Raw genomic sequence first — 72089 nt, forward strand, 5'->3', positions numbered from 1 at the left:
AAATATAACCTAGGAAAGAGACTTAAGGATTTAAACCTAGTACCTAGTTTCTATTTTTTTTAATTTTTAAAGTCAATGTTCTTTAAACTTAGGCCTACCCTCCCTAGGAATTTCATGCCTTTATGGTCACTTTATCTAATGCTACAATATTGGCTTGGTCTGACATAAGTCAGAAAACCCTTCACCTCTTCCCTAGATGCATCATTTCATGTTATGGTAAGAAAAAGTATGTTTTCAAACTATTGAAATGGTCCCACCCTAGGAACCAAAAGTTAAAACCTTGAAGACCTTTTTCAAAATGTATGAAACATGGTGCATACACTGACATTGGTTAGAATCCATTCCTAAGTCGTTCCCAACCTTGGATAAAGGGAAAAGGCACCCAACATTGGTCCTAGTGCATGTCATGATGGTGTCCCCTAGAGGTAGGTGCTAGGGGATTGATGGAGGTAAGGTGACCTATCAATGGGAAGTTGGATGCATATTTTATGGTAGGGGGGTGTCATTTTTATGTGGTAATACTTAGAGTTGAGTTTTTGCTTAAGTCATGTGATTAGGATAGTAGGAAATATATCCTAGGTCATGTTTAATGTGATATTGTTAGAGTTAGATTATTATATGAGTCAGGTGTTAGTGGTAGGTTAGTTTAGAAGATAGTTGGGATTATTTTGGGTTAGATTAATGTAAATATAGTCATGTGTTAATAGGGAATGTTAGTTGCTAAATGGATTATTTAATTATGTTTTGGAGTATGGTATAAAAGGTAGTATTAGTCAGTAGTTAGGAGACATGTATTTAAATAAAGAAAGGATTAAAATAATGGATGGTTATAAGTAAGCATGTTGCTTTAGATAGATTAATTTTGAAAACATATTAGGTTTTGAATTAATAATGAGATCATGGAAACATTATTAGTAGGAATATGATTCAATTTTGGGTTAGGAAATGTGTTGCACATTATCCCTATTTTATAATTATTTTTTTATTGTTTTTTGTAATAAATAAGGTGCTAAATTTTAGAGGCAAACACGAATCTTTTTACATATCTACATATTAAACAATGCATTACACTTAATCGTTTCCACAAACTACAAAATGCAGCATAGGATAAGAAATGTATACCTATGATCTATTTGTGAAAGAAAATCATAACATTGAGAAAAAAATATGATAGTTTAGGACATGCAAAAATATTAAGTTATTATGATGTGAATTTCTATATATATATATATATATGAGAGAGAGAGAGAGAGAGAGAGAGAGAGAGAGAGAGAGAGAGAGAGAGAAGAGAGAGAGAGAGAGAGAGAGAGAGAGAGAGAGAGAGAGAGAGAGAGAGAGAGAGAGAGAGAGAGAGAGAGAGAGAGAGAGAGAGAGAGAGAGAGAGAGTTATAAAAACAAACAAAAAACATGTCATTGTAATTCCCCTAACTAGTAAAAGTATCCTTCAATCAAGTAGGGAGGAGGTTGAATAAAATGAGATTCATATGTTGAATGTTACAAAAGAGGCTAGTGGCAATTCCTAGTCAGCAACTGACAAATTATTAGAAACATGCAACCTTATTGTTAGAAAATTTCTAAATATTAATTGAAAAGGGGGTTAGTAGATAGTAATACATTATAGAATTTGGATAATGAATAAATGATAGACGATTTAAAATACCTAGTTGTAAAACATCTAGCTGGCTAAAGTTGTGAAAGGATATAGTGCAAGATTTTCATTGAAATAGTCTTACTATAATAACTTAGGATCAAAATGGAACATAAAATGTAGTGAGATATATTCACTTACCTAGGGCAATCATAAACATACTTCTCAAAGAAACTATGGAACCATTATAACAACATTGATGCAAAAATTGTGTTTTATAATTACATACGTAATGTCTCACCTAGAGGATAGGATGTGAATCCGATATGATAGCATCACCTAGCAATTATGGTCAATTAATGTTAGGAAATAAATTGGCACCCCATGGAAACTTGAAGTGTACAATATCAAATGAAAACAAATTTCCTTTTTACCAATTAAATTTATCATCTCCAAACTCAATGATTGAATTAGTATCTTCTAACATCCTCAAGGAAACATGAATTGTTGTCCAGACACTCCACAGTTTGACAGAACATTCATAACAAGTATAGTGCTATACACATTATCTTTAGTTTTCCTTTCAAAAAAAATTTGTGGTTGTGTTTTTCCTTATAAAATTAGGGCATGACATGATTGCAATCTCTCCAACTATTGGCATAGTTGTCACTATTCACAGGGCGAATAGGGTCAGTTTCAGTAGTAACTTCATAGTGACAAATCTATTTACCAACAAATTTATAATATAACATTTTATGTTTTTTAAAAAAAAAAAATTATTATATATATATATATATATATATATATATATCTTGTGTGACCCACCTCTCATTTATCCATTGTAGCCCTTTAAGATTGAATTGTATTAAAATATAAATGTTAGAATTTTAATTTATAATATTATTTATATTTTAACTATTTTATTCATTGTAGCATTTATGTGCAAATATAATTTTGATCTTTTAAATTTGTTAACATTTTCAAATTACATTATATTCGAATAGAGGTGTGGATAAATTTTATTATACTAAGTATTGAGAGGTGCATTGGACATGTGGAATAAACGATAGGTAATTGTTACTTATTTATTTATTTAAAAAAAAGATGTATTAAATATGAGTAGTAAATGGAAAGTGGTATTATGGTGTTCAACACCATCACCATTGGTAAGACTTGAAGCATGAAGCATGAAGATATTCAAATTTTCATTGTCTGCCATGGTGATGAATCAATGTGCCACACTTTTATGAGACTCGAAGCATGGAGCATATGAGATATTAGGATCTCCATTGTGTTGGTGTTTCAAAACTACCAAGCAACAAAATACTTGATAGTAGAGTTCTAAACATAGAACTTGGTCTAAGGGTTCACAACCTCCTATACTCAACTACGAACACTTCAGATCTAGATCTAGCTACAACATAATCACAAAGATTCTCTACTCTTTAGGTTCTACAAAATCAAGGCAGGTGCACCTAAGGGACATATGGACATATAACTGGTTTATGATTCTTGACTTCAACATATTTTTATTAACACCATCTTTAAATTTCACTTCTATCCCTTATAGTATAAAACTACACAATTCTTCAATACTTTACAAACAATCCTTGACAACAACAACTAACAATGACATATAAGGGATTATTGCAAATAAGTGCTAACCAACTGTTTAACTCTTCATACAAAAAAGTAAAAAATTATTTGATTTATATTTGTGCTCTATGTCACCCCATGAACTCAATAGTTCTCATCCTAATTGGTGATCAGTGCCTTATCCATTAGTACAAAGTAAATCACACTAGTATAAACTTGATCTATTCAATTACCTTACAATTGAAACTATCAATAGTAACTCTAAATTTTCCTATTATGAACATCCTCCCATACACCTAGAAAACCTATCAATTCAATGAAAGCATTTATCTAATTCCTTGAATTAAGAGCAATCAATGAACATACATACAACCCATCCAAGCTGCATTAAAATGAAATAATATTATCCATTTATTCTCAAGTTTTCAGACATATGAAATAGGAGATAAAATTTAGAGACACAAATGTTTGTAGAACCTTCCTTTGCATTCATTTTCCTTGAAAATAATACATTACTGGCATCAAGTTCAAAATAACTCAAGATTAAACACCTAATCCTTCCATGTTCTAATTATTCTAAGGTATGCAAAGATGAATACATCAAAAAATTTACATAGAGACTACTAGACCAACTATAAAATATCCTAAGACTTAACCCTTTCTCTAGCCTTGGGATGTCATTTATATAGCATGAGATGCAACAAGCTTCAGGATTAGAGAAGAAAAATATCTATCCTTAAGATAAAAAGATTTTACAAACAAAAAGTTTGCTGTCATAATAAGACAAAATTTTTGCTCCCTTGCTTTCTTGTAACAAAATGTATTTATCATGAATCTTCTTGTGTTGGGGTCATTTCTATTGCAACTTCTTGTTGTTGAGGTGCTTCATTTGATGATTGGTCTAGATGCAATTGTTGTTCCTCTAGTTGTGGGACCATTTGATTTACATTTGGTGAGTCAAGTTCTAATATCTACAAACTAATTGTGACTTGTGGTTCTCCCTCTAGATCATTAGAGTGAACTGCCAAACCAATAGTTACAAATGGTTGCTCTCTTGTTAAGTCACCAATTTGAACTTTCGTATATGTTATTGCAATTGGATGCTCTTCTTTCCTTTCTTTTGTTTTAGCTCGTGCATCAATTATCTATAATTCTTCAACATCGGCACCATCTTCATTAGTTTCATTAGATATTAATTGAGTTTCTTGAGCAAGATATATCATCCACTTGTTGAAAAGTGAATCATTTGGTCAATTAAAGTTCAAAATTTCTTGTTATTTCTTCAAGATTTCTTCTCCTAACTTCTCAATTTGAACAAAATCCTTTTTAAAAGAAACAAAAAATATTTGTACCTTCACAATTTCCTCAGTTGTCTTATCAAACCATATGTGATCTTTTTCATTTATAACCTCATTTAATTTGATGTATTTCAAATCATCCAATTCCTTAGCACATTCTTCTTTATCTTTCAATTTATCCACAGACTTAAGTGCAAGAGGTAAAATCCCAAAACTTTCACCAAGATACTTTGAAAATAATTTATAATTCTCCTTTGTAGCACAATTCTCTTATTATCAAAATTAGAGAGGCCATTAGTCATGTCAAAAGTTTTTCCTACTTGTTCACAAGAAAGACCAATGACTGAACAACATAAAATAGTGACATCACTATCCCTACTATTCCATTTTTCACAATTGGCTTCAAAGTGGATTCATTACTTTTCAACTCATTCCACATATTCATTAATTTTGATAATTGTTCATAAAATGTAGGCCAACCTATCCTATTAGCCAGAAATATAATTGTATTTCTTATCTTATCTTTATATTGAACATCCAATTCCTCATGCATGGCCCATAATTTGTTCTTATCTTCCTTAAACTCTTTAGCTGTATACAATTGGGGTTCCTATGGGGTAGTTAGTTTTTCTATAATGGGAGTTGTATTGAAAGGTGCAATTGGGGGATGAGGATAAGTGATTCTAGGTTTACTTGTGTATCCTCTATATCCTGTCATTTTATTCTCAAGTTCAATCCTCTTTTGGACATCCTTATTATAGGCCTCTAGGACCTACTCATATTTCTCTTGCAACTGTAGCATATGTCTTTTCTCCTTCTTGGTAGTGGCTAAAGTAAGGGTAGTTGTTTCAAGATTAAACTCTACTACTTCATTATGTGGAGTGTCTCTACTCTTTCGACAATCAAGTTGCCCCTTAATTTAGTATCATCAGATTGTGAAAAGCTAGCCATATATCCTCTTTTTAGAGACTAGTTTGCTAGAGTAGCACAGTCTTCACAAAACTTGGCACCTCTAAATCCTTTTTCTATTTTCTCCTCAGCATTTAATTTCTTGGTGACAGTGTTAAAAACCATTGAATCTTCAATATCCAAGTTGGAAAAAGTAGAACTCTAGATGATTTGATCATTCTTCTTCCTTCTTCAGGACTCAAGCTTTTGAATTCTTGCATCATTTCATCTTTTATTTCATCCTATATAACTGGATCTTCCTTCTTTGGTTGCTCAACCTTTCGTTTATTACATCTTTTTTCAAAATCTTGCATATGTGTCCTTTAAGAAAATTGGTAGAAAACACCTGATTTCACAAAGTTATCATTTGATAGAAATTCACGGCTAGCTTGTTCTACTACAAGATCTAACTCTCTTCCTTTGAAATTTTCCATAGCCAATTCAAGGCCGAGCATAGGAGGCTCTTGGGGATTTCCTTCTTCCAACTCGATAGTAGTAATGAATACTCCCTCTTGAGACTCAATTTGCTTAATTTTCTCTCTAGTGAGCTATTTTCTTCTATATGCAGAGGAGATTGAGAAGCCATGTAATCTTCTACTTGTGACACCTGCTTCTCTTCTATCTTTTGCCTCTTAGGCCTTGGCTCTTTAGGCTTTTCTTCCAATTGGAATCCCTTGGCAAAGTAGTATTGGTTGGCCCAACCACCCACTTTCCTTTATCAGTTGCATGTTCTCTATTCTTAGTTATGTTATAATTAGACTTCTTTTGGATAAACAATTGTCCTAATCCTATTGCAGGAGAAAAAGACAACCTCTTCATTACCTCCCTTTCTTTATCAAGATAAGTATTGATAAGACGAGCGTTCTTTTCATTCATTACATCCATGATCTCTGAGAAAGTCATCATTATTTTATTCACTCTATTTGTTGATGTCTTTGCATCTTTTAATGGACTATAATCCTTCTCAAAATAATTAATGAATTCCAAAACCATAGAATAGACCCTCCACTTTTCTTTCTTGATTTCTTATTCTTGGAGGGAAAATTCATTCCTTATTACATCCTCAAGGAAATAGAATTGATGCTTGTGAGAAATAAGCTTAGTCCTTTGTCTGAATATCTCAAAATATCCCTCATTGTCATTAAATCTAGAATGGGAGACTATCATTTTATATGGGCTTAAAACTTTGTATAGGAATAACTAGCCACCCTTTGTAATAAATTGATGAGCCACAATGCAGGATGGAAAAATGGAGCCCCTTGATCTAACAGTTAATTATGTCTCCTCCAAGCCGCCTATCTACCATAAGATCTCAACTAGCCGTAACTTAGGAGGTACTTGGTAGGGGAGGACATGTGGAGTTCCTTGGAATCTATATACCCTAAAAACTATTGTCTAGATATGGTATAATATTTTCCCAATTATGGGAAACCTTCATATTTCTAGGGTTATCCATAGGCCTAATGAAATCTAACAATGCTTTAGGTATCCTAGGATTATCTCTCAATAAAAGGCTTCTCAACCTAGATGTGAAATACCTATCAAATCTTACAAAACTAGCCTCCTCTGCATCCCAAGTCGTGTTTAAACTCCATAATTGGACTAGAAGAGACTCTTCATCATGCTCTCTTTTTAACACCATTTCTTTCTCAAAATATGTAACTCCCTTATACAGAAACATGTGCATCAACAAAGAGTAAAAACTAAAGGTCTTCTCAATTTTCCCTTTTGCAATCCCTATAAGATCAATATGAATTTCTTTAGCTGTTAATGAAGCAAACTAAAAACCAATATCAACCCCATAAGACAAGATCTGTACCATAGTATACATGAATACTATGGGCATAAACTCCCACTCATCATCACCAAAAACCTTACACAAAGTCATGTATATGTCTATAGTTTTAGAATTGAAAAAATAATTCTTAAAAGGTTCCTTGATTGAGGATGTGATAAATTTTATATTTCTAATTGTGGCTAAATGTCCTCTCAATGGCCCTTGCTTGATCTGATCTTTACAAGATAGATATTCCTTTTCCAAACCTTGAAAATTGGTGACCTCATGATATTCTGAAACACGATCCATCCCAAAAACTTTCAGATTTCTTCAATAATAATCTTCACCAAACATTCTCCATTTATCTCTCTCACCATCCTAGCTATTGGATCATAATTTTGGGATACAATAGTGAGGAGGTCTAAATCCATGAAAACTTTTGGAACTACCAATTTTCCTACGTCAAAATTCCAAAAATTTCCATGGAGGGGGAATGAATTTCTCTCTAAAAACCATTTTTTGAATAACTATAATCCAATTGAAAACCATTTTTTCAATTACTATTTAGCAAGATTCAATAGTTTTTTAGCTCATTTAACATCATGTTTTCAGTTTTTTATTTCACGAGGTATCTCATATGTCCCCTTTTTGTTTTAATACTTTACATTATCTCATATTTAAAAATTACATTGTCTATCTTCTTGACTAAACCCTCTTAAGGTGGAGGTGAGAGGGGAAAATTTTCAATTTATTCACTCCTTTCACGTTAGGTTGCACATCGATACTTCCTTTTGTATTGATAAAATCTAATCAAAGGGGTGGACCTTGGCCTTCCCCTTCATTAATGTATTGGTTGAGTTGCTTCCATTTCCCAACCTTACATTAATTGATGAATCTAACACACTCTCTTCTTTGATTTTGGAGTTAGATTCTTATTATCTCTTGTTCACCTTTCTCTATAATTGGTGAACCCAACTTTCTACATTTTTCATTTTTGATATTGAAGTTAGAATATTGTGTGCTCTTGGTTAGCTTATATCTTTCATTATGGAGATCTTTTGGTGTATGTATATCTTTTTCAATCTTCTCCTTCTTGCATCTCTTTATAGCACTTATGATGAGTATGAGAGTTTCATGCATTTTCTAGTGTTTATAGCTCTTCATACTCTTCTTTTTATGTTATTTTTAGGTCAGCAAATAAGATTTTCCTTCTTTTAAATTTATGGTTATATCTTTATGTGGTTGGATTATTTCTTCTTTAGATTATGTGAGAACCTTAGTTGATTATGTTCATAATCATTTTCCTAACCCTCCTAATCCTTTGTCTAACTCTCCTAATCCTACTTCTCTTTCTTCATCTCCTATCACTTCTCAAACATATGTTCAATCTAGACCTTAGTTCATGATGAGGATGTTACAATGTTTCTTGATGAACCTTCTCCTTCTCTTCCTTCTCATGATGATATTAAGGGCAAAAAAAAAAGTTCATTTTATTTCTCCTCTTGTCATTATACCCTACACTACCTTTTGCTCATGATTCTAGTGAAAAATCTCCTCATGTTGAAGATTTTATGAATAATGATACTCAAGGATATTACATGATTACTAAACAAGGTTAAAATGAATTAGAAATTGGTAGTAATGAACATGGTATCAAAAAATAATATCTCCTAAGGTAGATAAATATGGTATTGGTTATTCTCCCTTTGAAATAGTACAAGATTATCCTACATAACCTCCTCTTCATCTTCTCTTACCTACTCCTGATCCTGATTATCTAGATACTCGTTGATATTTGGTTTTAAAAGTGTATATCCAAGTAGTTGTTGCTCAACCGAAAAAAATAGAATTCATCTTGAAGGTACTCTTTTAAAATTTTCATGTCCTTTTCACTATGATGTAATTCACATGCTTTTTGATTGTATCATTTTTCATTTTTTTGTTAGGGAAAAAGCTTCTTTAAGAATTATTCCTTATACTTGTGTTACAATTTATTCATAATTTCACTCAGTCTTTCTTCTCATCTATTGGCGTAGATTCCCTATTACCTTTTATAATGAGAATTTTGAATCTCCCAATAGGTTTCTTTGCATTGTTCCTTTTTACTTGGGGCAAAGGATTCTTTTCTTCTCTTTCCTTTTAGGGATATTTTCTTCTTCCTATATGTAGGAATTTTGTGAAATTTTATGTGGAAAGAGTTTTTTATCACATATTTTTTTAATACATTTCCTCTCTTAGGACTTTTGTCTTGAATATTTATTTTGTCTTTTTGCAATTTGGTGTTTCCTAATTTCATGATGATATTTTTCTTCTTTTTTGGATGCATTATCTCTATACGATATATCTATTTGTGTTACACATGTGTTTATTTCTTTTTCAATATGTTTCTTATAAGATATTCTTTGAATGTTATAATGCCATTCTTTAATCTCTTTATTTAATTTCTCTATAGATTTGTATTGTTTTATAGAGCTTTATTATTTATAGGTATGTTTTTCTTTGTTACATGCATAACCTTGTGTTTTTGTCTAGTAAAGTGTCTTTCATATCTTAGATCTTAATACTTCTCATTTAATGACAATCTATGGCTTACTTCATTGGTGACTTTTTTTTTATAGCATATTATGTTGTTTAAAATTGATTACCTTATGATGTTTATTTCTTTTATCCTCTATATGGTGTATCATTATATTCTTCTTGTTGCATATGAGGAGTTTGTGTTTTGTGCATGGCTATTGGTATTTGCTTATGACTCATCGTTATATCTTATCAAGATTTTGTTATATAATCCACCATAGATCTACTTTTCTTGTCTCATTTTTTGGGGGGGCAATAACTTTGTACATTCATTATCTCTTGTTCTAAGGATCTACATTCCTAAGATTAAGTGGAGCTTGTTTATTATGTAACATTTTTTTCCTTTATGAAGAATTGTTTCTTGGCTATGGATTATCTCTTTTTCAAGAGGTGCATGTCCTAAGTCATCACCTCCTATTTATCAAGTAAAGCCATGTCCATTATATACATTTTCCCTTTCTTATAGATTATTATCCTTCATCCAGGGATCCCTATTCCACCTATATAGGGGGTTGAATAGGTGCATTATTGTTCTTTTCCCCCTCTTTATTTTGTAGGAGATGTTATCTTAATCAAGAACTCCTCTTAGGTAGTTGCCTTTTAATTAATATTTCTCCCTTTTTGTGGATCCTCTTTCCATAATTGATATATCATTTTGATGATTGTCTATGTTCTTAGATTGAAAGAGGTAAGGCTCTTTTATATGAATGAAGTCCACATTGTCTCTTTAAGGATATATCCTTGTTGCACATAGTAGGTACACTCTTCTCTTCCTCTTCCTTCTCATATCTAGTATATAGACATGACAAGGAGGGGGCATGTGTACAACCTCCTTGTACATAATTTTTTCTCTCAATCATGGGGTAGAAAATATAGATTCTGAGCATGGATTATAGTAATTTAGCCCTAAATGTTTGGTATGATTTCTAAGTTATTTTCAAATCTATTCATTGTTACTTGATCTCTCTTTTGTATACACAAGAACATATGTTGAATCCCATAATAGGTAATGCAGATAAACTTTCTAAATCTCATTTAAGGGTACCACATCTAGATATATTCTAAATCTTGTATGTGGATAAAAAATATAAACTTTCTAAGTCTCATGCATGGGTAATACATCCAGACACACATAATAAATCTTATATATGGGTAACACATACAAGCTCGCTAAATCTCATATATAAGAAAACACATTCAAGCATGACATGCTAAGTACCATACAAAGGTAATGCATTTTTACAGGACCATTCCATGGTAATACAAAGGACCATAATGAATGAATGGAAATTTGGTAGGTTTACTAGAAGGTTACCACCTTTTTAGACTATTCAATGCCATCTTTTACAAATAACTCTTTTAGTGAGTCACAGTAGGGTGGGCATTCTATTGGGTGAGGTAATCACTTTTCTCTCCCTTCTCTCTCTTTTGTTTTCATTCTAGTAGAAATCGATCCTCAAGTTATGTTATTAATTATGTTTCTCTTGCATTTATTACATCCTCATTTATGTTTTTGTGATAACTTTTCAAATATGATATTAGCAAATGAAACAATTTTTTCAGCTAAGGTTTCTTTCACTAGTTGATTTGGTTTGTTAAATAGTACTAACCCCTTATTGTGCCTTTGTATTTTTTAACTTTTTTTTTATTTTTTATTTTATTTTTCATCCTTTTGTACAAATGTGGAGTTAGGAATCTTATTCTTGTAGGCTTATTCCCTTTTACTAAGTGATGTTCTATCTCATTACAATTCACCAGATTCATCCTTCTTCTCTTTATTTTACTACAAGTGTAGGTTGATCCACACTCTCTAAAGTGTGGGATAAATGTACCATCTTAAATTAGAAGAACATTGATTTAATGATGATTCAGCTCCCATTTAATGTGAGGTTGTCATTCATTTTTATCTCTCCTCCTTTCTTCCCTTTTCTTCTCCTTTCTCCTTGGTGGAATTTGGTAAGACCTAATTGAACCTCTTTAAAGGTCCTATTTTCATGGTGTAAAGATTAAAGTAGAATATAACCACCTAGGTACTTCCTTCATAAAATCACATAGAATCTCTTATCCACACCAAAAAAACTATATCTCAAGTTTTGTACCTGATTTCTAGGATTTGAGACTTGTTTTAGGACCTCGAGGGAATCATACAAGTTCTCACCCAAGCTGATAGGGATGCAGTGTGCACCTATCCAATAAAGGAAATAGTGTTCCCTTTATGGGAAAATTAGGGATGTAGTACATCCCTATTTTGGCCCTATTTTGGGTCCTTTTCTCAGATCTCTTGTCTATGTAGTTCCAAGGTGTTCACTTCTAGGTGGGTCATTCTATGAGAGTTAGTCAATTTTGAACCCTTTAGAGGCCCATCCATTCACTCCATTTTAAACATCACAATATATCATCATGAAGTGTTTAGTAATTTATGTGTTGAAGCACACTTCAAGCGTTCAAGCAATCTCTCCATTGAATATTAAGGGTTCATACATTCAAGCTATAGAAGGTGTTTATTCTAGATATTTTGTTCAACATTCAAGATCCTTTGTGGCATATTCTACATTATCTGATAAGGAATATTTCAAGCACACTTATTCATGAAGGTTTTGGTTTCACTTTGATTTCCTTTCTAGGGTTTTTGAAGTTAAGCTATTACATCTACATACTTGATTACATTTAAAATTCAAGAGCATATTCATATATTTAAATTACTTTATGTTAGATCTATCACTACTACTTGCTAGCATTCTATCTTTATTTAAATTTAAGGTTAATTCCAAAATTGGGATTTGACAAAGGTAAACCCCCCTAAAGAACGAACCATAAAACCCCTTATTTTACAGGTTTCAAATCTTGGATTGGTGAACAGGTTGTGGATCAAATACCCTTTTCAACTTTCTTAAAACTAAAAAATGAAAATCAACATTGCACATAGTTTTGCAGGTTTGAAGAGATCACCCTTGAATTCAAGGTTACACTAGGTCACCCAGTCAATGAAAGTCAGCCCTATCAGATTGCCAGATGATTTTTGGGTTTTGTTGTTGGAATACTTTAGAATAACTAGGGGGGGGGGGGAGGTGAATCAATTATCCAAGGTCTAGATGTATAAATAAAACTTTTCACAACTTAGTGAACCCATAAAAAATTCATACCCATGCATGTATCCATTATGTAATAACTAAAACTTGTATGTTACTATCAAATCAACTTGTAGAAATGTAAAGCATGAAACACAATAGATTCATTAGCACACTTGGCACAATGATTTATGTGAAAACCCAATTTGGAAAAAACCACCTGTAACATGCTACTCATTTTCACTGTTCTAAGTGATGTCCTATGAAAGGCCAATGTTGTTAAAGGTTACAATACACACTATTAAATGTGACCCAGTTAAGGGATTTCAATCACCCTATTAGAAGTGAGCCTTGTTAGAGGTCTTTAGGCCATTCACTTGGAATGCCACCCAGTCAAGGGATTTACAAATGACTGTTAGGTCAACCTTTATATAAAAGGATTTACCCTAGATTGATATAATTGTTAGAGAGTAAGAGTAGAGCTTTGATCTGATACAACTTACAACTTTTCTTGCATATTTTAGATCTTTATTCAGTCCTCAATTCTCCTGGGCCTTCATACTTTGCAGCTCTGACAACTTTTTCACCCCTCAAGCATTCATCTCCTTAAGCCTTCTTGCTTAACATGCCATTGAAAACTCTTTTCTTCTTGGGTCACTTGATGAAGCAAAACCTTTAATTCCTTCTCCTTAGGTTCTCACACATGATAACTTTTGCTTCATGACTATACATTCCTATAAATAGGAAACTAGGACACTTTCCTGCTCATTTTCCATTGTCCAATTTAAGGTTTGGATGGATTAGGTAGGATACAATGTATCTACCCATATCTTGTCTTTCTAAAAACTTCTCCTAGAATCCATTTAAATTTTCCTAAAAATAGTTTACATCAAATTTTGTGCTACTAGCTCATCAACCTTATCTTTCTCTTGGTTCACAAGTTTCAAGAAAATAAACTTGTCAACTTAGATTCAGTGAATCTTTGATCTTTAACATAAAGTAGCAGCTTAACATTATCAACTTTTTTATGCTCGACATCAACTAAAAAATCACTTGGCATCAACTAAAATTTACTGATGCTTGGCATCAAGTAAACTTTACTCGACATCAATTATCTTGCTCGGCATCCACTAGAGTTTTCTTTTACTCAGCTCTAACTGACTTTCTACTTGGCTTGCACTGACTTTGCTTGACACCTATTATCACTCGGTCAAGCTTGGCAGACAAACTTTGTGTAACTTGTTCTTCTAAAATTTCTTAGTGTAGCCAACATTTGTAACCTTAAGTAGATTAACAATACATCATGTCATCACTGTCTTAACTAATCCTTGTATTTAATTACATAATCATAACTCAACCTTTCCTCTAGGTGCTATTATTACCTCTTATTGATCAAATCCTCTTCATCAATCAACTAAGTGATAGTACTTGAATCTTATAAGCAGTTGTCTTACCAACAAATAACATATTTGACATTAGTGACAAAATAATGACTGAAACACATAGTCTTCTTTAACAATCTCCTTCTTTCAATAATCTCTCTTAACAATGATCTTTTCAATCATATCTCAACATTTGTTCGCCTCACCATTTTTTTGCCTAGGTCATGAGATTTTATAGTTTTTGAGTCAATTTGATAGCATGTTTTTAGGTTTATATTTCACAAGGTATATCATATGTCCCTTTTTCATTTCAATACATTTCATCATCTAATATTTCAGCATTATATTGTCTATCTTCTTGCTTAATCCCTCTTAAGGTGGATGCGAGAGAGAAATAAATTTGAGTTATTCACTCCTTTCACATTGGGTTGCACATTCATACTTCCTTTTGTATCGATCAAATCTAATCAAAGGGGTAGATCTTGGTATTCTCCCTTCATTAATGTATTAGGTGGATTGCTTCCATTTTCCAACCTTACAAAACCAAACAATTTTTTCCTATGTATTTTAACCAAGCACATTCAAATACATTTAATATAAAAGCATATAATTAAGACTAGAAATTCAATCAAAGTATGCAAAAAAATCAATCCATTATGAGATTAATTAATTATGTGTGTGTGTAGATTCTTTGTTTCTTGGCATTGCCGGTATGCTAACCCTTTCTACTTGGGTCTCACTCCCGCCTTTGACATCTATCCAAAACTTCCAACACTCTAATTTTCTACTAGTCTAGGTTAGTATCATAATTCATTATAAAAAAATTAATAATAATTTGCATCATTAGTTAATTTTATTACATATTCAACAACTTATATAATTCTAATGCATAATAATTACGATCAATATAATCCATCACATACTAATCTAACATATAATCATCAATAAAATATAATAAATCAAATGTCTAACATCAAACAAGGTCACTAACCAAGTCAAAGATAGTCAAAGAAGTCAATGAGTTCAAATGTTTCTCCTAAGGTCTAGCTCACTCAAGATCAAGACATAACATAAAACCCTAACATATGTATAGTGAAATCATATGGAGAATCAGATTATAGGAGATAACAACTAAAGAATCATTACAAGAGGTAAAATAAAATAAAATAATAAAATTTTAATTAAAATTAAAATGTATTTTATTTGAAACTTAATTTAATTAAAAATTCTTTCACTTTAATATTACATTAAATTTAATTATATTAAATTTTAACTTTATTTAATTTTAATTTGTAAATGTTGGTTATCTTTATAAATTATAGATATTGATAATAAATATTTGATTTTATTAAAATAATTAAATTAATTTTTTATTAGTAAATGACCAAGGCCTTGATAATATTGATTAATAAAAAATTAATTACAAAAGAGTCCCACCATTCAAACAGGCACTGGTAGGAAAGAACAGGGAAGAAAACCTTCAGTCTAGCCCAGGACCATAGACCTTTATTATTACACCATAAAAGGGGCATACCCCAGTTAGATTACCATCATTTCTATTATACAATAGAAAGATCATTTTTCAAGTGAGTACATATGATCAAATAATTCCTAATTACATCTGAGACCTATAAGGAACCATTCCATCCATTGCACTTTGCATCCTTCCATTGTTGAAAGATACACTCATCCCAACCTAACTATCTTAACAATCAAAGTGGTTAGTGAAAATTATTATGTTAATACTTGTTAAGTGAATAGTTGAATTTAAATATAATAATCATGATCAAGGATTATTTTGATAAGTAATTTTTAAATTGATGAACTCTAAGTAAGTTTGTTGTGTTTATTTTTATATGCACATTTTTATGGCCAAAACTAGATGTTAGAAAATAATTAAATTGATCTATGTGGCCGAAACCTTATGTTTTTTAAATGGTTGATTGTGGAAGTTGTGATATTTATTGTATGATGGTTAATGGGGGTATTAGTTAGCCATTTAGGAATGTGTACCAAAGGCTTGTAGGGTGTATTTGTATGGTGATTTTTTATTTTTACCATATGTTATGTGCTAAAATTTGAATCTCATGTTTATGATGTGTGTTTTCGAGAGTATTTGTGATATTTTGGTTTGAGGATTGGTGCGAGTTTTGTTTGCCCCTTATAGAACCGAGATTGATTATGCTTCATTTTGTGGGTTATGGGATTTATTGTGATTTCTGAGCTTAGGGGAGGTTTTCTTGGTAAAATATCCTAAGGGAGTGGCTTACTATAGGGGTATGAAGCCCAAAGTGGTTAAATCTAGGATAACCTATTATAAGTTTGGTAATAATTGATAATTTAATAAACTTTAGGAACGAGATAAACATTAATAAGATAATTGTGCTCCTTGCACATGCCTTAAGTGCTAGTATAGGCCATGATGGAAGTAGGATAAGATGCTTGATCACTCATGAGGAGTGGACCCACAATAGTGGGTTACACTTTTTTGCCTAAACAAACACTAAATTGTGCATTAAAAAAAAACCTCCACTTTTGGATGCATATTTTTGTTAAATAGTTACAAATTTGAAGATGAAGTAAATTAGAGTATTTTAGGATTTTTTATGTAGATTCTAAATATATATATATTTTAATTGAATTCATTCATTATTTTTTCTTCCACGAAAAATTGTTATGTTTTTGAAAACCCAATTTTTAAAGAGTGATATTGTTTTTGACAAGCATAGATTTTTTTCTAAAATAGACATCATGTGATTCTTTTGAATTTAGTTTTCTAACATCCATATCAAGATCATTGAATTGGTTTGATGTCTTTATCCTTAGTATTTCATATTTTATTGACATTTGAAGTTTACCTAGCTCTAATTTTGACATACATTATTTTTGAAGCATGCAACTTGTTATGTATTTGTCAAGTTTCAAAATTTCTTTTTTCTGATAGAAAGGGGACTTTGATATGTAGATTTTGATTATCATTTAGAATTTTTATTCTTGTGTTTTCTATTCTTCCCTAAACATCGAATAGACAAGTTTTTCTGATAGTAGACCTATATTTAATTGACATTAAAAAAAAAACTCAAAATTTATCAAATCTACAGTCATTAGAAAGCCAGTTCTAAGCAATTGTGTCATTCAAAATGTCTTTTCTTCATTGTTCCATTATAAACATGCTAATTGATTTTAGAAGGCATGAAAATAGGAGAAAGTTTTAGCCCTTTGAAAAATGACCTAATCATGTACTTTCAATACAATGTAAGTTCTTACAAAAGTACCCACTTTTGATCAAAAAGTACTTTACCTGAAGGGTAAAATTATGCAGGTTAATAACTTTACCCAAGTACTTTTGATCAAAAGTACTTACCTACTTCTGATTGAACCCAAATCAACCTATTTCATGTTTTTTCTACAATGTGGGTTCTCACATAAATAAAATATAATTTTTTTCATGCGCTAGATTTGAAAATTATTAGATTATTTGCACTTTTGAGAAGTATAACATTTAGATTGTATGTTTTCTATTTTGTCATTTTTTTCAAACAAACTTGCGATGGGAAATAAAAGCAAAGATCAAATAGGGTAGCATGAAGATCATATGAAAATGAACAAAAAAAATCATTTAGATACATAGGTAAGATACTATAGAAGGAATCAAGGTACGCCTTTTTCTACTTCTCTCTCACTATCTCAGTCTACTTTTTAAATTATATGTTATAGAATTTTCTAATTTTTTGTGTATAAAAGTTATAGTATAGTTAGAATAAGTTGTTTGATGCTATTCAAGGACCCCTTATGACAAGTTAAGAACTTTAAGATACTTAAGGCCCCTTAAAACACCTAGGACCTATTATTAGGAGTTGTTACAATATATTAAGTTTCCTTGACAACTTATTTTAACATTTTGATACTATACATGATATATTTCTTTTTTGAAAATTTACAATCTATGACATAGTATGATTTAATATTTTGACATAAGAATGTAGTTAGCATTGCATATTACATGTAAGAAGGTCTATCACATTCAAAATATATGTAATATGGTTTATTATGACCTAATATGACCCACTTTGACATAATGCTCATTAATATTGTATATTATTTCACAATAGAATCTACATATAATAAGGTCTATTATGCATAATATAGTCTATTATTCCTAACAAGATCTTATAATTTAGGGTCTATTATGACATAATTTGTCTAATTTTGTATGAAGAACCTATAATAAGTTACATATTAGATAACAACATAGGACCTCTATTGTAATGTACATAATAGGCTAGATGTCTAATTTTGATACAAGAACACTTATTTTCACACATTATGATCTATATTTACATAACAACCCTTATTTTTATGTTATATCACATAATACAATCTATTATGTATAATAGGGTCTATTGTGCATAATAGAGTCTTTTTAGACATAATAGACTCTATTATCACATAATAGGGTCCAATTTGATATAAGAACCCTTAATTTTGCATGCAACGTTCAAACTATGCAGACATAGAATTCCCTTAAGAAGTTATCTACCTCTAAAATACCATAATACTCTCTTTACATTCTAAGACTCTTTAATATACATAGGACATCTTAGATGGCCCTCTCTCCCCATTTTAGTGGTTTTGTACTTTTAAAACACGTCTCTCTCTCTCTCCCTCCCCCCTTGACCTAATATGACCTAATATTTTAATACATAAGAAGAAAATATTATCTTTTACAACATAATATATTTGATGTATAATGAGGTCTACTATGATACATAATACCTATGTGTATTATGATGTAATAAGGTCTATAATCACATAATATGACCCATTTTGTATGAATAGCCCTTAATATTGTATATTATCATATAACATGGTCTATTATGACATAATAGGGTAGATGACTAATTTTCATTATAAAGAACTCTTAGTTTTACACATTATGGCCTATTTTGACATAACATAGTCTATTAGGAATAAGATGGTAGATATTATATGCAATAGAGTCTTAATGTAGTTTTTTTAGAGATTCCCTCAAGACTATCTCTCTCTAGACCCTCTTAAGACATTGCATCTAAATGATTTTAAGAGTATCTCCCTCTAAATCCCCTTAAGAATTGTCTCTAGATCTACTTAAGAGTATCTCTTTTTAGATCCCCTTAAGCAAGTCTCCCTAGATTACTTTAAAATTATCTTTGTCTACATCCTCTTAAAGCTCTCTCTCTATATTCCCTTAAGAAAATGTCTATATCTATCTCTTTAAGATTATCTCTCTCTACATACCCTTAATATATTGTCTCTAGATCCCCTTGAGACCATCTCTCTCTAGATACCCTTAAGATGTTGTCTCTCCAGATCCCTTTAAGAGTGTATTTCTCTACATCCCCTTGACACAATGTCCCTAGATCCCCTTAAGACACTATCTCTAGATCACTTTAAGATTACCTCTTTCTACAACCTCTTAAGATTCTCTCTCTCTCTCTCTCTCTCTCTCTCTCTCTCTCTCTCTGTGTGTGTGTGTGTGTGTGTGTGTGTGTGTGTGTGTGTGTGTTTGTGTGTGTGTGTATTCATTTGGGTATAAAAAATTCGTACATGTGTAGAATGTACTCGACAAACATAACATTTTAAAGTTGAATAGGTTCAGCCCAAGCTCAAATAGGTAACCACATCTCTCTCTATTTAGTATCTTTGTATTTAATATATATTTTAGATAACTTTCCCCTTACTTGAGTTTATTTTTTATGTTGTTGTGTGCAACATTCAATGAAGAAAATTTTGGATAGGGAGAAACTAAAGTTGAAGAAATGGATATTGGAGAAGGGTCATTGGAAATTTAAATAAGTATGCATCCCTCTTTCTCATTACTATTGTAAATTTTCCAATGGGACAACAATAATTTTTCTTTATACGTGTCCCCTTAAGACTCTCTAAAAAATTTTAAAAATTTTTTACTTGCAATGCAAGTTCAAGAAAAAGATGAGAATATTAATCTAGCTCAAAAGTTGAAGAGGAAAATTAATTGCATAAACATAGATCATTTAAATAAAGTGGATATGGAAAAATTGAGTTATTATGCTAAACAACCTACACATACAATAAAGAGGACATTCAATAAAAAGCCTAAGGAAAGAATTGCATGTTGTGGCAATTTTGATACACTAGAAAAAGCCAACTATTATCAATTTCACTTCTTAAAGATTATTTAAAAGATCCATTAAAATTGTTGGGTATAGATACAAGTTTGAACAAAAGGATTAATTCTAATCGACAAAAATATATTGTTAATTTTTTTAAGGAAGGATTCCATTCCACAAGGAAAACAACTAGATCTGCAAATAGATCCATTTCACTAAGAGTGATACTGGTATGTATTTTAAATTAAAAAAATCCTCCAAAAGACAAATTTCTTCACTTTTACCTCATACCAGGTACAATAGAAATACAATATCACATTATGTCAAAAGGAGAATCAATTTGGATGATAGTACATTGGAAGGAAATTGGGCACTAATGTGTAGAGCTTCTTGATCTAATAGGATTGGGGAAAGAGTTAGGAATTTGGTTTAAATCCTAACATGAAATGTATCTCTCATTTTGTAATTTAAATCCTAACATAAAGATTGGAAAAATAATGTTTGAAAGATTAAAGCCTAATTATGTGAAGATAAATATTTTTTTTGAAACTTGTTTTCAATATCATGTTTAATTTGATCTCTACTATTAAGGGTTTCAAAAGATGATAGAAGAAAGTGATGGTTCTCAAAATGCTTTTTCTCAAGGACTAAGTTGATTTGTAGCATCACTCTTGTGTGACAAACCATATGATTGTGTAATAGGTGAAATATATTGCATAAGAGGAACTTGTGAAACATGTAGTAATTTGAATAAATTTCCTTTTAGAGATGAAGATATTGATATGATGAGGATGGTACAATGTAAGAGATATAAGTACATAAAATGTGAAACAAAAGTTGGGAAAGAATCAATAAGGTTGAAATATGTAGAGGACAAGATACTTGTTGGAGAATTTATGTCAAATTTTAATAAATTAGCTCAACCATATATATGTCATGCCTTTTTCCTAAGAGGAAAGAAAAATATGCAAACACTAAGAGAAACTTTCCCATTTGGAACAAGTTTATCAGTTGTTGACATTTGTAGAAAATTACTCTTTCATTTCTCAAAAACAACTTCAACCAAAATACTACTTTGCACAGTAGATCACTATTATGGTCTAGGTGTCTCATCAACATGCAAAATTGGCTTTTGATGGTGCTAAAAGTACATATGAAACATGAATCATTAAGAAATAATATCACTTTTACATTAGTGGTGATAAAGAGCATGACACACATTTTGTGAAATACTATTTTAAGACATTTTTTTGAATATTCACAAAAAAGGCATTAATTACTTTATTTTAAATGCATGGTTAGATGGATGTGCAACACAATTTAAATAAAAAAGCCCATTTTATGCACTATGTAGATATCATTGATGAAAATACACCACACATTTGAATTTTTTTAGAGTGGACATGTAAAGGTTGAGCATGATGGTCCAAAGTGCACTTTACAGTTCCAAATGAGGCTAACACATCATCACAAGTGGATCAAATCACGTAGTTCAGAGTATTCTGGGAGGCATCTGATATAGATGTAACACATGTTAAATTCAAATTTGTAGATGTCCTGAATAAATTGATTTGACCATCTATATATGTTTAACTTGTTTTTTTTACATGTCTTGATGGTTATAATAGAAGATCAATGCATGGATACAAGAGGGTAGACAAGACAAGATCCTTGCATTCATTTATGAGTATAGATAGTAATTTGTGGCTATTATGCACTAGAGATTACTCATTCTTTTATTATGATTGCATTTTTAACAACTATTATGATTACATTAATAAAAAGAATTCATATATGGGTGAACAAACTTCAGTGGCACTAGATATTACTAATACAAATGATGAATTTGAGAACAAAAACTTTGATGACATTCAATTGATTTCTTCTGTGAGGCCTTTCATAGTTAGTAAGCCTTGTTTGTATTAAAGGCTATTGATGTTTCATGGGTCATGTTGAGTGTTTAGGGTCTAGAATGACTAGCCCTAGGTAACTCAACAATTGAGTGTCTAAGGTTTAATAAGAGACCATACCAAGGTAACTCAAGTTGTTGACCATGTTACGAGACTCCCTAATATGTAGCATAAGTCTCTTTTCTATATTTTGCATTTTCCTTTGGTGGGTGTTATTTATTATTGGTGGTTATCAATTATTTGTTGGTTTTTATTTACTTATCGATTGGTATTTATTTGGTGGATATTATTTATTGATATCGGTATTTGTTAGGAAGTTTGGTTTTTGGTATGTGGTGTTGACATTGGATGCTTTTGATATTTCAATATTTCTTATTATTTTTTTAATCATTAGTTTGGCACATCTTGAGGTAGAGAACTTTTAGGATCCCTGGCCTATGAATTATATTTATGGTTTGATATTTGTGTGTGGTTTATATGTTATCCCTCAAATTTTGAGTGGTCCTAATTAGGTTAGCATGAGGTCAGGTTGTAGTGATTATTTTATCATTGAGGTCTGATAGATTTGTATTGGTTTTAGATTATCAATTTTTGTAGGTTTACCATTTTTATTCTTATCTCTTGGAGCCTTTCTATTCAATTGATGTATTATGTTTTTGTATCTTTAGGTTCTTATAGGATGATGCATTATAATTTATTCTATTTTATTTATCATTACATATCCTATGATATGTGCAGTAGATGTGGTGCATTGGATGTACTTCATTGTATCAATTGTGCTTATGTATTCAATATGAGATCATGTATATGATATTTTATAAAAAAATTTGATTAAGTAAAACAAGTTTTATAGGGATCCTAAAACTTGAAAGTATTACAACATATCAAAAATAGAAATATTTAGCAATGTCTAGCATAAACGAAGTAGCTTAACAAAAGCCAACCATAAAAATTGGCCCGCGGCCAGGAACAAAGATCCAGCAAAACTAGAACAAAAAAGAACCAACTACACTAGGAAAGAAAGAACAACCTAACTATCAATTCTCTTTATCAAGAACCTACAGGGATTTTGCAACTTCTATGGTCTTCCTATTGTCTGCGTTCTCCTAGTCTTGGTTCTGAGCATCCACCTAGTCCCTGGTCTCTTTCGGATAATCCTTAGCCTACCCATTTTCCAAGTTAGACTTCTCCAAAATTTCCCCGCCAAACCCAACACTAATCAATGATTCACCCAGGCTATTAATATTTTTTTTTAGGGTATTCAAGGTGGCAATCACCTAATTTGCCAGGTTTTGGTGGAAGAACTCCATCCTTTGGACTCTTTGTTCAACCTTTTTTATTTTGTCCTCTTGGCCAGCCCTGTGATCCTAGACATTGATATACTATTGGCTTCCATCCTAGCTTTTATCCTCTTCATTATGCCCCTAGTTGCTACCTCTATTTTGGTCACCTTCCTAGCTTTTTCTCCCCTTGAGTTCTTCATTTTCATGGAACAACCACTTGATAGACCAAAAATTGTTCATCATGTTGTTCCTAGAATTGTTCAAAAGGTTAAGCCTAGTTTCCCTTGCGTTATCTAAGATCACAACCAGACTAGGATCAATGAGATCATCATAATGGGTTTTTCCATCAATTTCCTCCATCACTTGAATATTCAAAGGCTCCCTGACAATCCCCAATTTGGCATTATTCGAATTAAAATTTTGCCAAGACCTCCTCCTATTTTTTGTTATCACCTCCCCACTCTCTTTTTCCAAAATGTCTACAGTCGGTGAAGAAGTGGGGCCAGGGCTAGGAATCTCAAAAATCTAGTTGTTAGTGTCAAAGGCCTCATTTGCTTTCCTTTTCTTAGGATTTCTTGACACGTCAGCAGAATCCTCCTCCTCTTTTTCACTATCCCTCCCCTTCTTCTCCTCCTTCTCAACATCCTCTTCCTTCTCCTCTTTCTCTGAATTAGTGTCCTCTTCATCCTCATTATCCTCCTCCACCTCTTGAGGCTTAGGCTTAGGGGGAATGAGGGGTAAACCTCTTGGGCTCTTTCTATAGGGAATGTGGCAGAGGGTTTCCTTTCTTCTTTGGATTTAGACTCCTCTTCCTCCAATTTTATGCTCTACACTTCCTCAGAGTTTGAGCTCCTAGTTTCCTTGACAGCACACCTAGCATCACAAAGGGATTTTCCCCTAGTTTAAGCATTTAGATACTCATAAACTAGGAGGAGTAATCCCTCATTAAGGGCTGCATTAGCGGTGGGTTTTCTCTTGAAACCCTCGATACCCTTGCTCATGGAGGTGAAAAGGTAGAAAGGAAACAAAATTTTGATTCTATGCCTAAAGTAATTAAGCAAGACAAAATGATGTGTTCTTATGCTATCAAATCTGGGGTCCAAGGAAATATACTTAATGATGATCTTGAGAACATACCTCCATATCTTTTTGATTGACTCCATCTTGTAGTACATCTCCACCTTGACAAGCTTATTTAGCTCCTTTTCATCCTTAACAAAAATTTTGACAGTCTTTGTCGACATTTTCTTATCTCTGAAAAAATTGGTCCCTTCTAGAGGGATTTCGGCAACCCGAGTTATCAATTCCACATTAACATGGTGGGTGACCCCATCAATTTTGACTCTCCCATTTTTCTAGGAATCCACCATAACCTTAGTTATCCCCACATCAAAGCCATGGAGCTTCTCCAAGAATCAAGAAATCCTACCCTTTTCAAGTTTGCACCAAACCTTCGATTTCTTCTTCCAATTTCCTGCCTCTCCCGATGGCTCCCTCATGTTTCTCTCTCCCACCATGGTTTCCTCTAATACTAAAAGCCCCCACCTGCTCATAGATTTCTTATAGAACTTTGCCTTCTTTAGACTACAAAACTCTAAGATGTTTTCAAAAATACCAGTATTAATGGTAGTATTCAAAACAACCCTTTAAATGTGTTGTACGTGTTGGCTCCTGATTTAATAGTTTTGGAAATAACCAAGAAACCAAACCAATACACCTAAGGTTAGAAAATTCCTATGATGGGTGCACTTGACTACAATCTTGGGCCAACTATAAGGATAAATCCTTCTTCTTCTTCTTCAAGATCTGTTAGACCTAGGTAGGTGGACCTCAAATTCTTTATATGGTACCAGTATAAAGGCATACAATTGAATCTAGAAAAAATAGATAAAATCCCTTAATCTTCTAGGTTTATACAAGCATTCATGGATGAAATAGCTGATAACAAAGCACATGAACCTAATAAACAAAGTGGGGGAAAACTCTTTTAATTCTAAACACAAAAGGAAAGATATTCATTTAAAATTGAAATGGTTTCTCAACATAACTAGGTATGCAACAATAGAAGACATGTATCCTCCAAGCTGACTAGTCCCTTATCCATTGGGCAATAATTGAATCCTAACATACAGATGGATACCTAAAAAAAACTCATATTTTCAGGCATATGATCTATCTACTTGACTTGCAAATAGACATCAGTATTCATCAAATTCTCATGCTTATGAAAATATCCTCCTAATGTAACCCACAATCCTATCAGCATAAACAAGCATTTCCTTGGATCCTTCATCCAATAGCAAATCTATTTTGATATACAACCTTATTGCAACTGCGTCTAAGCTCTTTGTTCTCAAACACAGAAGACTGCAAGTAACAGAAGTAGGAGAGAAGAATCAAAATGAAACTAAGAAGGTGAAATTCTTTGTAATAATTTCATTGAAAACAATACATCATCTGCTTACAAGAACTCAAGAAATACACCAAGAATGACTGTGAAATAACTATGCTTCTAAAGAGATAAAGCATGTTGTTCATAACACAAAAAATATCGAGAAGATTGGTATCACAACTTAAGACTGGAGCCAACCTTGTAGTTTCACAAGTCATAAAAATTGGAACCCTTACAATGAGTAGAAGAGGAAGATATATAGGAGAAGATATCTTAGGAAATGCAAGCTAAATTTGACATCTGTCCCATTGAGAATGTCTTCAATCTGGAGTTGCTGAAACTGATCATCCTTCATCTACCTGCACTTGAAAAACCATAAATGATGCAAAATATCTGATATATCTCCACATAAAATATGCAAATATCTCTTTGAAGAAGATATCAGAATCATTACAAATCTGTACTGAGGCCCAAAATCTGATCTCCATTATGTCTCAACCTGTTTTGCTGTGAAAATCAAATATTGTTGTTAGCAAAATTCATAACTACCCCAACTGCATTTAGAAACCAACAAATCATCTTGAAACTTTCTGGAGAAGTTAAGAATGATGAAAAATCTCTATATCTGGTTGCAATTTCATCTGCAACATTTAATTTTCACATCTCACCATGAAGACCCTGAAATCAGAAAAGCTCTTGTAGCATCAGAGGTATGCAAATTTTCCTTTACACTCTTACAAGATGAATCTCCTTTACGCCTTTACGACCTCAGCATAAGCCCGAGACCCTTTCTCATTTCTATTTTTGCCTTTACGCTGCCTTTGAAGCATAACATTGAGAAGCTTTGTGAACTTACCTTACGTTCTCACAAGCTGGACCTTTACGCTCACACGGGATGACCAATTTCAAAACACCATAGAACTTGGTACTTCTCACTTCCGATCTTACGCTGAGTCAAACCTTCAATCTTCATAATGCCAAAAATGCCCTTGATGGATCTCTACATTCACTCAGAGATGCTTCAGTATGCCTTAATCGTAAGAACGTAATGATGCCTTGGCACTGTTTTTAAAATCCCTTTATGTTCGTATGACGCCCTTTACCGTTTACGATCTCATACCTTTTCACTGCATACTTCCATTTTTACGATTCAAAATTCTGTCGTATAAGCGTAAAACCCTTTCGCTAAAGCTTCTCCTTTTTTCCTTTTACACTCACACATCCTCGTATCAGTGGAAACCTTATGACTCTCTTTCATTAATCCTTTATGCCCCTATGAGTTCCAATTACCTCATATGCTCGGAGAGCCTTCCCAACTAACATCTCACTCTTATGTTTACCCTTTATCGTATAAGCATAAAACCCTTTATCTTTTACCTTCACCTACTTACCATTTTACGCTTACATGCTGAGACTAAAATCATAACTATGGAGAAAAGATAAAACAACCCTTCGTTCATACGCTTACCTTGCAAGCATAAGGGTGTAATGACAAAAATTGCCCCTCTCAAATATCAATGACCTAGATTTGATCTCAAAAAATTTAAATATAACATCACCTTTGATTTCGTGCACATGCAAAATTCATACCTTAAGCCATATGCCACACGGCTTGGGCCCATCTAACATAAATGTCGTGTCTTCACCTGATTCGTTGCAATTGGGCCCCTTTGACACTTCAACAGGTCCCACTCAATGCCTTTACTTGCTAAAACAGGGCTTTATGGTTGTCCACAAACTCAAGAATGTATGCACGTGATCACATTTGAACCTTATTTTCACTCTTACGTAATCCTTTTACCCGTAGAACCGTAAGACCTTTCATGCACCTTTTAGATCAAGCTTTACGCCATGCCAGGGTATTATGCCTTTACACTATCCATTGAAATGTCTATGCGTAGATCACAACTCAATACCTCTCTGCCCCTTCGCTCAAACTGCTTACTCGTAGCCCCGTAGAACATGAAATACTTTACGTTTCTATGTTGCACCTAAAACGTGACCACGAAAAACAAAAGAAAATGATACCTCATTCTTACAAGGAACCATACACGTAAGACCATAGAGGATGAACTTTAAACCCTTTACAAATCCTTTTCTAAAAAATTGATGGGGGACCTAGGGTTTTCAGATTTAGGGCATTTTCATGGCTGAATTAAGTGACCAACCCTAAGAAGTTAATAGAATTTGACAATACATGAAGCAAGGCACAACTAGGGCAACCTTAAAATTTTCAAAACTACTTGCAAATAAAACCCTAGTCTGCAACATTTTAAAAGCTCAAATGATTTTTCACTAAAATTTTCATGATTTTTGCGAATATGAAAAATCAGATCAATAGTACGTACATACTATTGTGATAAAAGAGTTTCGCATGATTTTTAATAACTCCCCCTCCTACGTGCAATCTTGTAAATCTTTCCATCATTTATTTTGGATATTTTTGGTACTTCACTGAATGTGATCTTGCAATAATAAATTATTTATTTCCATTGAAAAGATGTCACTAACATACCACGTCACTTCTGCATTATTGGCGGCCGAATCATTGGCAAACCAATCAACAGTAGAAGTGGTCTCCTTGTATACGTGACTGATATAGGTCTTGTTGAACTTGCTCAGGTCAGACTTTAATTCCTCTATTATATTTGCAATGGTCCATGAGGGCTTAGCATGACCATTGAGACAATTAATGATGTTTAATGAGTCCCCCTCCAGCCATAGGTTCTCAATCCCTGAAGCCAGGGCCAGCTTAACAATGTGACTAGTAGCATCAGCTTCAGTAAAATGGTTCATCTAATGTCTAAGTGGGTAGGAAAACTCTGCAACTCCTCCCCCATGGTTGTTTCTAATGATGCCTCCACTGCCCGTAGGTCCTAGGTTCCCTTTAGCAGCCCCATCAAAATTGGCCTTGAACCAATTTTCAGGCAGAAAAGACCACCCGGCCTCCTATCTTTTCCTATCCCTTTCCATTTTCCTTTGTCTGTTGTTCCCTCCTCCTTTAATATTACCTTCTTTTGTGGTGGAAAATTTCTCCTTCATTAGACCTTCAATTTTCTCAACAATGACAAATTCAGGGGCTTCTCTGTCTCTGAAGATTCGGTTATTCTACTCTTTCCAAATACCCCAACAGAAATGTGGAAGGGACTAGGAGCCAATTAAATGGAGATTAAGCCATTATGTGAACTCCTCCATTGGCTAAAGAAATCTTGAATGTTGACCAAAGGGCACCAGCTGATCCCAAAGTACATAGTGTATATGAGAAATGTTAGTATGCTAATAGAAACCAAATTTAAATAAAGCTTCTACAAACTAAAAAAAATTCATAAATTTCAAGATAGACTAAGATGAGCTCTTAATTGAGAATATGAGCCATTAATGGGCTCTCTCAATAAGAATCTCTCTTGTTGAGTGGCTTTGTCTAAATAGATATAATGTATGCTCAAGCTTATGCTTCAAAAAGGGCTTCAAATGGAGTTGGAATTTGGGTGCGAGTGTATGGTTTTGATGTAAAATGGCTTCTTAAAATGGCATTATGACTTTACTTCATGGATTGTGTTGTTTTGAAAAGGGGAAGGATCCAATTTATAGGCAAGAGGCTTGAGGGATTGAGGGCTAAGATGCAAGGATGGGGAAAAGCTCATGGAGGGCTCAGATTGCATGAGAGGAGAGCACATGGATTGTGCTTCCTTACAACCAATAAGGGAGTGACACATGTCACAAGGTGAGAGGATGGAGGAAAGGGGAAGGATGAGTCAAAAAAGGAGGCTCAAGGGATAAAATCTTCATAAAGACCCTCATAATGGCTTGTAAGAGCAATGAAAGGGCTTGGAAGAGTCATTTATGGCCTAGTGGGCTTCATAAAGTTTTATGGTTGGGATATTTTGAGGGAGATGAGAGGAATTTCAACTTGGGCTTGATTAGGAAGCTTTTAAGCTTGCTTAGGATTGTGCAAATGATTAGAGGATGGATTAGGATGGTTTAGGATTAGCTTAGGGATAGGCAAGTGGATGACATTTAATGAGGGTGGTTGAAGGAGGAGATATTTGTTGGCTTTGGCTTGGGTTAGTAAGTCTTAACCCATGTTTAGGGAATGTGACAAGGTTAGGAGGGGATTAGGATTAGGTTTAAAGACATCTTCTAGAAGAGTCTAGACTTTGGATGAGGATAAAGACTTTTTAGAATAGTCTAGAACTTCCTAGGATGAGGATGAAGACTTTCTAGAAGAGTCTAGAACTTCTTAGGATGAGGATAAATTAGATTTTTAGGAAATAAATAAAGTTTTATTTATTTCAAGGGTTTGGGTTGAGGAGATATTTATTAAAAAAAATTTAATAAGCATGAGGATTAATATTTAATCTTAATTAAATATTTTGAGTTGGGATTAGGGGTAGGAAATGATAGGATCATCCTCTAATCAAAATTAAAGAAGGATTAGAAGATTTTGGAAGAGGTTAGTGGTCTTAAGAAAATTGGCCAAGTTTTGGGCAAAAAATAAATTTTTTATTTATTTTGGATTTTTTGGTCAATTTATTAATTAAATAATTAATAAATAAGGAAATAATGTTTAAATAAGATTTAAACATTTTTGGGAGGGATTCCTTAATTAAATATTTTAAATTAAGATAAAGGGATTTAATGGAATAAAAATTAATTAATTAATTAATTGATGATGATGTCATCAGGAATTTTTCAGAAAATAAAAATACTTTATTTTCTAAAGGATTTTAGGTGTCTACATTTTGCCCCTCTTGATGTGATGCCGCAAGTGGCATGGCATCAAAGATAAGAAAATAAGATGCCCAAGGCTAGAGCAGAAGAGGAGAGAATGGACTGGGAGATGCCCCCTCAAGAAGGTGGCGGGGAGAGAAAGTGAGGCTCGACGACTTCTTGAAAAGTACAAGAATTTGAGATGAGCAAGGAGACTTAGATTGGATTAAGAGAAGAGGTTTAGTTAGCTCAAACTCTCACTACGGGAGAATGATAAAGGGAGAATCAGAGGCACAAGAGGAAGCAAGCTTAAGATCTCAGGGACTGCAGAGGATGAAGGAGCGGAGCGCTATAAAAAGGAATCTAGGATAGGGAGATGGATGATGGGATGATAAAAGCTGATGCAACAAGATTTCAAAGAGTCAGATTGGCAGAAGATGGGTTTCAAAGATCTCTAGGACTAGGATTGTGGATCTTGAAAGATGAGGCTTGGTGGATTGATTGGATTGGTGGATCCCTAAGACTAGGATTGTGGATCCCTAAAGCTAAAAGTGATGATGGATTCAAAGAGATAATGCTGCATAAGCTTGGGGTAGGAGAGACAGATGCTGGAGATGGATGGGGGATAATGGAGAGGAAGGGAATCCATTGACGCTTTTTGAGCAGGGGGATACTTCAAAGAGAAGTACCACCATGTAGTTGAGCATTAAATTTGCTATAGGACTATTAGTTAATTGCCAAGGTTACCAAGAACATCAAGGCCTTTCCACCAACTATCCAGAGGACTAACGAACTGACTCAAAACAAACACGCAAGGATTGCCCCAGCATCACACATGATTCCCAAAGGAAGCAGCGTGGAACCGACACTAGGTAACCCATAAGTAGAAAAGAAAAAAAAACAAAAGACCTGATCAAAACCTTACGCTTAGATTGCCCCATTCGCAGTATACCATGATATGGAAGATCATGGCAACCTTGAGGAGGGAACAAAAAGATTGCTTGGAAAAGATACTTCAAGACCCAAAAGGTAAGATTCCAAATCAAAAGAAAGCGAAAATCCAAAAGAGAACCATTTGCCAACGAGATGGGTGGGACGAGGTACTAACAGACCAAGATCATACATGAGGAAAGCTATATCCTACAAGGATCTATCGGAAAGAACCTAAGCTACTTCCCTGTTGGTCTGTTGATCATTTAATCCCTACTGCGCTGGCAGGATGAAATACGATCCCACCAAGACACGTGGCGCCCTGTCGCTACGTCGCCGATGTTATCGCTTGAGCAGTTTCTAATGGTGAGATAGTGCCAGCCGTAGATCTCTATAGATGTGACGATCGTAAAGACTCACCTCTTGACTGTGCTAGCTGAACTGAAGATCTGGCGCATGTGGCTCCATGTGATTCACCGCCATGACACCAGACTCTGCCAACTGGGCAGATGAAGTACCTGACGTAACCCAATTGCTTGCCTGAAACCTCATCGCTATCTTCTTCAGCCTGCCAAACCTTGCCGCCGAACATGCTGACTCATCATCATCGGCACACCTTTTCTGACGGGCGCTATGTCGCTGCAAAAAATTTTTGACCCACACCATCCTCTGCCCTGCAAGCTAGACCCACCAGACACGTGGTGCCCTGTCGCTACGTCGCTATAGTAAAGGTCGCACATTTTCACCATGGCAATATGGCGACAACCATTGATCAGCCCTGATCTGACGGCAGAGAACTTGCAAGGCGTAAAAATATCATAAGGTTCAGAACTTAGGTAATTTTGATATCTTTGTGGGTATTAAAATATTAGTAATCGGGGAGGTGACCGTTGGGCGGGGTAACATTCAAATTTTGAAACTTGGTTTGGCAAACAAAATGTGGTAACATTCTGGCGACTCACAGGGGGCATGAGCCTGCTCGATGCATAAGACCAGTGCCTGTAAACAATCCATTGGGCTATGGAGTCAAAAATGGGTCTGAAAGGTACAAATCTGAGAACTACAAAACCCTAACCCTTTTTGCAAGGAAATCAAAACATTGAAAACCCTAGATTTGCCTCTGTAACTGAAGCAAAACAAAACTTCCTCTGCAACCTGAGACTATCAAAACTTCGGAAGCTGGCAACTCAAAAGGAGAACCCTATGCATGCGCACTTCTTGAAAGGAAAGAAATAACAGAAAAGGAACTAGACTTACTATGTACATGGATTCACAATCTTCATCAGAAGCAAGCTTTAAGATAAATCCCATTGACTGGGATGGGCAGAACTTCACCGTTGGGTCTGCTTAGTTGGAATGCATTAGCCTGTTTGCAACTGGCAATTAGGTAAGGGCCACTCCACAATGCATCAAACTTGGAATGTCTTCCTGGTTTCGCTCTGTCTGAGTCCCACTTGAGGACTAAATCTCCTTCTCTGAAGTTTCTAGCCCTTGCATTCTTATCAAAACTCCTTTTCATCTGCTGCTGATGCAACTCCAGGGTCTTCATAGCTTTATCCCTTTTTTCTTCTAGCTCCATTAGCTCTGCCATTCTTACTGACATGGCACTATCTTCAATCAATTTCAACTGATGAGCCAACTCCAAGGAAGGGAATTCCAGTGAAATTGGGAGTCTAGCCTCCCTACCATATACCAACACAAAAGGTGAATTCCTGATAGATCTCTTGGGCATTATCCTATCAGCCCATAGAGCAATTCTTAATTTCTTATGCCAGACCCTTTGATTGTCTTCTATTGTCCTCTTCATGATTCTGAATAGATTCTTGTTGGAAGACTCAGCCAAACCATTGCCCTGGGGATAATAATTTGATGATGTGTTTAGGTAGATATTGTGATTCATTGACCATGCACAAATCTGGGTTCCAACAAAAGATTTAGCATTATCTGAGATGATAGTAGAAGGAACACCAAACCTAGACACAATCCCATCAAGGAATTCAACAACTGATGGTTCTACGACATCCTTCAAGGCAACTGCTTCTGTCCACCTAGTGAAATAATCAGTAGTAGCCAAAATCCATTTATGACCTACACTAGATGGAGGGTTAATAGGGCCTATAAAATCCAACCCCCACTGGGTAAAGGGCTGATCCACCTGAATAGGATGAAGGGGGAGAGCTGCAAGCCTTTGTTTTCTTGAAAAGAAAGCACATTTCTCACATTTTCTCACATACCTATAACAATCATGGAACAGAGATGGCCAATAATAACCAGCCCTCATGATCTTCATAGAAGTTGTTCTTGCAAAGAAATGGCCGTCATCTGGGCCATCATGAAGTTCTTTAATCATCCTTTCAGCCTGGTCCTCTTCAATGCATCTCAATAGGGTCCCATTAAAATCCCTCCTGAATAAGATACTATCAATCACAACGTAGGGAATGGACTGCAGTCTATATTTTCTCCTTTTAGCTCTGTCCAATCCCTAAGGGTATCCATCCCCTAATAAGAAGCTCTTCATATTATTTATCCAGCTCTTTGGGCCGTTAACATTTCCTTCCTCCCACTGCTTTGTTAATACCATAGTAGCCTCTTCATCAGAATCCTGACCTAATAACATTTCTTTGCATAATCCTCTCCCTCTTACTAGCTTGGTAATCTAAATATCAACATCATATTCCATTACCCTAGTGATCCATCCAGCTCTCTTTTCACTGATATCCTTGCTTAACAGAAAATCTTTTACACTGGCATGGGGCACCAACAAATGGATCCTATTGTGGGATAATAGGTGCTTGAATTTCTTCAAGGCTCTAATGACTGCAAGGGCTTGCTTCTCAACAAAGCTATACTTATCTTCATATTCTTTGAGCCCTTCACTAAAGAAAGCTATGGGTTGCTCCTCATCCTTGCCATTTGTCTGAGTCAAGACAGCAAAGATACTCAACTCACCACCTAAAGTGTAGAGGATGAAATCTTTCTCAAAATTTGGGTTCATGAGAGTAGGGGCTAAGGCTATGGTTGTCTTGATCTCTTCAAAACTCTCCTTCCCCTCCTTGGTCCATGAGAAAACCATATCTTTCTTGAGCATTGATGTAAGAGGTTTCACCATGGTATCAAGATTAGGGATAAACCTTCTCACAAAGTTTATTCTACCAAGGAAACTTTGCAGCCCCTTCTTGTGTTTAGGAAGAGGAAGGGAAAGCATTGCCTTTGTTATTTGTAGATCAATGGTCAGACCATCCTCAGATACAATGTGTCCCAATAATTTTCCTTGGCTTGTAGCAAAGACACACTTGGCTGGGTTGAGGGAAACCCCAAACTCTCTACATCTTAGAAATACCTGCCTTAGATGATCAAAATGATCTTCTACATCTTTTGAATATATAGTTATATCATCAAGGTTTACTAAGACAAACTTATCAATTAATTTTTTGAAGGCCATCTCCATTGCCTTCTGAAATGTGGCACCTGCATTTGTTAGTCCAAATGACATCTTGTAGTAAGCATAGGTGCCCCATTTAGTAGTAAATGTTGTCTTATGTCTATCAGATTCTTTAACTAGCACTTGGTTGTAACCAGAGAATCCATCAAGAAAAGAGAATCTCCTTGACCCACTAACCTTGGATAGAATTTGCTCCATGGAAGGGAGAGAATGGTGATCTTTAAGAGAAGCCTAATTAAGATCCCTAAAGTCCACACACAATCTGATTTCCCCATTCTTCTTCCTTACAGGGACAAGGTTAGCTACCCATTATGAGTGTTTGACAGGAAATATTATATTGGCCTCTATCAACTTGGATAATTCTTTTCTCATTAGGGGCTCAATCTTAAGATTCATTGGTCTCTATTTTTGCCTCACTGGTTTGGCCTTATCAACTAGATCTATAGTATGCTGAAAAAAACTAGGGTCAAACCCTTTTAAGTCATCATATGTCCAAGCAAATACATCATTAAATTCTTGACATAATTGAATGAAGTTTTTTTGCTCAGTTTCAGAACATACCTTCCCCATATTCAAAGATTTTCCATCAGCAATTGTAACTAGGGCATAATCATCCTTTTCTGCAGCTAGATTTATTCCTTTGCCTCTTGTTTGATCATCAGGATTAAAAACACTCTCCAAAGTAATGAGACCCTTGGGCAATTTGTTAGAACTAAGGTGAATGATCTGATCATCATACTGATCTTGCAGCCTTGATTGGTTTCTATCTGAGAATTTTGCCTCATTCTGCAAGAAACTCACAATTTTCTCATTAGAGTCAAACACTTGTTAATGAGTGTTGTTGTCAGGGATGGTAGGCCTCACTACCACCCTAATTTGTCGCTTCTTCTCCTCCTCAAGATTCCCTGGTACATCATAAGCTGCACCCACCGCTGTTTATTTTCTATCAGCATGTTTATTTTCTTTCCTAGGAATGCTCTGAATATTAAATGCATTGAAGCCCTCAAGAAAATCCCAAACTCTGTGTTTGTAAGACTTGAGCAGGCCATTTTTGGTGATATTTTGGCCTCTCACCTGATTCACTATGAAGTCACTATCTCCATACACTTTCAAGGCTTGGATTCCCCTCTTTTGGGCAAGTAAGAGACCTTGAATCAAGGATTCGTACTCAGCCACATTATTGGCGCAACTGAATTGGAGCCTGAAGGAGAAGTAGTATCTTATTTGAGTAGGAGAGACCAACATAACACCGGCCCCTGATCCATTTGTATTCCTTGAGCCATCAAAGTACATACTCCATATTCCGTTTATATCATCATTAGTCCCAACAAGATCAGGAGTTTGAGCCTCTTTCTCTATTATGCAATATGTACTAAGGCCTATCTCAAGAATTTCTGACATAGGCTCAAACTAATATGCATTTTCCCACTCATCCAAGAAGAAATCAGGAATCCCTGCTATGGAAGTGACAGGCTCATTTACTATGTCATTTTCATCCATCTCTAGAATAGGGCAATTCATATTGATGAAGTTGGGGGTGTAAGGTTCAGTGTGATGAAGGGCTTGAGGTTCTGCTCTAATTGAGGCATTGGCTCCATATCTAGTCTTAAATGACATATATGACCAATCAGTAGATATGAATCCACCAATCTGAGCAGTGAAGTCTCTTGAAAGATAAATGGCAAAATAGGGCTTGACTTCAGCAACAGATATATCTTGAATCACAGTGCAACCGAGGCATGCATGTAGGGCCATCTCCACATTCCTAAGGATACCTATGGTTTTGATAGTACTACCATCTAGTTGTAACACATCCCTAACAATGGGTTCATATTTCATCCCTAAAGCATCAGCAACACACCTAGGCATTACTGAGCTACTAGCCCCTGAATCTATCATGCAATTGTGGACTAATTCGCCTCCTATAATTAGGGAAACATAAAATGGGGGAGGTCTAACCCTTTTATTTGTCTCCACATCCACTGCTGGTTGTACTAGACTTGTGGCATTCTCCATGATAGATGGCTGATCCTTGAGTTCAATCTTCTCTAATTCTTGCTGCAGCATCCTCTTCTGCATTGGTATGGTAGCAACATCATCCCACATAGAGATATTCACATTGGTTTTCTTCATTTGCTCTACCACACTGAAGGGTGCATTAGGAACTTTGGTAGAAACTTTGGGAGCTGCACTTATAAGAGGTTGAGGTGGGGTAACATAAGGGTCACCTGCATCTTTCTTTCTTGGATCTTGCTCTTGCTGTTGTGAAGTACTTGCTTGTTCATTTGCTGCTTGTATATGAGGTGTAGCACTCGAAGTTGAGGCCTGCTTAGGAGAAAGAGGGGCAGCATGTTCCATAGCTCTCTTCCTGCTCCTTGTGTTATGAGCAATGGAATCCTGGTTTATATTACAATGCTCCCCATCCTGATGATTCATGAAAGAGCAATCATCACGTCCTTGAATATATGATGCCTCCTTGGGATGATCCTCCTCATATGATTGCTTTGTTGTAGGTTCTTGGACAGATAGGGCCATATAAGATTCTGCCTTCTGGCACATGCAATAGGTATAAGAATAGTTGCAAGAAGGATAGAAATCTTGATCTTGGGCCAAGTTATTTTGAGGGACTATAGCTCTGTTCTGATTTGAGCTTGAAGCAGAAGCATGACTATTTTGCCTACCCTGATCAAAGGAGCTATTCCACTGATTAGGAAGCCTACCACCACTTGGAGCTTGATATTGCAGTTGGGGAGGCTTGCCACTTTGAGTTTGCTGCCTTTCTAAAGTCACCACCCTGTTACTCATTTTTTGTATCATAGAGAGACTATCCTCTAATCTCTTCCCCTAGTCCTTCAACTCCCTCCCCTGCTCTTGCAATTTTTTATCCAGGGTCTTCTCTCTTTTATTTGTATTCAGCACTAGACCTTGGAGCATCTCTTTGAGCTCATCTATCCCATTTGAGGATGTAGAAGCTCGAGGGACTGGAGTAAGGGTTTGTGATGTAGACATTGTAGGAAGAGGGGCCATTGCTAGTTGGTGATTAGGAACATCAGGAAAGAAAGGCATAGGGGGCCTTGGAGCATATTTTCCTCCTTGTATTAGGATGTTCTCAGCTTTTATGGCTATCTCATAAGCATTAGGCAAGGTATCCCCTCCCATAGTTTGGATTGTAGTGGCAATATCACTGTTAAAAGCTCTAAGGTAATGCAAGAAGGCATTACTAGGGGTAGGTTTCACTGCAGTAGGTATTCTATCCCATGTCTTTTGGAATCTATAATTAAAATCAGTCATACACTCATGGGGGGCTCTTTTTATTGTAGTCAGCTGCTCTAATAGTGACAAATGGTCACTCTTATCCTCAAAATGTTTACATAATCCTGCTCCTAGTTCATCCCAATTAGTTATAGAACCATGAGCTAAGCCCCTATACCACTGTAATGCTTTTCCTTTTAAAGATGAGGCTAGAAGTTTGACAGCAGAATCATCCTCTATAATACCATGAATATTATAGACATTTGCTACTTCTTGGATATGTTCTAAAGGGGAGATGGAAGTTTCACCAGTAAAATCAGGTATACTTTTTAGTGCAGATACTGGTATATCATGTCTTTGGGCTAACAATAGAGGACTTCCACCATTAAAGGTTGCAAAAGCATGAACTCTTGGTTGTGCCATATAAACAAGTGTTCTATTAATGAGCGTTGATGGCAATCTAGGCTGAGTTCGAGTAGTAGGAGGAGTAGAGGTAGACCTTACAGGTATATTAACTGTTTCTTCACCCCTAACTGGTGATAATGAAATTCTAGTCCTCCTTCTTCTAGGATTTGAAAGGGAAAGCTCTTGATATTGAAATTTACCTCTAGAAGATGCCCTTGTTTCAGCTCTGGGCATGAATCACTGCAACTTTGGCCTGGAACCAAGTTTGTTGATGTTCAGAGTCACCAAGTACTTTGAAGGACCAACCTCTCGAAGGCTTGAATACTGAAGCCAACACTACCTCTTCATCATTAATCTCTGAAATTCTTCCTTCTTTGACACCAGTAGACTTTAAATCTTCAATAGGATTGTCCCACTAGGCGTGCCAAAAACTGTTGTCACTTAGGTTTGCACCCTTGTCCAAGGCCTATGCACGAGGACAACCTAGTGAAACATGGAAAGAACCTCCAAGCTGTGGGACTTGAACTACAAGGTTGAGTCTCCAGAGAAGGCCGGCTTCCTCTTACTATCAGGGTGCACCTAACTACTCTCAGAAGGAAAAGGGGAAGAAGGAGATGCAGAAAACAACTCTACCCTACCTAAACTACGGAGGTGATGCACCAAAATAGAGTGTTCAGACCCATTTCTGCCCATATATGCACTATTGCACCAGAATGAAACTAAGGATATATACATATAGACTTGTTTTGATCTAATAACCTCATGCAGATCAAGAAACCAAACTGAATAACACAAGGAAAGAGGAATCTCACTTATATATTATCCAGTAGGCAAAAATAGATACGTATGCAGGCTACAGATCTCGACAATACACCAATGAGAGGCAAAAGGGATGCACATACACATTAATGGCTGAGGGAGATAAAACAGAGAATCATTCAGTTCAAAGGCATAGGGAACGTTACACTGAGAGTTACAGAGCAATATCAGAGAAATCAGAAAGAGTCGACCCTTGGAAAAGATTACAAAATTGCCTTTATAGTTCAGGCATAACTGAGGGAAATGATTCTGTATTAACTGCTTCAACTACTGCCATTGAACCCCAAAATATCTGATCAAAGATCACACTCAAGTATGGTTCTAAAGTACAAAATCAGATTTTCAACTGAAGGAACGCCTCGAGTAGATAGAAGTGGCGCCAATGAATGATCCTGACACAGTAGATGGATTGGCTGAGACGATGGAGTGTTTCCCTATGCCTTACGTTCATTTCAGGTAGGTCAAAATTGATCGCAAAGATCAGATCGTAAGATAACCTTGATCACCTTTGCTTCCTAGTTCATGAATCAATAGGGTTGAAGCAAGTCAAATAGGCTATACGAGCCAGCTGGGTCATGCGGGCCAATTACCTTTCTTCGTTCTGCCACCTGGGGAAGTCTTTGTAGTTGCCCTTCCATCATCGGACTAACCGTGCCACCCTTGCAAATATTCATATTAACTGTGACGATTACGTTAATCGCCAACCATCGATCGTCCTTTCTGATTGGACCAGCGAGACACATGTCAACAAGGCGTTGTGTCGCCAACATAAACCTCGAGCGACTTACCCATAGTGAGGTGGCGACAACCATCGATCGGCCTAGATCCGACAATCATGAAGACTTGTCATACTCCATACTATCCTTACCCCGGGTCCATCATAATTGGTGCCACCTCTGCAACCTTGTCGTATCCAACCGACGCCTAGCAATACCTCAGTGACCGCACCCTGGCGAGACCTGGCCCCACTGACACGTAGCAACCTGTCACTACGTCGCTATGGTAAAGATCACACATCTTCACCATGGCGATATGGCGAAAGTTGTTGATCTTCTCTAATCTAACGGCCACGAAGACCCACCTTCTTGCAACCTTCCTCCCTCGTAATTCGCTGGGCCCATGGTACATGTGGCACTTCCCTATTGGTCTGTCGGTCATTTAATCTCTACTATGCTGGCGGGATGAAATATGGTCCCACCAGGACACGTGGCGCCCTGTCGCTACGTCGCCGATGTTATCTCTCGAGCGGTTTCTAATGGCGAGATAGCGCCAGCCATAGATCTCTGTAGATCTGACGATCGTAAAGACTCACCTCTTGACTGTGCTGGCTGAACTGAAGATCTAGCACATGTGGCTCCCTGTGATTCACCGTCATGACACTGGACTCTGCCAACTAGGCAGATGAAGTACCTGACGTAACCCAATCACTTGCCTGAAACCTCGCCGCTATCTTCTCTGGCCTGCCAAACCTTGTCACCGAACATGCTGACTCACCGTCATCAGCACACCTTTTTTGATGGGTGCTATGTCATTGCAGAACATTTTCGACCTGTGCCATCCTCTACCCTGCAAGCTGGACCCACCAGACACGTGGTGCCCTGTCACTACATCGCTATAGTAAAGGTCACACATTTTCACCATGGCAATATGGCAACGACCATTGATTGGCCCTGATCTGACGGCGAAGAACTTGCGAGGCGTAAAAATATCATAAGGTTTGGAACTTAGGTAATTTTGATATCTTCATGGGTATTAAAATATTAGTAATCGGGGAGGTGACCGTTGGGCGGGGTAACATTCAAATTTTGAAACTTGGCGGGGCAAAGAAAATGTGGTAACAAAATGTGGTAACAGATACTTCTGGCTGAAGTGATCAAGGCGTGCTTGATTTCTTAGAGGTGCATCCTTATGTAACCAATTGTTGATATCGAGAGTGAGCTCCTCATGAAGAGGGATTTTTGAGGATACAAAGGTTGTTGGGCCAAACTATTTGTATCGAGGAGGTGGAGTCTCCTTAGCTTTGTGATATGTCGATCGTCCATGGGCATGTGGATCAAGTGGGAGTGCCCCGACAACAAATGCATCTGACAGACTATACTCTCCATAGCCCTTGTTATTGATCTTCATGGTAGATAGGGTGGAGGCAAGGATGGTTTCTGGGTCATTACAAGTATGGGATGAACTGGCAATGGTTGTGCCGATATCAATTCCAGGGCAATGGTTTTCATATGAAGCTTCAACCGCATTGCAGTAAGCAAAGGGTTCTGGATCAGCATGGATGGTTACCTCAGTGCCCTAATGCAAAAATTTGATGCACTGATGGTAAGTGGATGGAATGGCTTTTATGGCATGAATCCATGGGTGACCGAGGAGGATGTTAAATGGTAGGTTTAGATCAATAACATGGTAGAGTGTTTCTTGGATGACTGGCCCAAACTTGATTGGCAGCAAAATAGTTCCTTCTGTGGTTCTTTCCAAGTTGTCATAAGCTTTGATGGTGATAACCTCACTGATGATATCTGCCTTAGTATACCCAACTTGTTTTATGAATTTTAGGGTGCAAATATTCAAGGCTGATCCATTATCTATCATTACTCTTTTCATGGCAAAATTGGATACCATGATGGCTATGCGAAGCGGAAGGGTGTGTTCTGGCTCGACTACGGGTATGTCGGTGGGTTTGAAAGATAAGGCACATGAGGATGAAAGGTGTCCAACAAGATTACAAAAATTAGTAGCGTTGATATCTGAAGAGACACAGGATTCTATGAGATCATTGTCAAGGATGCTTTTTTACATAGGACTAGTGTGGAGAAGGTCTAAAATGGAGATTTTGGCTGGCATGTTCCCAAGGTGTTCCAAGATATTGTATTGGCTTTTTGATGGAGCTGATGGTGCTGGTGGGCCTGCGATGTTAAATTGCGCTCTTCGAGTGGTGACTACACACTCATTGTTTGGTCCTTGGATATTGATAACATTGATAGAAGCCTCTTTTTCAGATATACAACCGATGAGGCTACCATAGTCTATGTAGGATGAAGTGTGGTCATTGTTCTTCCCATGTTGTTGGTTTGGCTAGCGGTTGTTGGTGTTGTTGTTGTTGGTTTGGATAGGTGCTTTTCTAAGATTTTGGTTGTTGTGAGGAGGAAAAGCATTTTGATAGATCTGTAAGCCTGCATTGGGAGAGGTTTGGGCACCAACGGTGATTTCTTTCCGATCAATGAGGTCCTGCACATAATATTTCAGTTTCATGCATCTGAGGGTAGTGTGACCTTTTACCCTATGAAATTTGCAGTACTCATTATCTTTGTACCATGCAACTTTGGATTGGCTTGGGTCAATTTGTTGGGTAGGAGAAAATTTGATGAGGTTTTCCTTAGTCAATTTCTCAAAAATGACATCCAATGGCTCACCAAGGGGTGTATAGTTTCTAGGTGTAGGTTGGAATCTGGGCTTTTGCCCTATAGCTACATTGATGGCATTAGCTTGATTGTTAGACCTTTGAAAGTTGGGTCTTGGATTGTGGCTATGATAGCTTTGGTGATTCTATTGTTGGTAGTTGATAGCTTGTTGATTGCTTGGTTGATTAGGTGGGTTGGATTGATTTTTGGGAAGGACCAACAATATTCACATGTCTCGTATCACTAACCCCATCTGTTGCAATGTGCTTTTTTTTGTTCCAATACCTAGACTTGTCATTTGAATGTGTTTGATTTTTGTTGGCTTCTTTGTAAATCTTGACCACATCATCTTTAATGAGTCCTTGCTTAAGGATCATTCCTTTCTCTTTGATATCTTTGTAGGTCTGCAAATAGTTCATGGTCATGTGGTGAGCCAAGCTAGGATGGGCATTATCAATAAACATTTTCACCAAATGGCACTTTTGCAAGGTGCAAGATATGTGGGTGGTAAGGGTTTTCCATCTTTGCAAATATTCGGGAAGGCTTTCTCCACCTTTTTGTTTAGTGTGGACAAGATCCACTACTGATAGCCCTATTTCAACAAGATGGGCATATTGGGCTACAAATGCCTCAGACAATTCAGCAAAGTTTTTAATTGTGCCATATGGTATTCTATAAAACCATTAAAGAGCTGGTTTTGCCAAGATTTTGGGAAAGAGATGCAAGAGGAAGATGTCATTGTATGCCACTTCTTGGAAGTGCATGTAAAATTCTTTGATATGTGTGACAGGGTCTCCTTTTCCTCTGAATTTTTCAAACTTGGGTGTCTCAAAATGCTTGGGGAATGGAGTCATAGTAATGGCTCTGTCAAATGGGTAAGGACACACATTCTCAAATTTGAAGGTTTTTGGATCATTTCCCTCTTGGATGTTCTTCAAAGCTATCTTCATGGCTTCCCATTCTGAATTAATGGGTGATGGTTGGGGTGCCCCCAATGTAGGAGTGCCCTGACGTAGGTATGTGCTAGATGGGGCAATGGAATATGGATGGCTTTGAGGTATGGGCTGGTAGGGATTGTACATGGCTTGGATTTGAGGTTGGGATTGAGGAACATAAGCTGGCTGTGGGATAAATGGATTGCTTTGTGGAGGTAAGGTATAAGATGGTTGTGAAGCTTGGGGAAAGGATCGAGGAGCTTGTGGAACTTGACTTTGGATTTGAGGAGTTTGACCAATATATGTGGGTTGTGCCCCCATTTGGGAAGGTATCTGCATGGAAAAAGAGGCCAAGTAATTGGTAGTTGGTGGTGGTGGATTTCCTCCTAGAATTGGCATAGAAAAATAGTTGGTAAAAGGAGGTAATGGATTAGTTGGTGGTGGAGGTGGTGGGAATTGAAAGCTTGGAAATGGAACTGATGGGGTTTGATATCTTGGTGGCTGGATTTGAAATATTGGTAGAGGGGTGGTAGGAGCTTGGGTCACTTGAGAGCTTGGCAGAACATTGGTAGTAGCTTGTGGGGTTTGATAGCTTTGTGGAGTGAGGGTAGTAGCTTGTGGATTTGTGGCTGATGGCACTGAGCTCCAAGGACCTAGTGGAAATGATGGAATTGTGTTCTGAGCTGAGGTAAACAAGCTGGGGGTGATGAAGGGTTGATTATTTGGCCCCATGGGTGGCATCTCAGTTGTATATTGCTGAGGTTGGCCAAAGATGCTACCACTAATTTGGGAGATGGGTGGATTTGGAAGGCTGGGTTGGAGAGCAACAACAACAATAGTGAAGGGAGTGAATGATGAGGTGTTTTAGGCGAAGGGGGTTTGGGATGGAGTGGTATGGACCAATGGTGGAGTGGTGGTGGCTGGATTGGTTTGCGAAAGGAAGATTTCAACTTGAGTGGAGGCTGGTATGTTTGGGTCTATTGGATCATATGGGGTGGGTTGAGGCTCTTCTTTCAGTACATATTGAGGATAATTTAAATCATAAGAGCCTATGGGTGGTGGGAGTTGTCCAAACAACAGGTGAGATGGATCTGGTAAGGGAGGAGGTCTTCCAAAGTTGAAGGCTCCTATGTTGTCCCTTCAAAAGTTAGCCATGATTGTTTCTTTGTTCTTGTCTATAATGGCGTTCACCAATACTGCATTTTCTGGTTGGTTCATGAAAGCTTCAATGCCAGTAGGTGATGGTATAGCTTTCTCTGGGCTGAAGGATGGTTGGGTACTCAAGGGGAGCGAAGCTATTTGATCCAAATGATAGGGCTCCATTGTTTCCTTCTTCTTCTTGGCTAAGCGAGTGATGAGTGGCATGAAAAAGCAAAATGTTCCTAGGCATGAGATGCAACAATGCTGATGGATGCAAAAGGGAAAGGCTTTTCTATGCAAGTGATTTCCTAGGTTGAGGCAAAGCTATATGAAAAAACCTAAGGAGGATTGGGTTAGGGATTCTAACTTCAAAGATATGTTGCCAAAGCATGAAAGGTCTGCTTTCCTATGTGCAAGCTTGGTGGTGATTGTGTCAACTTAAGGATAGACTGATGATCTTTTAGGAAGAACACAAGATTGACCACTTGTGGATCCCAACCTTTAGCTCAAGGTTATGAGGGATAACAAGTGACAAAGCTAGATTACCCTAGAAAAAGCTCTATCAAAGGGATAACCTTGGTGAGATTAGTGGATTTGGAAGATGTTAGGAATGGAAAACTTTTGGCAAAGTGACAACAATTTTGAAGGCTTGGATGTGAAGTTTTTGGATTGTTGGCTAGATGGTTTGGTTCTAAATGAGATGGATGAGCTAAAATGCTTAAAGGGAGGACTAAAGATGGCTGGCTTTCCTACAAAGATGAATCTAAAGTGAAGCTTATGAAAGAAGATGTGAAGAAACAAGGGGGTCTAATCATAGAAATCATGCCTAGTTGGTAATGCGTAAGCAGGGTTAACTCCTGGATAATGGTTAAGTTGGATAGTGCGATCTAACTAGGTTTCTTGAAGGGCTTTGTCAGTAGCTTTGTCCTTTGCTTTGTGGAGTTTGGCAATTTGAGCACTTGGTGTTATTTCCTTTCTCTTGGCTGAAAGTTCTTGGTATGTCTGAGATGGCTTGAGTTTGGCTTTGTGAAACTTCTGTTTGGGTTTGGGTTGTTCTAACATAAATTCTTGAATCTGCTTGGCTTTGAGAGATCTTGGTTGTTTTGCTTCAACTTGTTCAACTTCTAGAATAGGCAGTGACTACGCTAAGTATGCCCTAAGCTAGGATTGACCAAGTTTGGCAAACGTTCATTCAACAAATAAAAAATCAAGCAATAGATAGGAACAACCAAATAGAAGTTTTTGATTCTCAAAATGTGATACTTGTGTCAAGGAGTGTGTATGTTTTACAAATGTTTCAATCAGTCTCTTCAAACACATTAACACCCTAGATGATTGTCTACAAGGCTGATAGTTGGTTTAGCTAGGGAGTCCTCGATATACCCAAGGAATGAGAGGCCCGAATCTGTAGATGAAACCAAAAAGATGTCACACAGTCGAGAGGAGCGGTAACCCACTTCTCCTCTTTCACTTCTCAAGGGTATAAAGTTCCTTGAGGCTTAGCCTGAGTGACAAAATTTTGATTTCAAGAGAGGTGTCTTTGGATTCACCTCCCAATTTTTATACTCTGTCAGAACGCTAGAGTTGAGGTCATCCAAGGGGTGATGAAATCCCCAAGCAGGACTCCTAAAAAGGGAAACAAGGTTTTGGATCCTAATCTTATGCACCCAAGATGGCCTCGAAAGATGACAAGGGGAGAGAAGACTTGGATGATCTTGGGCTAAAAAGCACATTTGTTCTTTTTCCAACTGACGCTTAAATTTGCTAATCTAGACTTTGAAAACACACATGTTTAGGATGCAATGTTTATTCCAATTTTGAAGTGTTTCACAAAAGTAAAATTGATCGAAGAATGAATACAAGAAGAAGAGTTAGGGTCAACAAAAAAGTAAACCTACACGCCCGGAGGCCCTCCACGTCAAGTATCGATTAATTTCTTTTAAGGCATTCAAGAGTTGGTGTGATTTTTTTTTAAGCCCAAAACAAATATGTATGAAATTTGATTTCAAGTGCACACCCGGAGGCCCTCCACGTCAAGATTTGTTCAAATTTTAATGCCCAAATGAAGTGTTAGTGAGCCTAATGTGCATTCAATGAATTTTTTAAGTTAGAAAAACTAATAAAAACACAAGTGAAGTTTGATCTTTAAAAACACAAGTGAAGTTTGATATTTGTGGAGCACTTAACACCCTCTTAGGTGGACCCATCCCCATAGATGGCGCTAAGATTGCAACAAATGGTTAAATTGATGGGTGATTAAAGAGGGTGAGTCCAACTACAAACTCAATTAAAGCATCTTTATTTGGTTTTTATAATTTAGGAAGTTTCTAGAATGTAGATTCTTTTTATGCCCCAAAAGATGATTATTTGATCTATGGCATTCAAGATTGGATTTTTTGTTTTAATCATGCATTCATAAAAAAAAAAAACTTGATTTTAATCCATGACACTCAAGAGTGATTTTAGCAACATGCATTCAAAGACAAGTGATTAAACATTCAAGTTTTTTCCTTTGAGCATTTAAGATTGAGATTTTGTGTGTTGTTTTAAGAACTTTAAAGTGCTTTGTTTTAACCTTACATCATTCAAGATTGTTTTGGACTCAAAAGTGAAAATGACTCTTTGGACTTTGGTTTTCATTCAAGATTTTGTGTTCTAGTTTACATATTTTAAGCCCAAAAATGATATTCCTAAATTGTTTTGATGCATGAAAAACCTAAGAAACATTCAAGATTTTGCAACAAGACATTTGTTTGGAACAAATAACAAAGCTTTTAGGAAAATTTTTGGCAACCATTTAGGACTCTTAGTTTTCATGAGATTTTTAAAAGAACTTTAAAATATTTGCAAATGAGGTTCATTTTATCCTTGATTGATGCTTTGAGTTTGATTTAGATTTTAGTGTGCACTTAGTGTTGATTTTGAACTTTTTGAAATGGAAACTTGAAGTTCTTTTTAAATTCCCAAAAATGAAGTGTTCCTAACTTTGCATGAATGCATCTAAAACCTTGATGTTGCAAGGATGCAAATGATTGGATTGGTTTAGTTTCACTTGTTAAAAGATTTATTTTTTTTTGCAAATTTTTAATTTTTTAATGGATTTAAGTATGATTTGGGGGTTCATTTTAAGCACTAAAAGGAAGTGTGTATGATTTTGCTTCCTTAAAAAATAATGGCCAAGATCTCCCACAAGAAGAAGAAGAAGTAGATGGAATAAGAAGAATATAGACAAGAAGAGGAAGAAGAATTCCAAGTGCTTTGTCCACCTATAAGCTTAAAAAATCTGCAAACACTATGAGATAGACTATGAGTTCCTTTGTCTTCTTCATGCTCATGTGGACCTACAAAACCAATTTATACAATCCTACCAATCACAAAAATAAGCAAAATTAGCCAAAATTAGCAAATGACATACAAAACTTGACTAAAAAAGCTAATGAAGATGACCCATGTGGGGTCCCACCGGGCGTGCCAAAATGTATATGAGCAATGTTAGTATGCTAATAGAAATCAAATTTAAATAAAGCTTCTACAAACTAAACAAAATTCATAAACTTCAAGATAGACTAAGATGAGCTCTCAATTGAGAATATGAGCCAGTAATGGGCTCTCTCAATAAGAAGCTCTTTTGTTGAGTGGCTTTGTCTAAATAGATAGGATGTATGCTCAAGCTTATGCTTCAAAAAGGGCTTCAAATGGAGTTGGAATTTGGGTGTGAGTGTATGGTTTTGATGTAAAATGGCATTATGACTTTACTTCATGGATTGTGTTGTTTTGCAAAAGGGAAGGATCCAATTTATAGGCAAGAGGCTTGAGGGATTGAGGGCTAAGATGCAAGGAAGGGGAAAAGCTCATGGAGGGCTCAGATTGCATGAGAGGAGAGCACATAGATTGTGCTTCCTTACAACCAATCAGAGAGTGACACATGTCATAGGGTGAGAGGATGGAAGAAAGGGGAAGGATGAGTCAATAAAGGAGGCTCAAGGGATAAAATCTTCATAAAGACCCTCATAATGACTTGTAAGAGCAATGAAAGGGCTTGGAAGAGTCATTTATGGCCTAGTGGACTTCATAAAGTTTTATGGTTGGGATATTTTAAGGGAGATGAGAGGAATTTCAACTTGGGCTTGATTAGAAAGGTTTTAAGCTTGCTTAGGATTATGCAAATGATTAGAGGATGGATTAGGATGGTTTAGGATTAGCTTAGGCATAGGCAAGTGGATGGAATTTAATGAGGGTGGGTGAAAGAGGAGATATTTGTTGGCTTTGGCTTGGGTTAGTAAGTCTTAACCCATTTTTAGGGAATGTGACAAGGTTAGGAGGGGATTAGGATTAGGTTTAAAGACATCTTCTAGAAGAGTCTAGACTTTGGATGAGGATAAAGACTTTCTAGAATAGTCTAGAACTTCCTAGGATGAGGATGAAGACTTTCTAGAAGAGTCTAGAACTTTTTAGGATGAGGATAAATTAGATTTTTAGGAAAGGGTTTGGGTTGAGGAGATATTTGTTAAAACTTTTTTAATAAACATGAGGATTAATATTTAATCTTAATTAAATATTTTGAGTTGGGATTAGGGGTAGGAAATGATGGGATTAACCTTTAATCAAAATTAACGAAGGATTAGAAGATTTTGTAAGAGGTTAGTGGTCTTAAGGAAATTGGCCAAGTTTTGGGCAAAAAATAAATTTTTTTATTTATTTTGGGTTTTTTGGTCAATTTATTAATTAAATAATTAATAAATAAGGAAATAATGTTTAAATAAGATTTAAACATTTTTGGGAGGGATTCCTTAATTAAATATTTTAAATTAAGATAAAGGGATTTAATGGCATAAAAATTAATAAATTAATTAAATAAATACTTAATTAATAAATGATGATGTCATCAAGGATTTTTCAAAAAATAAAAATAATTTATTTTCTAAAGGATTTTAGGTGTCCACCTGGTAAGGAGGTTCCAAACATCAGAGGAATAGGGACAATGGATAAATAAATGATTGACCATTTCTAAAGCATGCTTGCACAAACTGCATCTATTAGGGATAATCTAACCGTGCTTAGAAAGATTGTCCAAATTAAGGATTTTTTCTTGGAGCAAAAGCCATAAAAAATATTAATTTTAGGGGTATGACTAGGGATCCATGCCTTAGCCCAGATGGGTTTCTCCATTCTATCCCACAATGAAAAGTATCCAGAGGTGATAGAGCAATGGCCATTCAAGTTACCTCCCCAAATAACTTCATCCTCCTTATTATTTATTGGAATAACATTCAGGGTAATCATTAGAGAATTAAGAGCTAGGGATATCAAAGACAAGTCCTGCCATCCATTACCTATTCTGTAATCGCTAACTTTCAGACCATATATTCTTATGCATTGCTCTGGCCATCTACCATAATTAGGGTGGTCAATGAGAGGTCCCTAGCTAGTCTAGTCATCCTACCAAAATAAAATTTTCTTGCCTTTGCCAACTTTCCATTTTGCCTTAGACTAAGCCAAAGTCATAGCCATTAGGATCCCATTATATATGTAAGATCCTGGAGGGATATCAACCTCATGAAGAAAAAGGCTAAGTGACTACCTTCTCAGATACTTTTTAGTCATGATTTCCTTCCATTCTCCTATACTCTAAAAGATGTGCTAGATATATTTCGCTAGAAGGGAATTGTTAAGATGTCTAATTTTTCTAATACCAAGGCCTCCATAACATTTGGGAAGGTAAACATGGTCCCAGGTAACTAAATGATATCTTTTATGCTCTTCAACCCCTATCCAAATAAAGTCCATTTGAATCTTCTCCATTCTATCAGCTTGCCATGTCAGGATCCCAAAGAGGCTTAAGGCATAAGTGGGGAGGTTTTGGAAAATAGATTTCACCAAAGTGCATTTTCCTACCTGGCTGAGAGACGCACCTTTCCAACCCACAAGTTTCTTGTTGAATCTATCTATGATGCTATTCCAAAAAGATTTTAGGGGTTTGGAATCCAAAGGCATACCAAGATAACTTGCAGGAAGAGTGCCAATACCACTTCCAAATATATGAGAAATTTTCTTTTGTCTCTCTAGTGGAGTATTGATCAAGTAAATAGAACTCTTGTCCCAGTTGATAGCCTAGCCAGAACCCCTAGTATAACTATTTAGCAAGCTCTTGAACTCTCTAGCCTTCTGGATAATGGCCTCGCCCCCAGGATAGTATCATCCACAAATTGTTGGTGGGTGAAAGAATGGTGACTAGATGAAGGCTTGATACCTTGCAAACTCCAGCCTATCTTTTTCTTAAAATAAGTCTTCCTAGATAGTTAGCCAAAATGATGAAGAGAACAGGGGATAAGGGATCACCCTGTCTCAACCCTCTTGAAGGGAAAAAGAAATTTGAAGGGGATCCATTAACCAAAATAGATAAAGAAGGGGAAGAAATGAGCTGAGAGATGAGTTTACAAACCTAGGAGTCAAAGCCCAAAGCTTGGAGGACCACCATCAAGAAATTCCAATCCACCCTATCATAAGCTTTGGACATATCAAGCTTGAGCAGGAAACCTTCCCTCTTCCCAGTTTTAAGAGAGTGAATCACCTTGTGCACCATGATGATAGAATCTTAAATCTGTCTCCCTGAAATAAAGCTAGTTTGCTAAGGGGAGATAGTCGAGTGAAGAACTCTGAGAAGCCTAGTAGTTAGGACCTTGGAAATGATTTTGTAGGAGTTACGAAGGTTGATGGGCCTAAACTTGTCCATCAAGTCTGCCCCCGGGGATTTTAGAATGAGGACTAGAAAAATGGCATTGAGTTCTTTTAGAAGGTTCCCGGCCCCGAAGAATTCCTACATAGCCTTCACAATGTCCCCTTTGACCACTTCCCAATAGACTTGGAAGAAGAAAGTCAGGAAACCATCTAGGCCAAGGGCCTTATCACCCAGAAGAGAAGCGATAGCTTGAAAAATTTCCTCCAGGATAGGAATAGCTTTCAGCATAGAGTTATGGTGGGCTTGAAGAATAGTAGGAATGGTGAACATAATGTCCTCTTGATTAGACCTCAAGAGAGTATTATCCTTCGATACGAGAGTAAAGAAAAATTGCACTGCCTCATCTGCTATCTCATTGTCCTTAGATAACAATTCCTACCCTTTCTTGATGCTAGAAATCCTATTAACATCCCTATGTTTTAAGGTGGTTAAGTGGAAGAACCTGGTGTTTTGATCTCCTTCTTTAAGCCAATTTACTCTAGGTCTCTACTTCCAAAAGTGTTCTTCCCTAATAATGATGTTATGAAGGTCAAAGAGAATAGTCCTTTCCTCCAACCAGTTTTGATCATTACAGCCTTCATGTTGTATCACTTCCTAGATAATGTGAAATTGATCATTCCTCTCATCCTTTTCCTAGAAAATGTGGCTAAAGTTCATTTTGTTCTAGATTTTAATATTTCTTTTCACATTCTTCAATTTTTTGGGCCACCCTGAACATTGCGGTACCCTCCACCTCAATGTTCCACCATGAAAAAATCTTGGCTTCTAATGCCAGATGAGAAATCCACATTTTCTCAAAATGGAAAGGGAAGGATTTTTTGAAAGTAAGGGGACAAACTGAGAGAGAAATGAGGGAGTGGTCTGATCCCAATCTAGGGAGAAGAGAAAGCTTGCAAGAGTGACTTTGTAGCCAAATAGGGTAAATAAGGGCTCTATCAAGATGGACCTGGATGCAATCCCTCCCAACTCTCCTATTAGACCAAGTGAATCTACCCCCCGTAAGATCAACATCCATTAAGGCCAAGTTGTTAATGAAGTTTGAAAGGTCTAACTTTCTCTCCTAATCCGGAGCAATCCCTCTACTTTTGTCATCATCAATTGGGGGGAGTTGAAATCCCCCAGTATAATCCCTTTGTTTATGTTGTTGGAGTTGATAACCTTTAAGAGCTTAGCCCAAAAAACCTTTCTCTCCCTTTTGGAATTATGAGCATAAAGATTTAAAATAAACCAGGTTTCATTACTATGTATGTGGGACACCTTACATAGGAGGGCATTACCAACATTATAGATAGTAGAAACCTAATAAGCCTTGTCGTTATAGAGGATCATCACCCCTCCTGTAGCTCCCTCTGAGTCTGTGGCCTCACAACTCATGTTTTTGTTGAAGGAAAAATTACCTACCACTTTTTTTCTCATTTTTGTTTCTTGAATCAGTAAAAAGTCTAGTCTTTGGTCTCTAATCATGTTCCTAACTAACTCTTGTTTGTGATCCCCATTTAGGCCTCTAATATTCCAAGAGATGTTTTTCATTTCTTTCCAGAGTATTCCTTGATGGTTCTCTGGCTCTTGTCTGCAAAGTTCTTTCTGGCCTCTTCCTGTAGTAACTGGTTCATGTTTTTCCTTCCTAGAGATTTGATTTTACTCCCAACATTAGCCTTAACCCTGCTTCTGGTTGTCGCTAGTGATAGGGGAGGATGATCACGGTTCTTCTTCTTCTTTTTAACCATACTCTAGTGATTGTTATTGTCTTGAGAATATATGTCAATCCACTCTTCCCATTATGATATCTTCTATGGGGAAGATTTATTTATAAACTCTATGATCTTAGTCTCCAGGTCTTTGGATACAACCCTATTTTTCAAAGGCCCAAGGCTTCCTACCTGACCAGGCCCTTTACTGACAGCTTCATTTTGGGGATCTGAGTCAGAGATCCTTGGGTTCTCCATTTAGGGGTTTTCCTTCCTTCCATCATTCTACTCCCTCTTTGGCATCACATTATCTTTTGCCATAGCTATGGCCACAAAAATTGGGCCATCCTACAAAGGCTCATTTGGAGCATTACCATGGAGGCTGACCTAAGTATCCGAGACAGGGTGGGATGGGTAGTTACCACTCTTATTACCTTGGGCTCTGTCTTGCCTAGCCAAGTTACTCTTAGCCTCCTTGCCATCCTGGTTCTCATGATGCTTAGCAGGTTTGCATCTCCAGATCAGTTTCTTCCTTCCCTTAATAGAGGTTCCAGTGGATTTGGAGTTCTTCTTTGTTTTGGCCGAGTTAATAGGAACTAGACATTTTTGACTATTTTGCTTCATATCATTTGGGCACTGATTATCTTATGACCAACCTTCAAACAAAGGAAGTACGAAAAAGGAACGGTTTCATAGATCAATTTTTGAACATGCACCCCAAGTTTTGAGTGGGAAGTCATAGTTTCTGGCATGTTCGTTCCTTCTCTAACCCCTATGTAGATGCATGCATAGTTGAGGTATCTTTTGGAGGTAGTGATAGGATCAGTAGATAGAAGTTCTCAAAAAGAATTTGCTAGCCCCACAAACACATCTTCATTTCAGTATTCTAAAGGTAGTTCAGGCAATCTAACCCAAATAGGAGCTTGAACAAAAAAAGAGTCATTCAAATTCAGCTTGGAAGACCACTTCTCGAGGACCAAAGTGGAGTAACCAATAGCCCATTGACCTTCACTGAGAATAGAAGAAAGATCTTCCATACAGGTGAACTCAAAAGACAAAAAAACCCTTAGCCATGGCCGTGATCAAAACCTAACCTTTAAGAACCCATTTCTTCTTAATAAAATTCCTCACAACATCAATATTCAGCCTAGGCCTCTGAAATTTTCCAATCAAGGTAGAAGCCATGGATTGAATACTGTGATCCACAATTTCGTTCAGGATGGAAATGGAATAAGAACCTTTCTCCATCTTTGGAAGAATCTTAACAGGCATGAAAGAAGCCTTACCTGAGGGCTTGATTTCGAAAAGGGATGACCATTTGGCTAGTTGACCACCTATCAAAACCAAAGGAATCTTGTCCACTTCCTTGATGGGAGCATCTGGGTCCCCATTAGCATTTTTTAATTGATCCCTTGTACACAAACCCTAACCGTCCTCCTTCTGTGACCTATGCTCCAGTCCAGGGATCCAATTCTGACGATCTAGAGATATCCTGCCCTTTTTAGAATTCAAATTTTGAAAGCCTCCCCAACAACCGCTCGTGCTCGCCATTCAAAATTTTTAATATTTCATAATTTTTATGGCATTATACTTATGTTTAATCTTGATTAATAAATTTCTACAAATGTGATTAAATGCTAAGGAGCCCTTGAGAAATGTGAAATATTATTGTATTTCTTAATGTGTATGTTGTGTATTTTCAATTTATTTCTTTCACATTGATAATCATTGATTTCATGTCAACTTTTAAAGAAAAAAAATGTTTAGTAAACTTGGTGACAAGTTTAGGTTAATATCCCTTAAGCTCCCTAGTGAGGCATTACGAAAGATGTATTAGATACCAAAAAAATTAGACTTGGGAACTTGTGCCCAATATGACATACAATAATATAATTGGTATGAATTGGATATTCCAAAATAAGCTAGATGAAAATGGAAAGGTAACGAGAAACAAAACTAGATTAATTCATAAGGGTTACACTCAAATTGGATTTATTGATTTTGATGAAACTTGTACCCCTTTTCCTTAAATGGAAGAAATCAATATATTCTTAGCTTTTGTATAATAAGATTTCAAATTTTACAGACAGATGTTAAGTCAAAATATTTAAATTACAACTTAAGGAAGATTTCTACATCGAACAACCAAACGAATTCAAGTATAAAAAGGATTTTGCAAGATGAAGAAAGCATTGCATTGATTGAAGCAAGCACCCAAAGCGTGATATGATAGATTGGATAAGTGTCTAATTGAACAAAGATTTAAAAAGGGATCTATTGGTAGTAATTTTTAATATGTAGTTTATTCAAATAAGATCTCAATTGTTATGGTTAATATTGATGACATAATTTTTGGAGGAAAATATGATTTGTACAGAAAATTTATATAAGAGATACAAAAGGAATTCAAGACATCTATAATTGGATTTTTTCTTTTTCCTTAGATTATAGGTACATTAAAACTCGAAAAAGGAATTTTCATTTCTCAGTCCATCTATACTAGAGAAATATTGAAGAAGTTTGGATTGGAAAATTCTAAATTGGTATGTACACCTGTTGCTATGGAATGTAAGTTGACAAAATAAGGTGATTCACTGACAACTAATGAAAATATAGGTAAATTATTTGAGGTTTTTTATATTTCTCTACTACTAAACCATATTTCATGTAAGTTATTCATTTAGGTTCCAAATTTCAATAAGAACCAAAATAATCACATGTTATGGTAATAAAAATTATATATATATATATATGAAAGACACATAAGATTTTGGATCATGATATCCAAAGAAATCAAATTTTACTTTTAAAACTCATATTGATGTTGATTGGGTTAGATGTATTGATAATTGGTAGAGTACTAGTGATGGACCAATTGTCTTGGCTCTTAGTTGGTTGCATGATCAATTAGGAAGTGGATTTTGTAACATAAGCTATTCTTGAACTTGTTTAATGGTATAATGAAGATTCTTTAAAAAGATTTAGAACTCCACTTTCTACCACTAATTCATTCAAAGGTAAGGATAATAAAGGGAAAATGATAATCCCCAAATATGATTCCTCTTTACAACCCAAAAATAGATTATCTAGGACCTAAAGGAGAAATAACACTAATTCCAAATTTGAACTATAAATGATAGAGCAATATAAGAAAATAAACTCTTTGGCCCTTATAGGATAACGTGTTTGCAAAAGTGAGCTAATTGCTTGAATAATGTAGATCTAGAAGCTAAGTGTGTACAATCAACCCAATTAAGACATAGATATAGGATAAATATATGAAAGAAAATAAAATATAAAGGAATCACTTTAAAATGTCTAGTAGAGAATGTATTTTAACTCTGAAAATAGTGGATCTATGCCTATTTTTGAATATCCAACTGTGGATTCTTGAATGAATTTTGCAATGAAAAATCCTTAGAAATCAATTTCCAAAAAAGAAGCAGGATCTATGTCGACTTGGAGGGTCAAATCCCCATGAGGTTAACGTGTACTAGGGGCGGTGTAATAGACTCAAACTAACTTATCCAAAAATCTCTCAGGGAATTATTTCCAATTTTGTGTGTGAAATCCTTCTATCATATTCCTACACATAGAAAGTAAAGGGTTTTTGTTGTTTGGTGGGTGAGGCATTGCCTTGGTCAAGCCCTAGATTGATAAATCAACCTTGAATGGAAATATAATTGATAAAGGAAATGCCTAAACATAGTAGGTCTAAATAATACCAAATGAGAGATATAATTACCTCCATGGATGCAATTGTATTTTATATGTGATCGAGTATGCAAGTGCTATAGCCTTGACTCAAAGAAACCAAAAAGGAAATCAAAGAAGCCAAAACATAATGTATGGAAATGTATGTGACATGTCATGAATAAACAATGGAAGATCTTGAATGGATTGGAATGATAGATTTTCTCATTAGAGCCAAACTCCACTACCACCTTTAAGGAAGAAGCTTGATGCAAGAAGGAGATGCCAACACTTGAATTCTTCAACAAGAACACCTTGATTGATTACTTGCTTGTGGATGTATTGTGAATGCATGAACATGAAAAGTGTAGATATGAAAGTGAAGCTTCCAAGACTCATATTGTATTTTTTGGGTGGGAAAACAACTTGGGCCAATTGGGGGAAAAAAAAATTAATTGGAAAAATTAGGGTCTTTCAAGCCTCAAACCTTGCAATCACTCAGGAAAATCTCAACTTGGTCAACCTTGACCTAGAATAGGTCAACCTAGAGTTAAACCTGACCAAAATAGGTCAATCTAGGTCAACCTATCCCAAAGAAGGGAGAGTCTGGCCTCATAAAGGTCCATAAGGATTTAAAGATGAAACTCAAAGATAATAGGCCTACCAAGTGATGTGGGAAAAAAGGTGGCAAAGCATCACCTAGAAGACCATATCAGAAGGTGAGAGATGATGAAGAAGCATGAGATAGAATAATGGAGGAGAAAAGGAGATTGAAACTACATTAAGGAGGACCAAAAGGTCACAAATTGAAGTGTGTCCATTTTAAGATGGCACAAATCCAAAATACATTACAACATCCCTGTGTTGCACTTAGGTATTATAGATGAAACAAACTCTAAAGGATCTTTTCATATCATTTGATTAACTAATCTCAATTATGAGTGATGATAACAGTGCTAAAGAGGCTCATGTCTTTCGTGAAATTATGGGAATTCTTGCCTATAGTGCCTACAACTAAGGTTCAAGTCTCCACAAGGTTGCTCTCTATTGTGGTTCTTAATTGAGAGTTGTTGACTTTGATCCTTAGTGAAATAGTGGGGTTTCTTGCCTATAGTGTTTACAATTAAGGATTAAAGAACATTATATGAGTGATAAGAAAACATTATGGTTGAAGCATTACAACGGTAGCTCTCTCCTTGGGATCACAAGGGGTCACTCTCCAAATAACCAAATTGACCAAAAACAAGGTCATTTTCAATCTTCGGTTAGAAGGAGACTCAATAAACATTATCAATTGTCTTAAAACAAAAACTAAGCCCTCTTGGAATATTGAAAATATTATAATGAAAACAAAACATATTCTTAATACCATGGAAGGCTACTATATTTCTCATGTTTATCATGAATCCAATGCGGTGGCTAACACAGTTGCTAATGAGGCAGTGAGGTGTCAAGGGACCGTGACTTGGCAGGGTGAAAAAAGCCTCCCTAGGATTGTCATGTCTTGCATTGATTATGACTTAATTGATGAAAGGGTAGGAGAAATTATGAATAGAGATGGACACACCTAGAAATATTAATTCACTGATTTTGAAGTGTAAGGAAGCCTATATGAAAGGTGTAAGACCCCTTCCATAATACCCTATTATAAATCTTAATAACATGAATATGACTAGATCTAGGAAGAGTAAGGAGATGAGATGTCACATTTTTGTCTCTTGTGTAGAATGTGAATTATATATTGTTACCATACACCTTATGATAGAATGATGGTAAGAGGTTTTAGGATATAAGTAGGTCATGATTGGAACTTTCCTTATCAATAATGAACCTAAGATCATATTGAGATTTATATAGATTTTAGTTATTGTTATGCTAAGTTTCCTATTTGGAATTACATTAGGTAGATAAGCTAAGACCCTATGGAAAAAAGGCTCAAGATATCATAGCTTAGAAACTATGTTGATGGATTCATGGTATTTTATCATCTATTAAGATAATTGATTTAGGTGGTCATTGTGGAAAGATGAATCGATATCCACTCTTGTGAGTACTACTAATAATTATAGATGAAAATTGATATCAAAATTGGATAAGGGTCTACTTGGTAGAACTTTATATGATGTAAATATAATAAGCCAATTGTTGTGCAACTAGTATTAGGAGGATATGTTGATACTCATGAGGACTTTGTGGCCCTATAAAATGTAATGGATTTTTTTTATGATTGATTTTGAAACTATGTGACATGACTATGCAAACATCCTGATTACCTAACATAATTGATACACCTTTTAAATTATTATCTTAGAATGATAGTGGGATACTATTAGAAATCACACTATATTTAATTGAATCAAAGGATACTAGTTGTGATGTTTACATTTTGATGATTCTCACCTAAGATATGTATTTGGAACTAATTTTCATGTTGGTTGATTTAATAGTTATAGATTCAGTATTTCATCATTATGATAGGGTTTGGATTATGATGTGGTTCAAAATGTTAATTGGATCACATGATTAGATATTAATGTTGATATGCAAATTCTGGTATTTTAATGTTTTAAATGCTTTATATGAAAATGATTAGAAAATTAAAGTTGATGATGACAATTGAGTACATTAATGTAAATTATTTAATATGAAATTTGTCATGCACCTATATCAATGCATATTTTATGATTTTTTAATTGGGCTACTAACACTACTACATTTGACATCATTTTTTTACCAAAATTTTTGACCATCAACTAAAAAAGTTTAGTTTGGTCGGAATGTAGAAGGAAATTTTTTTTTTTTTAAACTAAGCCCCATGTTGGTCAAAATTTTGACCAACACATTGTTGTGGTGTCCAGAACACACGCCCCATTCCTCACTAGGAATGGCGACCCCCTACTTTTTTTGACTCTCGGACTCACAATTCGAGTCAAGAGAAGAATTTTTGTTTGAAAGTTGAGTCCAAAAATCACAAAAAAATCAAAAAATTGAAAAACAAAAATAAAAAATAAAAAAATTGAAGAAAAAATATATATATTTAAAAATAAAAAAAAAGGGTTGAAAAAAAAGCATTGCGCGCTTGTGCAACCCGACGCCACGTGCACCCGCAAGCGTCGCGCCTACGCTTGTACCCTGGCCGTGCACCGTGCGCCATGCACCGTGCACCGTGCTAGCATGCTCATGCGCGCGTGTGCCGAGCACTGTGCGCGCTGCACACCCATGCCTACGTGCTCATGCGCGCGCGCCCGTGCGCCGTGCACTATCATGGTTCATGCATGCGCGCATGCACATGTCCAAGGTGCCTTGTGCGAATTCGCACCATCATGCTCCCAAGGCACTGTGCGTGCTTGCCAAGCTGCCTTTTCACCTCCAATTTTGCCTGAGTAGCCATAAGAGGGGTTTAAAATATATTGTTTAAGTATAAGTTGACGTATATTTAATTTCTTATACTTAAGAAATATTTTAATATATGCGACAAATCTTTTGAGATAGGTTTCAAACCTCCCTGAGATAAGGTAAAGATTGTAAGAAATTTTAGGGCTTCAGAAATCTAGACTTAGCCAAATTTTAGGGCTTCATAATTTTAGACTTAGCTAGATTTCAAGATTCATCTCCAATTTTGTTTGAGTAGCTAGTGTGTCTTTACTATGCATTGTTAACTCTACGGACTAATGTTTGCTTCTTGTGTAGGTAAAAATGGCATCCTCAACTTGTCGAGATCATAACTTTTAACTCGAGCCTCGAAATTCAAAATCGCTTACACCGTTGCAAAGAAGAACTGAAGATCTAATTTCAGTCCCTAAAATAGTGAGCCTTCGACTGCCCAATTTTAGGGACCAACAAAGGTTCCGACTTGAAATTTTGAGCAAAAGACCTACAAAAAGGTCATTTTAAAATGCCTAGAAAATTTGTGAAATAATATAAAAAAGTTGCAAACATTTGATCGTCTTAGATAATCTGGATCACTTGGTTTCTTGCCGAGAAGGATTGGACAGGTGGAGAGAAGACAAAGGTCAAAGATACAGAGGTTGGACACATAAAGCAAATCAGGTTCCTCATCTTATGCAGCTATTGGGGACAAGATTCAATGCAGGTGCCTTGAGATTTTCAATTGAAGAAGCAAAGAAAGTGCAAGTTGATGAAAGTAATTGGCTGTAAAGAGGGTGTAAATCATCAAAAAGGGGCATGGAGCGTATACAAAAAGTGATCTAAAACCTCATTTGAACAAAACCCAAAAATCATTTTCAAAATAGAGAACTTTGATTTTTTGATGAATTGAGCTTCGTAGCTACGTAGGTCCGTAGGTCCGCAACTTCGCAGGTCTGCAGGTCCACAGCTCTATAGGTCTGTAGCTCTGTATTTTCATGTAGCTTCACAATTCAAAGGTGCACCGACAGTTGACTGCCAGTTCCAAAAATAGCACTTTCCATGCATTGGGAGCACATTCTGATGGCAAGTTTAACACTGACACAGGCCTAGTGAAGGGGCAACTTCTATTTTTGGTGTCTCTATGCACTTCCACTTCAACTGATCACTTCCTCCTACTTTCTCTCTCATGCTTTCATTATTTTCGACATGTAAAGGGCTCATGCATCCAATTAATGAATAAAATATGGATGGAGTCCCTCTAAGCACCAGTTAGATTACCAGTTTGTATATATTTAGCTTGTTTTAAAAACATTTTATTGCATTAAGATATCTCTCACTCTCAACACAAAGTGAGGAGACGATTTCTTATAAATACCCCATTGTAAAATGTAAAGAGGGCTGTCGTTATTATGCAATAAAGTTATGCTTTTGGTGCTAGCATTCATAGTGTAGTTATTCTTGCCTGAATGTGTCATTGTTTTGTGAATTTATTCATGAGATTTTGATTGAGCCAAAGGTTTATTGTGTTGTTTCTAGTTGTGCGATCTTTTAGTTCTGGTGTTTGCTACTGATATATGAATTCCGTTGACGTAACGAGCTTGAGAAGAGATCACTCGATTGTGTCTACATAGCTTTTTGTCTCACATGAGTGCACTTTCCATGGCCTTGCAATTTGATGAAGAGTGAAACATCATTTGATTTGTTACAGATTCTCACCGACGATTGCATCAGTGGATTCTAGGAAGCGTTGCTCCTGTTTTCATTGGTTTCCTACCGATTTCTTCAAAGGTTTAACTCGCAGCATGTTGTGTTCTGTAGCTTATGTCCGTTTAGGAATTTCACTTTCAAGTTATTTGATTTCATATTATTTGCTTTCATTTTTGTTATTTTCTTTGCTAACCCCCCTGTTAGAATAGGACCTCATAGTAGTTGCATTGTTAAAGTTGCATTCATTGAAAAATAGAAAATACAAAAATATTGTTCTTTTGGTGTGATATTTTTGAGACAACAAATAGATTTTACTTGATTCCAAGGTAAAAGAGTTTTTTGGAACCAGAAAAGGCCTCCTCGTGAACATTCACATTTATCTTCTACTAAGCGGATTTTGGTATGTTGCAAGACAAACACTGAACCTTGGAGCAGATCTTTAAAAAGATTTACTTTTCAAGAGAGGAATTACACTATGGATTCCTGTCATTGACCTTGTGCAAAATGAATGCCCAACACACATGTTGGTCGAAATGGGGCGCTTACATGTAAAAAATAAAAATATTTCATGTTTGTTGTTTTTCGCATGCATGGGATGTTTTGTTGGAGTTGGATACTTGATGCGCCATCACCAGACAAAAAACTAGATGCCCTAGTTCTACCCTAGCTTGCTCATGGTTGGAGTTGGAAACTTGATATTTTGAAAAGGAGGTGATCGATCTTTTGGAAGTTTAGATTTGGAAATGGCAAGGTCGAATGCATAAGGTAGAGTTTCAATTGTTTTCTCTTTAGATTTTTTGCCATTACATCTGCCAAAAGTGATTTATTATTCTTTCATCTCTTCATTATCATTTGTTCCATGATTGTATTCAATGCAGTTGTATAACTTGTACATGCTTCTTTTCAATCCAAGAAATCATTACGTCCAATTCTCTTCCATTAGTTTGATGGGTATTTTTTCCTTGTTCTTTCTTTGATGGGCATTTTTTCCCCTTGTTCTTTCTTATCTTTTGAACTTGGTAGCAAGTGCAAGGGACCCATTCTTCAATTTCCTCATATGGTATTGCTTGTCCAGTGATGCCCTCTCCTCAATGAATTCTATGATATTTCATGCTTGAGAATATGCCTCCCTCTGAACAATCCTTAATGGACTTTGTATGACTTGGAACAATGTTCTCTTCTATGCTAGTTTCGCGATGTCAAAAGTTAAAATTAATCTCTTTTATATAGCAAGTTTGGACTTCATTCCTAGAAACATCAATTCTAATTTTTGGCAGTTTTCTACAACATCTTTTGTGGACATAATTTACTCCTTACCTACATTGCAAACAACAAAGAAGGAAACATCTATTTTTTTGGTTTCGCTATCTTAAAACTATTTTAATCCTTTTAAAGCCTTCATATTAGATCTATACATTTCTTGATCACATGGCTACATACATCATCGTGAAATATGGAAATATATATAGATACATTTATTTATTTATTTTATTTTATTTTTTGATAACAATTGTAGACTACAGAAAGCCATATTTTGGGAATAAAAAGGGCATTGACATTCTACACAGATTAAGTCTTCTTAGCTTGCCACGCCATTTGAAAAACCTTCAACAAGTTATGTGCCCTATGTATCATTGATCATAGATCTACTCAGTTCCTTCATTAACAAATAGGTTGTATTTTTCGTCATGTCAAATTATGTGATGTTTAATTAGTACCAATCTTGAAACAATTGCAAGAGTAGTGGTTTACAAGAGCTCATCTCTTGTGATTACAAATAGTCCACCTAGCACTCATTGCACCCATGTGATCCTCATACATTTGAAGCATTTGAGATTTATTTGGTGTTGTTGTTGCAAGACCAGTACAAATTTGTTTGCATCTGTAGAAAAGAAAGCATGGAGAATCTGAAGGAGAAAATGTTGTAGGTCTAGGAGCTCAAAATGTTGTTAATAAAAAAATTTGGGTGCCCATTGTTTAAAATTTTATGGAAGGTTCTCCAAGGCTTAACAACCATGTTTGAATGCTTCAAGTGGGATAGAGTTTGGTAGGATAGACTCGAAGCAGAGGAATTTTTCATGGAGTTGACAGCAATAGCATTGGATGTTTTGGATAATCTACACTCCCCATTGGACAACCAATGACATGTGTGTAATATGTGCAACCCAAAATCATGTTATATAACAAATTTATATATGAATCAGTAAACTGATTAATTAATATAATATTCTTGTAATCCTGTAAAGATATATAGGAGGGATGTGAAATATATATCTTCCTATTAGTTTATTCATTATTGTATTTACATATAAATTTTTATATATAAATATATATATAGGAATATGAAATTATATATTATATTGTACAGCGAACCCAACTAGACTGATTTTGGGATTGTTTTACCATATTGGCAAAACCAATTTTTGTAAACTAGCAAATCACCACAAAGCAGCTGAATGTTTTGGGACAAAAACCTAGAAAATATAGTTGCATTTATATAGGATGAAGGTTTATTAAAATTTAAAGAGGGAAATATGTAATGGATATAACAGTCCAAGAGATTTGACCAGCTCGAGATGAATACAATAAAGAACTGAGTGATAGTAGATTAGATAATATATTAACATTACAACATAGTGTACATGAATAAGAAAGGAAATTAGGAAACTAATGGAATTCTCATCATTCTAGCTTCATCATCACCTTTACCATATATTTTCCTTAACAATATTCCCAAATGAAAACACTAAAAAAATTCCAATTTCTTGTGGCTTGTATTAGATCAGAATGTCAGCATTACAGTGAGAAAATGTGGTTATTTGGATATAGGAAGAAAATCAGGATAAGATTGTAAGAGCATGATGGCACACTGAACTGCCTCTATCTTTGATCTTTTTGATTCTCAGATGGTTCATGGTGATCTTGTTGGAATTTTTGCAATGATCACTACTACATTTAACCTTATTTTTCTACTGCAACTGTGTTTCTTTTTCTCTGATTCATTTTACTAAACATTCCCTATCAACAAAATATTGATTGTGTTTCAATATTAAAATGTATGAGGGTATGTGAAGACTTTGTCTGTTATCCACAAAAATTGATTGAGAAGCACATGCAGTTTTGACAACTCATGCACCCTTGTGATGCAGAGGATAGGGTGATGGACCCAAGTAAAAACCCAAAATGAGCAAGATTGTAGGAGTGTTCCTAGTGACCCTTCTAGGTTGTGATAGGCAAGTTCCACAACCAGTCACTCTAGGATGCTTTAGGGTCTCAATAGGGTTTTTTTAGTCTATCTAACATGTTCCCATCAACACCTTTTAGTTTCCATACCCTGCAAGGCAAAATGCGTAACTCACCTAAATGTTGTCAATGCAAAATTGTAACTTCTATAATAGCAGCAAGACAAAATGGTGGATATCTTTTGGTTTTCACAAATGACACAATTTCAAACACCCTTTATCTTCATTCAAAACATATGTAAAGCTTGGATGGGCTTCCTTCGGCAAGTATCAAAGATTCTTCACAATGACCCTATTTCAACAATCAAGCAATAGTGCATTTACAAAGCAACTTATAGAAGTACTCAATGTATGGACTTCAAAACTTTCATATGTTTCTAAAATGTCTTTAATTAGAAAAATCCACACTCAATTGCACTCTATGGGTTTCCTAACCCCAAAAGCCCCAATTCATCTATTCAAAACCCTTATTTCTAGGGTATCACCAATCTCCCACGTACCAAGGTTTCGTGGACTAATTCAAACTGTGGATATCTATGTTTTATCACCATAACCATGAATCAACTCTCAAACCCTACCTTCCTTAAGGAAAATCTCTCTTCATATGATTGTCCCCTCCAAATAACCCTTATTTTCACCCTTTTTTGTGTATGGTGGCCACCAAATACTTAAGTTAGTGATTCATAACAGAGTTAGAAGCATTCATACAAGTTAGAAACCTACCATTCCATGAAGCATCAAACAACATTTCATGGAATGACCTTGATTGTTTGAAAAAAACTTCAAAATTGTTAACAAACTGCCTACTACAGCCAGAAATCTATGAATTTGAACAAATGACTTACAAATTTGGATTCAAATCTTGGTTTAAGACATCAAGAAATTTTTTAGAATATAACACAATGCATTCCAATTCAAAAGATGTGCAAGACACTCTAAAATCCTTCAACCTGTTGTTAAACCCAAGCACTTTTATTCAATTTTTTTTGAGATAGTTCATACAATCATAAATTTATAGTTTCAGAAGATAGTTATCAAACCCTTTAATTGACTCCAACTCCTTTCACTTCCTATTCCTTCATAAAATTTAAACTATGATTTTCCCTCCAAAATGCCCATCTAGTCGTTACATTCAAGATTTGAATTTTCTAAAGCAATAAACTATGTTTTTAAGGGACTTATTGAATGTTTTAACTTATTTAAGGACTTGAGATTATTATGACATCATAAAAGACCCTATCACATGACTCCTCTACCTTAGACAACCTTTATATCCTATTCCATGTCCAATTACAACTTTTTAATATGAAAGTCTTTCAAGACATTATACAATATTATGACTCTTTATGCTTTCAAAGGCCATGATTGGTTGCAAAATGGACCAATTGATACCATGAGATTATCCATGTCCTCTATGATGACCTAGACCCTCAAGGTACCTATGATGAGCATATGATTCCCCTGAATCACCTTGCCTCCTCAACTAGTTTTATTTTTAGGTAACAGGTAACAAAATTTCTCTCATTCATTTTCTTATATGTTTCAGCTTAACTTAATGTTCTTAGGATTATTTTGTGTTAAATCTTATTGATACACAATCTTTTGGATTGGAATGCTTAGGACTCTGGCTACAATTCTAAAGAGGAATTATTGGAGCTTGCTTTCCTACCTTGAAATCGTTCCACCTTTAGCTCTCGACATTGATGCAGAGACCTGGGTGAACTTTCAGTTATTCACAATAAGAGGGAGTTTCCTAGTGTTCTCATAACACAATCAAGCTTCTTCATAGGATAACTCTCCTTGATCCAATCAACTCCAAACCTTATCAGAGTGCACATACCATTCTCTTGTGCCACCATAGGCTCTACATCTTAGAAATCATCCCATGTCCCTCAAATGGATTCACCAAGCAATCTTGTTCAACAACCATCGAATGCCCATAATGCCTCAATAGGCTCCAATCTTGACTTCACTTCAACTAGGTGTTTCTTTCACCTTCACACATCTCAAATAACTTCAACTAACCTATTTAAAAGGTTACCAAATGCTCATGTTATTATTTGATACCAAAAACCCACTACAAGCCCTTCACTAGGCCTATTTCCCAATTAGCCTTGCCTAATCAGTTTTTCACACTTTTCTCTCACTTTTCCCAAAACTCTCAAAAAACTAAGACCATATCTAGATACTATTTTGGATTCTACACAACATACTTCAAATGCTTATGCTACTCCCTTGGACCAAATGCCTAAACCAACACTGCTGCCCCACAATTAACCCTCTTTTAGCCCTTCTGTTACAAAGTAACCACTAACATATCTCATCTCACAAACCATCTGACCTCAAACAGAATTGTGTTGTCATCCAAAACAAAGGATTTTCAAATTCATAGGAGATTCCATCAAGTTTTACACACCCAACCAACAAACCCTCCTTCTTAGGTGCCTAAACCAAGGGTTTTACCAAACTCACCTTTCCAAACATTTCTTGATCCTTCCAATAGATCCAACACCTTCATATAGCCCTAACATGACCTTCCTTGTCATAAAATGTAATCCTCCTTCATATGGAACCTCCAAACCTATGATTCCCACAAAATATTTATCAACACTTACCTTGTTGCTTGTAACAAAATGTTGCATTTCTAAACTTAGATCTACAAGCATTTGCACCCTCCAAATATAATATTCCTTTATAAACTCTAAGTTAAACACTAAATCCATTTGAGTTTAGATATCTTGATCTCTAATTTCTTTTCCAAAATCATCCTCCAAGGTGGAACTTGCCAATCTGCTCTTCTTATATGCTTATGGAATTGTTTTGGATGTTCCAAAGAATTTCAACAACCAACCTTTATAGACGTTTGAGTCCTAAATTCATGTCCCTTGTTGTTAGGCCCAAATAGTCTAAGGATTAAGTTTTTTAAAATTGTACAACCACCATGAGGCCAAACTTGCATAAGCTAATTGATTTCTAATTAAGTGAAATCTGATTTCTTCTTTTGACCCTTAGGCCAACCCACTTAGGCCTATTTTTCCACAAATTTCAATTGCAATTATTTCATGGCTGAAATTGTAATGATCTTAGGCTCATGAGTTTTTGAGATTTACCCATCTTTTGAGCTCACATGTTCTTGATTGAAGATTGCATTAATATGTTTCAGTCTTTTATTCATCTTCATTAGTTGATGCATTAATCACATTAGTCATTACTATCAAGATTAGTCATGGCATGTTGTTGTTAGCACCTAAGTAACTTTCACCTTGTGACATCTCTTTGAGGCATTTTGTAAATAACTAAGATACATTGTCTATAAATTTGCATTTTGCGAACATCTAGGCCTTCTAGAAATTATAAGATCATTTTAGTTACATTTGAAAACATTAATCAACAATTTCCATATGTGCAAATATAAACATTAACTACAACATGTCCAATTTATTTGCAGGTATATTTTCCTATGAAGAAAGACCATGCCTAACAATATGAACCCAGAACAAAATAATGAGACAATGGCTGCATTGTGGGCTTAGTTTCGAAGAAAACCTAATAAATGTTATTGTCCTTGAAAAAAGTGTAAGGGCTTAAAGAATTGAAGAATTCTAATCACAACAACCCAGAGCCATTGTAGGCAATATGGTCATGTTGACGGGGGCCATGATTTTCGTCCATTTTTGAATGTGGATTTCCTACTGGAGGAACATGGAGGTGTGAATATCCAAGCTAAGGATAGCAATCCCATGGAAGAAGATGATAATGTGCTAGAGGACACGATTGAAGAAGATGGTATTGGGGCAGGTGATGAAGAGGCTAATAATGATGGTACTAGCGAATCTGATAATGATGATGAAGATGGTTTTGATATACTTTTACTTGAGAAGACAAACAAGCCCTTATACAAAGGCTCCCAAACAACTCTACTCTCGACTATAGTGTTGTTGGTGAACTTAAAGGTTATGAATGATATATCCAATGTAGCAATGTCACGTATGCTAAGGTATGTCATTTTTTTCATCTTCAGCGTTAGCATACAATTACTATTCATTATATTAACAATGCATATTTGTTGTTGTAAGTTGATTAGTGAGTTTTTGTTACCACTATCAAACATTTTGCCTCATTTGTACTGAGAATTATTTAACATTATGGATCAGATTGGAATGAAGTATCAAACAATACATGCATGTCCCAATGATCACATTCTATATCATAAACAACATGAATTTGCAACAAAATTCCATGGTTTTCATGTTAGTAGATATCGGTCAGATCAAATAACAAAAAGAGTGCCTCACAAGGTTCTTCGGTACATTCCCATTATTCCACGTATTCAACAGTTATTCAGGTGCACTAGCTTGGCACAATTTATGGATTACCATGCATGCAATAGAAGTTAGGATGACATTATATGAATGTCTGTTGATGGTTCTACATTTAAAGAGATAGAAGAAACATGGTCACATTTTAAAGAAGAACCTCGTAATCTGAACCTTTCATTGGCAGTAGACGGTGTCAATCCATATGGAGATATGAGATCTATTTACTTAGTGTGGCCTATTTTTGTTATTAACAATAACATTCCTCCTTGGATGTCCATAAAGAGGGAGCACGTAATGTTGTCAATGATTGTGCCAGGTATTTTTTTTATTTTATAGTTATCTAAATTAATTTATAAATAGTCCATGAAAATGGTTATAATAATTATGTAATGTTTATGTTCATTCAATTGCTAGGTAAATACCAAGTTAAAGATATGAATGTTTATATTGAGCCCCTAATTGACGAGTTGTTGAAGTTATGGAATGACATCACTATGTATGACATCTCTAGACTGATAGGACATCAACAATTTCAATTCCATGCAATGCTTGTATGGACAATACATGATGCCCCTGGGCTAACTCATTTTTGCGGTATGTTATATTGTTAAGATCACATATTTTTGGTCTATTATAGTGCTTACACATTACTATTGAATGGAGACATCATTAAAAAAGAAAAATTTCCAACACGATTTGCTGCAAATATAAGCACTCTACCATCAAAAAAAGGTGATTTTGGGCTAGGGTTGAAAACACATGATTGGCATACCTTCCTTAAGGTAAGTCATGTTCTCTATTTACAATATATTTGTAAGATTGAATGCAGTACCAATTGCATTATTTAATAATATATTGAAATGATCATTTTTTAATGATTGCAGTTCGTCCTACCTGTATCCCTTCCACAACAATTTGACAACAATATTAAACAAGTTATATATGATCTTGGAAAATACATGAGGTTAGAAGTGTTTTTTCTTAATGTTGTAGCTTTTTATCTAAAATCTATTGTATAATTTTATTTGAAATCTCCTTTATGTGTTTTTGCGTGTTGAATCTCTTTTAGGTGGTTATCATCTAAAGAAATTGATATAAAAGATATAAAATATTGGAAGAGAAAAATTTCATAGCTTATGTACGAAATGCAAAAGTGTTTACCTTCAACGTTTTTCAATGCTCAAGAACACTACCTCATACATCAAGTTGAGGAGATTGAATTGTGTGGACCTGTACAAGCTAGATCAATGTGGATGGTTGAGAGGCACTTGAAATTTATGAAGGGCTTGGTTTGACAAAGAACACATCCTGAGGGTTCTATGATAGAGGGATATATGATATACCAAACCATGGTGTATATTAGTGAATATCTTCCAAAGTTTGCAGCAGATATCCATGTAGATCGCATTTGGGATCCCAACTATAATGACAAATTCAAAGGGGAGTACCTGACTGAGAAAGGTAGATTGAGGAGGGTGAGAGCTAATTATAAGTTTTTTTTTTCTAATTTAATAATTCTTATCCATAATCAATATATATATATATATATATATATATATATATATATATATATATATATATATATATATATATATATATATATATATATATATATATATATATATATATATATATATATATATATATATATATATATATATATATATATAAGTTGTTTCTAACTAGTGTAATTGTCTTCTTTATAGTTAGTCATGAGTGGGATGCACTACACTTGTATATTGCAAACAATCTTGATTGGATGACAGTATGGATTGAACAGTCTCAAGAAAATGGTCGCTCATTAACATGGGATGGTTGTAATGCCCTGCCTAGAGATCTTTGGAAACAAGGATGAAATACAAGCCAAGAATTTTTTATTTATTTTTACAAGTATGAATGCACATGACAACATCATACAGCGATCACAACAGAAGACTTCACCACAATCCTGACAACCAACAAATCTCCAAATACCACTACCAAACTAACACACACAAACAAGCCAACAACGACAATGCACAAGATGAGGGCTCAAGAAATGACCACTCATCAACAAAACACCAAGCTGGGGTAGAATGCATAACCCTAAAATTTGGCTAAGCCTAAAATTTTGAAGCCCTAAAAATCGGCTAAGTCTGGATTTTTAAAGCCCTAAAATTTTCTAGAATCTTTATCTTATCTCTGAGAGGTCTGAAACCTATCTCAAAAGATTTGTCGCATTTATTAAAATATATCTTAAGTATAAGGAATTACTTAAATGATATATTTTAAACCCCCAAGAATGAACTACGAAAAAGACACAATCAAAATACAAAATGTGCCACTAAGGAATTGAAGAACACCTAAGAGGG

The sequence above is a fragment of the Cupressus sempervirens genome, chromosome 3 (assembly GCF_028749045.1).
Source record: "Cupressus sempervirens isolate cs-2001-9-10 chromosome 3, ASM2874904v1, whole genome shotgun sequence".
NCBI lineage: Eukaryota > Viridiplantae > Streptophyta > Pinopsida > Cupressales > Cupressaceae > Cupressus > Cupressus sempervirens.